General features: G+C 34.5%; 1 protein-coding gene across 4 annotated transcripts; it reads left to right on the forward strand.

The window, feature by feature from the left end:
* The first annotated feature begins 17,691 nt into the window (after window positions 1-17,691).
* On the forward strand, window positions 17,692-59,708 carry LOC145689948 (uncharacterized). Of its 4 annotated transcripts, XM_081764324.1 has the most exons (5): window positions 17,692-17,920; window positions 22,632-23,158; window positions 42,975-43,126; window positions 52,254-52,328; window positions 56,655-56,775. In XM_081764324.1, exons 2-4 carry the CDS (start codon window positions 22,707-22,709, stop codon window positions 52,265-52,267), a joined length of 618 nt encoding a protein of 205 aa, XP_081620450.1. In that variant the 5' UTR covers window positions 17,692-17,920; window positions 22,632-22,706; the 3' UTR covers window positions 52,268-52,328; window positions 56,655-56,775. The 4 variants fall into 4 exon arrangements, with proteins under 4 accessions (XP_081620450.1, XP_081620448.1, XP_081620449.1 ...); XM_081764322.1 differs by lacking the exon at window positions 52,254-52,328 and having other exon boundaries at window positions 17,693-17,920; window positions 56,655-56,846; XM_081764323.1 differs by lacking the exons at window positions 42,975-43,126; window positions 52,254-52,328; window positions 56,655-56,775 and adding an exon at window positions 59,197-59,708 and having other exon boundaries at window positions 17,693-17,920.
* The last annotated feature ends 12,381 nt before the right edge of the window (window positions 59,709-72,089 follow it).

Genomic DNA, 72,089 nt, shown 5'->3' on the forward strand with positions numbered 1-72,089 from the left:
TAGACAAACGGCATCTTTATTGAACCACGCATTCCAATTGATCCATGTGATGTTATTTGGGAATTACCAGATGATGATTAATTATATTTATAAATTTTATCTTTAAATGTATAATATTTCTTTCTAGAGGTGAAGACTTATTCAAATTTAACTTTAACGAAGATACGGAGATCTAAATTTCCTTTACTTTTCGTAGTTCTGATACAGAGAAATATATCGAACGTATTTAGATTTCATGGATGGTTGGCGAAAAATGAATGATTCTCTGTCGAAATTCGTGTGTAATGGGGCAAAACGGTTTTGGGATGCTCCATTAGTAGCTCGAAATCTATAGAAATCTACCAACAATTTTCTATGGAGGTAAGACAGTTCAGATTGGCAGAACGCGTAATTTATTACACTTCTAACTATAGGTAACGTGATGTTTGAAAATCTAGTAGTGTAGTTTCAATTATGTATTATCATCTCTATTAAGAAGCGACTGAAATAAGCTGTAGTAGGTAACTCAAACAATTAAATAAGTTATAAATTGAAAACGAGTGATCGGTTCAGACAAAAATTGTTCTAAATTCAAAACCATACCCACAAAATGATCAGTGCTTTTATTTTCTCTAGAGCTAAGTATTTTATTTCAGTATATAGAGATAAGGCAAATTGTAGGAGAGGTAAGAAAGAGGTTAACACTCTTTTGTTTTCTTTAGTTATTCGTTTTAATATGCTGGTGAAACTAATACTGCTTGTAGACGATCCAAGAAAGCTTGAAGAAGATTCTTGTTCAAGACCATTCAAGACTGTTTGATGAAAAAGACGTCAGCACTGATGTCATTTTTGTCTTGAATTCAGTAGTTTTCTTCAAGAAATTTCGTTTCGGTCCTGTTCTAAACAATCCAATTCAAGAGCATTCAATAGCCATTCAGCGAAACAAGTATGATGGCGTCATGAGACAGAGCTGCAGTTGAGTAAATATCTTTTCGTTACTCTTTTGCCTAATTATTTGATATTCTATGTGTGTAAAGCTAATATTTGCGCCAGAAGATATTGTTAGTATTTTTTGTTGATAATATTCACGATTTATATAGTTATTATGCTTGCATGCCCATAAATTTTGTAAAATTTTGAGACAATGAGAACTATAAGTATTAATTTGAGATTTTAACATACAAGAATACAGGGAGTAGGTTAAGAAAGAAGAGTCCATTAAACAAAAATATACAATTGACTTTTCTTGATTTAATAAGACGTTTTGTATTGTTATTAATCTCTGATAATATCAAATAATTGCGTACAGATTCATAATATGCTCGCAAACTGAAGTATCCTGAAAATGATTACATGTTATCCTATTGTAATCTAATTATTTATCACGAAATCCACACGTAGTATATGAGAAGTTATTTCTTAAGGTAGAGGCTGCTTTCACGCGTGCAGATTAATTTTACCAGTGCTTTCCCGTGAGGTACAAATGTGCATCCTAACATATGTTACATACAAGACTGTGCAAAATTAATAATAAATAAAATCGAGATGCTATTTAACAGTGTCGGGGCAGGAAAATTGAAGGAGGTCCACGGAGAGTACGTCCGTACGGAGCAGGCGCGTCATGGATGGAGGTTATAGTACAAGAATAAGAATCATGTATAAATGAGAATAGTGCAACAAACCCTTGACAATGTATTCACTCATTTGAACTTAACTATAGCTCTTGTAATGATTTGGTACTGGTAACATTAAACTTCTAAACATAAAATACTGGTTTCCTACATTACACAGGTATGTTTCGACAGTGAGAATTATTACGGTATCTCAGATAATTCTCCTTCATACACACTCACACATTTTAACAGTAAAATTACTATTCGTTTGACCCGTTATTTTTAACCAGTACCAAATATGAGATAGATTTGTGAAGAAAGTCTGATGCCGGCATGGACGGTAACTACTGTAGCTGAAAAATATTATCATTGCTTTGTTTGGTTTTCTGTGATTTCAGTCTTTTCTTTAATCAGTCTTCGATGCCAAAGCATAAATAACATCAAAATACAGTCATTGCCTCGTGATACACACAATTTTAGGAAACTTCAATTTTTTTCTTTTTGAGTGTGGTTCTGTCATCAGCATGCCATTTGAAGAATCAGATTTAAAAAAAAAATTAGTATAGGGAACGATTTTATACCTAAGCAGCACTTTACTTTTTTAACGTCAGCTAACCTAACTCGCATTTAATGTAAAAGGGACAAATTACTAAGTGAAAATTCGATGGGATTGCTGCAAAATCAATTGACCTGTTTTCTAAATTATTTAATATAATCTATTAAATAACAAGTGCCTGCAGAAACTTACGAAAAGTATGGTAATATTGTAGCTATTCATGCGCAGGTCTGAACTAAATCAGTATGCAGTTTCGCTTTCATTCGTTTTCATAATTACAGTCTCTTGTTTTGTACTGCCATGTATTAGCAAGAATATAAAACAGATTCAATAGCTCTATGATCGTATAAGAGTTGTTTCAAGACCATTCGAGAGTTTTGTTCAAGTTTATCGAACAACACTCCTTTGAACGTGTAAATTTGAGGTATTGAATGGTCTTGTTTAAGCTTTCTTGGATCGTCTACAAGCAGCATAACAGATAGAAACTAGCACTAAACTCTCTTGAAGGACTATTTGCTACCAGATGGCACACGTTCAGCAGGGTTATTAGTGGTCAGTGGAATGCTCGTAGAAACTAATTTTCAGGACATAAGCTCAATACCCTCTAATTCAGTTAGCTTCCCAATCGCCACATGATACTCGGTTAATACCGGAAAATTTTCTCTCTCACCGAAAATGAATCACCTTACACAGATACCGAAGTCGCCGCGCAAACATTTCGACTTAGCGGGAGCTCATGTGGTTCGGATTCCACGTTAATCACTAGGTCCACGTCTCATATAGCCTCGCTGCTGAAAGGGACGCTAAACTAAATTCAACTCAACTCAAATTCGACTTAGTAAAAGCTCAGTATTTTTTAAAGTAAAAGAGCATCAACTTTCATATCCTCAGACGAAGTAAAAAACCTAAGTTCCAGAATAGCGGGGAGGCTAAACAAGCATTCAAAAGGAAAAGAGAACTATTAACATCAAGGAATGTGTCGTTGGACGTTCGTAAACGATTTATGAAGACACTGGCATGGAGCGTGGCGCTTTACGGATCAGAGACGTGAACATTGAGAAAAGCTGAAATATCCAAGCTGGAAGGATTTGAAAAGTGGTGTTTTGCGCAGAATGGTACGTATATCATGGACCGAAAGGAAAAGGAATGAAGACGTACTAAAGGAAGCTAATGAAGGACGACAGACCATGCAGATAATGGGAAAAAGAAGAAACAACATGCTTGGTCATCTTATTCAGCACTTCGATTGGATCACTGTGAAAAGGCAGAAGAAAAACCAGAGGAAGACCAAGGATAGAATATCTAGATGCAGTTACGAAGAAGGGGCCTTATCAAGGTATAAAACAGCTTTCCCAAGCGAGAGAAAAATTTTAATATTTCCATGTTTCCAACCAACTTATGGTTGAGGTGAACAAGAAGACGGTATTCGCTCCGAAATTTGTTGAAGCAATTATTTGCTTTAGTGCTGTCTATTTCTGATAAATTTTAACCCATACGTGTTAACGACAAAGAAGCGAAAACTACGAGAAATGTTACATATAATTTGATGAAATCCTATACAAACTTGAAGGTGAACTACTCTGAAGAAAAAAAATTGACTTAGTTGTACAATACTTCTAATATGAACCAAATTTCAATAGGAGTTTTTGAACCACTTCGAAGAGTATTCATCACCAAAAATATCCTACCCCTTGTGCATTTTTTAATGAGAAATGAATTATAAAATATTCTAGGGTTGTTATGTGTTCATGAAATATGACCAGTTTCTGAGAATTTTTTTCGAAAATACTCAGTCTTAGGTATATAACTTATCCTTTTCTGGCTTTTCCAGGAAAAAATCACATTTCATATTATAAGATTGTTAATAAAATATGAAAAGTATCGCCTCAATCATATTTCAGTAACGTCCGAAACAATGATAAAATCAAGAACAAACTACCCATTTTAGGTTTATAAATAAGAAACTATATAAAACAGTGCAGTGTTATTAATAATATACATGTCTATGGAAGATGAATAAAATTATTGAGATATTTTCCAAATCTTCCATAAACCCTTTATTAAGACGAAACTATGAGTTATAAATCTTGCAGGAGGACGTGCCTCTATGTTATATTGTTATTAATTATATATTAATTTTGCAATAAAATCCCCTGAATAATTTTTAAGATAATCATCCGCTGCTACACTCGTCTCAAGAACAAATTACCTCTGGATTTTTAAATGAGGAACTACTTACGAACAATGTAGTGTTATTAGTAAGATATATGTTTATGATGATTAACAAGATGGGCTAATAGAAGTTTTAAAAAACGAATTCCGAAAACTCATTCCCAAGATTAGAGTACTCACTCAATCTGTTTTTCAGGAGAAGTGGCACACTTCATATTGTTATATTTATTTGAAATATGAAAACAGGAACGAGTAATTTGTTTTGAGAATATCGTCGAGAGAACCAGTTCCCAAGAAGAAACTACCTCTTATGCATTTTGCCTTTAAAAAGACAAATTCTAATTATGGGGTTATTAATGGTAAGTTATGTATCAAATGTGAACAATATCTTAAGACTAGTTCTTGGCAAAATCGCAAATGTTGATGTTTAACGCTGAGTAAACTTCCCTTATTTTGGGAGGTAGGAAGAAAATTGGAAAATCTGTCCTGGAGAACCTTATGAAAACGTTAAGTTTAAATTTGGTATCGATATGTTTAATCTTATAACCTTTAGGCAAAGCTGTATACAGTTCGTAGTTTGTTGAATTTGAATTGGTTCTGGGTGTGAAGGATAACCTATAATTAAGACTAAATATTCACTTACTTCTCACCGGTGGTTGGAAATTCTGAATTTACGCATGCATCATAATACCATCATGGAACGTCTCCAGTAATACAAACAAAAATTACATTACCTGGACAACGAAGGCTTATTGATAATTCATGTCAAAAAAATAAAAACATGACTCACAAACATTTCTATAAAACGTATAGATCACCATCATAAAAATAATAAAGAGCATTTGACAAATTTCTATGAAATGGCCTTCTCCAGTTGTGATTCACTTCTAATAATTAATCATGTCTTTTCACACTATATCCTAAGGACAAATATAATAATCATAATCAGATGTATAAATTGAGAAAGTAACTTTCATTCTGTAAATTCAAAATTGTTACCTTTTAAAATCTATAAACGATGAATATTTTTTACTGATCTGTTCAGACAATTTAAAGAGATGACAAAAACTGTGTCAAAGAAAATTTGAGATTTACTTGTTCGGAATTTTACACATTTATTGAGGGTGAAAAGAATTCTTAAAGCATTTTTTAGTTGAGATATATTAGTTTAGAGAGTACGTATCATTGTGTAAATCCAGAATTTCATGTAAGTGTTAATACACTTTTGCTCATCTGTTTCGATAACTTTAAAGAAGTGGCAGTTCTCAATAGTATACATTTAAACAATGTGTATTATTAAAGTATATTGTGTAGTGTCTTGGTCATTTTTATGCGTTGATAAATGCTCTTCTATTGTTTTCATATAATCCCCATTTCGTTACGTTACAGTTTTTATTCTAGAAATCATGGAACACTAACAGTGTTTAAATGTAAGTTGCACCAGTGGAAAGTTGCTAATATTCCTCTAACAGTCTAGGGAGTTAACGTGTTTTGCTGAATGTCTTATGAGAACGTTTCCAATTATGGTCCAGTGAGGGAGGCGAAGGAAAAAAACGGAAGGACCCATTCAGCGTGAAAGTAGGTTAATAGGAGTAAAATTGGCACGGAGAAAGGAGGGAGTCGTCTTTTTCACAAATGAGTGAGAGACCACCTTTACCTCGAAGAAAAAGGAAAAAAAGTAGAACAAAGTCATAAACCACTTGCTGGGGAGACACAGGGAAAAAACAAATTACACGTTTTCGGAAGCAAGTGGAGTGAGTAGTCAGGGTGAGGTTCAAAAAGGAGGAAGGTTTTCAAATAGTACAAAGACACCCTCGGAACACAACAAAAGATCAGAGAGAGGACATCTTAATGGATCTTTCTGTAAACAGCACAGGTGACAAACATTAGAAATTCGGCACAAGCTCATAATTTTTTCTTGGTGCTGCAAAACAATCACAAGGAAAGATGGAGGAAATGCTCATACTTGTAAACATATTAAACAAGTCGGCTCTTTTATATGTCGACGTGCAGTTATGTACAATATAAATAGGCTTTGGAATGCGAAAAAGAGGGATGTATCTTGCACAAAGCAAATTTGTATATAGCCTTGGCTTCTGGTTCATCAGCTTCGGATGCATGTGGTTGTGGACGTAAATTTTCTGTGAAGGAAAATAAGACAGAAATTTTTATGGTAAAAATTTCTTGAAAGAAATTATAGCCGGAAGGGATTTTATTAGAAGTCGTCTTGTTTTATGTTTGTCTCTAGGTAGTTATAGAGTCGAAGATGATAACTCACCGGTGTATTTATTTGATAGATCTTATGATGTAGAACAATATGAAGAGTTTTTAATTGTAGAAGATAACGATGTCCTAATAGAAAAGTTGTTTGCTGATGTAAATATAGACATAGAAAATAAAAGTAGGTTAGAGCAGGTCTTAAGTAGGAATAATGAAGTGTTTTCCTTTAGGCCAGAGACAACACATTTAATTGAACATAGAATTTTATTAAAAGATGGCAAGCCTTTTTTTCTAAATTAAGATCTTTAAGAATGATAAGAAGCAATTCATGCAAAAATTGCTGACGGAAATGGAGGAAGCAGGTCAAAGAGAAAAAAATCTTCTTTGAACTATATTAGCGCTTCAATTTTACACCAAAAATCTAATTGGACTTGGAAACTGATTTTGGATGCGAGAAAAATTAACGTTATTGTTTCTTTGATAACCTGGCTTTTTCGGGCGATAGCCCAGAAGAATTATTTGATGTTTTAGATTAAACCTTGGAACGTATTCGGATGGCTGGTCTAATCTTAAGTCCGGAAAAGTGTGCATTTTTAAAGATCTAAATAAAATTATTGGTATTCCTTATTACTACTAGGTACGTGAGATGTACTGAAGTGAAATTGCTAATGGCGAATCAATTTCAACCTCCCAAAATGTGAAGGGACTTCAAAAGCTTTTAGGGTTCTTTAATTTTTTCGCTTTAGAATTAGAGACATGTCTTCTATCATTGCCCCTCACACTAACCTTTTGAAAAAAAGAGTTAAATGTAAATGAGGAGAGGAAGAGAATAAAGCTCTGTAGAGAAATAAGATTGTTTTAGCAGAGGACCCCGACTTGTTAGTTCCAAATTTACACGATGACTTCCACATATATATATAGATGGATCGTCGTTAAGCTCGGGCTACGCTCTCTGTCAGAAAAATGAGGTAAGAGAAATGAGGGTTATTGCATATGGGACTAGGAAACAATAACGTTCAAATAAAATACTCTTCAAGCTACCTTGAATTGCTGGCGATACTTACATCTCTTGCAAAGTTCAAAGTGTATTTAGCATGCATGAAGAGAGGTCATGTTTATTCAGATCATAGGGCAATTATGTACCTGTTGAAGGCTAAGAACTTGCCAGCTATGATTCACCCATGGGTCACCAGAATATCACGTTTTCCGGTTATTATTCATTTTATTCAAGGGAGGAAGCAAGCGGTCGATCTATTAAGTAAGATAGATTCGAATCATATGGAGGGGGGACTTTATCGGTTCAAGAGGGGCTGAAGAAGCCCTCCCAATAAATGCTTCGGATACAGGATTTATTAAGATTGATATAATGGGAAGAAGGGTTAGTGGAGCTAAGTGAGCCTCCAACTCATAACCTCATGTTAACAGATACTGTTAGTTCCAAGACAATCAAGGAAGAAAAAAAAAGGATGAAAAAATTGAAACAAGAAATTTCTCCTGCCTCGGAAACAAATGAAATTAAGATAAGTAAGGAAGAAAGGAAGAAGTTGTTATCGAATCAACCATTCTGGGAGGAAATAAAAGAAAAGGAAGATGAAGAAACCAATCTGGAGGTAGAGATATCAAATCTGAGAAACCCAGGATTTTGGAAAGAAGACAGTTGGAAGACAACTTTTTTAAAAAATTAATAGAATTTAAGAAGTGCCAAAGGAAAGGAATACCAAAAGAGAAAAGGATTAATTCAAAGAATTTCTTTTGAATTAAGACACATTAACTTTCTTTTCCTCAGTTGAAATTCTGATGTATAGATCCGGAGTTCAAGGCCAAGAACAAAATGACACATGAGTTCGGGAATCCATGAAGGCTATCTTATTCTACGCAGCTCATATTATCCTAGAATAAGGACATCCTTCCTTCGAAGAAACGTATGGGAAACTTCGTATGGAGAACTATTGGCGCAATATGGGGAATGATATATATATATATATATATATATATATATATATATATATATATATATATATATATATATATATATATTCACTATGGAGTGTACTCCTTGTAGTGTTTTTAAGGGGAACCTTAACACAAAGGAAGGAGAAATGCAAAGTACAGTGTCCAGCCGGCCTAACGCAAAACTGTATATTGACAATTTAGGCCCTATTGGGACCAGTAAGACAGAAGGATACAGATTTTGTTTGGTTATGATAGATTCGTTCACTAGATATGTGAAACTTTATCCTGTCAGGAAACTAACCACGAATATTATGACTAAATATTTACTCAGTTTTTTGTTTGAGTACGGTTTTTACATGTATATTCTGAATGATAATCATGGAATATTCACAAGCAGAATGTGGAAGGAAACGATGGAATTCCTAAAGGTCAAGTACAGTTACATTAGCGCTTACAGAGCGAAGGCAAATAACAGCGAAAATGTCATAAAACATGTCAAACAATTGCAATTCTAAGAGGCATGAGGACTGGGCGGATAAGGTAAAAATCATAAATATGCCTTGAACACCAGAAGGTGTAATATGACGAGATATTCGGCGTATTACCTTCAATTCGGAAGACTGGAGAAGCATCCATTTTTGAAAAAATCGAGAAAGAGGAAGAAGGAGAAGATGATGATGAGAAATTGTATTACAATTACGTCGCAAAACTGCAGACCGAAATTGAGACGGTTTACAAAAGGGCGATGTCTCTTCAAGAGAAGGAACACATGGAATACAAGAAGAAATGCGACAAGGGAAGGAAGAGAAATCCGTTCTCAGAGGGGGAGATGGTTGGGTGCGACCAGTTAGTATATGAAACCCATCCCAGAGAATTTCGGCCTCTTTACTACCCAGGTACCAGAGACCTTTTATTTTGGAGAAGAAATTGGCTCAAAATTCCTATCTGAAAAAAATATCTTAACTGGGAAGATATTGAGGACAAATGCGGACATGTGTAAGAAGGTTCATGACCCTCAGGAATTTGCGAAGCGCGTTCCTGAGCTCCGCTATGAGTTCATTCAGAAATAACAGGTGAAGAAAAGGGGAAGAGGAAAATAAGATACCCTTTGGAAGGAAAAATTTGAAACTGGATGGATGGATCTAGTCTGTCCCGCAAAACAACAACGCGAAATGCAGTCTTATATAGTTTTCCGTAGAGGTCGTTTCAGCTTCGAGTAAAATAAGGAATATGTCTAGTACCGAAAACTACTCGTAGTGAATATTGCGGGGTTCGTCCAAATCTCCAAAACGAATCCAAGTTACAATTATTATTTCGTGTCCATTCCTACAGAAATAATAGGAGAGAAAAAAGAAAATTCCAAGGTAATACTAGAAAAAACATAAAAACATCCGTAGAGATATGAAAGACTTATCTCTGCAAGGTCCAAATCATGATGAAACCAAACAACTGGAAGCAGAATGAGAACTGAACTCAGGATCTCCCACCAGTTACTCGTGGAAACTTGACGATGACATCCTGATTATTGGAAGAGATGGAGAACAGCCAGGAGAAGATTCTGGACTTCCTAAAACTCCAGGAAGGGGACTGGATAACCGAAGGAACCCAGGAAGAAGATGGAGGTAAAGGGGAGGTTAAGTTTTGAGGTCGTGTTAGAATTATTTTTTAAATTGTGCATTTTTTGCTTTTGTCGATTTATTTTCCCAGTGCTCAAGGGGAAATAAATCTGTACGAGACTCTGAACAATTAAGATATACTGTATATAATAAGATATAAAAACCGTACTCAAAGGAAAAACTGGGTAAACATTTAATCATGATATTCGTGGTTAATTTCCTGGCAGGATAAATTTTCACGTATCTAGTGAACGAATCTATCATAAACCAACAAAATCTGTATGCTGCTGTTTAACTGGTCCCAATAAGTTCTAAATTGTCAATATACAGTTTTGCGTTAGGCCGACTGCACACTGTACTTTGCATTTCTCCTATCTTTGTGTTAAGGTTCACCTTAAAAGTACTACAAGGAATACACGCCGTAGTGAACATATATATATATATATATATATATATATATATATATATATATATATATATATATATATATATATATATATCATTCCTCATGTTGCGCCAATGGTACTCCCTAATATATATATATATATATATATATATATATATATGGGTGAATTGTGAAAATTACTTCTAGCTGATTGTGATTAGTGTTGTGTGAAATTAAACGAGAATTACTTTCCCAGTGCTTAAGGGAAAGTAAGACTGTTAGAGACAAGAATTAAAATATATATATTAGAATTTGTGTATAATGAAGTGACAAGTGAATATTAACAATTACAATTCAGTTCCGATTGATAATGATATCTTTTCTTGGTGCGGTAATATACAAGGCGCACCTTGCTGGTTTTTGATATTTTATATATAAATGTACTTATATACTTTTAGAAATAATATGCAAACAGAACTACTAGAAATACCAGGCCTGGCCCTACTTTTATATATATATATATATATATATATATATATATATATATATATATATATATATATATATATATATTAGTAGTAGTATATTTAGGTAACTTGAGTATTGAATTGTAAATTACTTGTATTTTATGTATGTCTAATAATCTTCTTTAGGTGGAAACCCTTCTCGCTGGGGGTTGCAGAAGCGAAAAAACATTTTTTCGAAGAGGAACCTTTGGTTCCCGCACTCCGCGGAATGTCTCTTAGTTAGTCGTCGTGGACTTCTATAGTACGGACGAGAATTGGGTAACAGGGCTTCATTTTTGGAGACAGCCACTGAATGATGTGGTTTTTGTAGGTGAAGGTTCTGAGTGAGGACCTGTCTTGGCTGAATTTCTTTGATTCTAGCCCTGAACGATGTGGCTATAATTAATTAGTTTAGTTTTTGTTGAGTTATTTAATGTATGAATGATTAAGGTTTAGTTTGGGGAATTTCGGGAAATGTTTAGACGTAATTTATCTAATGCATAATTAAGTTTTTGTTTTTATTTCTCAATTCCCAGAGAGAGGGGATTAGGGAAGTAATAGAGGAGATTAAACATAAGTGATGTTTTGTAGAGCACACAGCGAGTGCTCGTTTTGTAATATTGTGTGTAAGAATTCTATAGTCGGGGTTCTACAGTATTGAAGCCTAGTCTTGAAACAGCTGCTAGAGAATTTCCTTAGTTAAGAATTTACCTGGGATTCAATGTACGGATCCAATTTATACTTTTCTCTAACCTACACCTAACCTAAAAGAATTAGCTTGTCTCCATATGTGGAACGGCTTTCAGGTCTGATGAGTTCCACGACAGGGACTTAGGTGAATCACTCTATAAGCGACTAGTAGTGCTGATAGAAACTAATTAAGGAGAGTACTAACAGCTTGTAAGTGAACGCGAGTTAGTAACTCCACAGGCCCACCCCAGTTAGAGTTGTCTAAACAATTTAGAGATACAAGATATATTAAAAATTCTAGTCACGTATAATTAGAAGCATCGTAGGTCTTTCATAAATAAAACACTTTTATTTAGTAAATAAACAGACTAAATTTTAAAGTGTTCTATGATTTCTATATCTAAAAATCGTACCCGAGAGGTTAAGATAATTAAGAGATATTTTCCCCTAGACATTTTAGTATATAAGCGAGTCTAAATTCATACCCCCTTCTCGGTTAGTTAAAAGAAGGAGAAAAGAAGTCCACAAGAGAGAAGGTAAGATGGTAGATCAATTACAATCTCATAGTGAGTACTATTGGGAGAGAACTGTGGAAGGAAAAAGATAGAGAAAAAGAGGAATTAAGTAAATTTTAAGAATACCAAATTCTGGATACTAGGTATATTTCCAGTTAATCTCCTTCTTCATTTTGGTTATGGATTTAATTCTGATTCTCTGCATAGTGCAATTATTCATTAGATAAGTACGGGAGTCGTATTTTACCAATAGGAAGAATTGGTCGCAAGGTGTGGACTTTATTTAACCATAAGATAAGCCGCCAGTATCTACCTATCTATCTATCTATCTATCTATCTATCTATCTATCTATCTATCTATCTATCTATCTATCTATCTATCTATCTACCTATCTATCTATCTATATGTGTGTGTGTGTGTGTGTGTGAGAGAGAGAGAGAGAGAGAGAGAGAGAGAGGTAGGTAGGATATGTTTAGGTAAACCGCTATATTTCGTGTCAATCTCAATCGCAAGTGGACAGATGACAGAAACAAGATGAACACAGAAACTGCCAAATTATTACTACTAGTTTTGTACAATATGAAAGACGTATCATGCGTAGAATTTTATAAGATTTTATGCAATAGATATTGTTTAAAGAAAGTTAAAGGGAATTAAAAATGTAAAAAGAATTGGCATAATCATACACATTTTAGTTCAGACCATGAATAATTAATGTATGATCTCATGGGTGTGTATTTCTTTGGTAACATTCTGTCCAGTTCAACTGAACAAGTCTATGTTGTTACGTAATCTATGTGTTCAACTAGTCTTTATATATTCAAAAATGATTGCAAATTGAACTACGGTATCCTTATCATTTTGTTTAGATTAGCTTCATTATTAGTGGGTTTTTTTCTTTTACAATGTTTATATTGTATTTCATATGTTGTGAAGCAGTGGTAATTTCGTATGTTAGTATGACTTCGATTAGAAATCTTTGAAAATTATCAGAAATTTTATAAGATATGGACCAAGACTCCTAAATATGTTTTAGCTTTCTTACGATAAAAGTTTAGAAATTATTTTGTATTTTTTAGGGAGTAAACCGTATGAGCAATATCTGCCATATAGCGCTTTTTTGAAGACTTGCTTTACAATTAGATATCTTACTGTAATACTTACTTAATACTTACTTTACAATTCAAGACTCATATTTGTTGTACTTAAAACATTAACGGCGAAAGCTAAATTTACTTTATTTAGTTTTGTGAGAAAAGTACATTGGAAGTGTCACTTAACAAAGAAATCACTAAAAGAATGGTGAAAAGGATCGTCAGTATTTGTAATACACAAGTCCACATCAGTACTTACAATTTAGAATTCCACGCTTTTCTAATTTCAAAATGTGGCAACCCTATCCTAAGACCAAAATAAAACGAAAAGTATAGAACAACGTGGGTGCATAAATGCTTCCTTTTGGAGTTATAGGCTACCTATAACATGAATAAATGAACTTTATAGGTCCATAGCTCCAATACTATAGGACCTTTCGTAGTCGGGTCAAGAATTTATGTAGAAACTAATATGTGCATTATCCAAATATCCAAGTTTGAGAATGATCCGAATACCCCACATAATCTTTTCGCTGACAGTTTCACTACAGTAACTTAAACACACTTTCCAGCACCTTTTCAGCTTGAATTAGCGATATAACCTTGTTTCCCATAAAAAATCTGATTACAACCGAAGTGCAATGTAATCGCAATCGGTTTCAAAGACATTGGCTTCTTGTTTCGGAAAAGAAAGAAACAGTAATAAGTAGTCTTTTGCATGCAGGACACGACAGGAGAGAGAATATTTCTTTCAACAACTGCAAAGCTAGTACAGTGAAACCTCTGAATAACGGACACCAATGGGACAAGAATTTTTTTCCGCTATTGAGAGGTGTCCGTTACACAGAGGTTACAGAAATTTAATTTCTAACAATGGTAATTGTATGCAGTAATATACAGTAAATGCATTATGTATGAGCATAGATACGTAAAATTCAATATGAAAATATTCTATTTGATACGCATTTGAATTACTGGGAGGGATGAAGGAGAAATATAATCCTGTTAAATAATATTATTACTAAGGAATGTGTTAATATATTCATTCTTTGGATGAAAAGGCAAGTTATTGGAAGTGCATATGTTTATTGACCCAGTTCCAATCACAAAGAATATTCGCTTAGTGAAAGTGAAAAGGAAGGCTGAGAAACCCCAAACCCAGACTTGTTCCAGTGTCATAAGTAAATGAAAAATGTTACTTTTTCCAAAATGTAAGAGAGGAAACATTGCTCGTTGAAAATGTCATTGTAAAACAAACATTATTTTGTTATTTAAGAAACTGTCGGGAAAGATGCAAGGCCCAGATGAAAAAGGGCTAAATTTGTTAGGAAAGGGAATATCTTTCGCGTAGAATTCTTGGCCTTACGACTGACCTGCATGAGGGTTATTACTTATTGAAGCTTTCCTAGGATTTCCATCAGAAAGCAGTTTATTGCGGGCATAAACAAAGAAGAATTTCAAGTTCAGCTTGAAGCTGTTCTGTTTGATGGTTCACCAGGTCTAGACTCATGATAGATACCCTTGTGGGGAAAAGACTTTTCTGTCTCCTGTAATATATCGCAGAACCGAGAATAATTCCTGTCCGTTATGAAGAGGTTATTGAAACGTTTGGGGAGAAAAAGGATTGTCCGCGTCCGTATCTGAGAGTGTCCGTTAAAGGGAGGGTTTTGTTCCATAATAGAACATATAAATTTGCCGGGACAAAAAACTCTGTCCGTATTATAGAGGTGTCCGTTATTGAGAGGTGTCCGTTAAGGGAGGTTTCACTGTAACTGCAGGACCATCTTTCTTTGAAAGTCTGGTTGCAACAATATATGAAGCAGCTGAGAAAACTCTTGAGGAAATAATGCTTTTCTTTTTTCCTTGAGAAGTGGTCAGAAGTTATTTTAATTTCAAATGGAATTTGAATCAGAACCATTGAAATATAAGTCAAAGCATGTATGTTCTTCTCCCCTCTCCTCTTTATTTCCTTTGTCCCTACTTGGTTCTATCCCAGATCAAGTAAGTTTGTGGTGGACAGCATCGTGTCCGTGGGTTTTTTCGGGTACTCCCGTTTACTCCCACATTCTTATTCCACCAGTTATTTCATCATCATTCACTTGTCTTAATCACCCTTCTCCTCCCTTAGACTAGATGACATAATAGTAGGTCATAAAATTGGAAGATTTAATTTCATTTTCCTTTAGTCTCTCTTCTATCATATGTAAAGTTCTCCCTTGTGCATAGCACCATGCCATGAGATCATATAGATAGGGTGGAGTTAATTCTCCAAACTTTCTTGATCTCAGTCGTAGATGAATGTGGTGTTGGCACCTCGCTTCGGCCGCATCCTCCCCCATTCCAGGTATGCATTGAATCTGAGGTTGGTAATGCCCCAAAGCCTCACGACATCTTATGTACAAAATCAAATATCGTAAAGTAACCAAGAGCAAAAGATATCTGACATATGTATTTAGACCAATCCCCTTTAAAATCGGACAATTCGTTCGAAAGTTATCGTAGATTTCACGCGGTTACGCTCAAAATAAGAACAAATACTTGAATTCTGGAAAATTCCCCTTGTCGTATGGCAACCAAAACAATAGATGTCTGGTGAAAGCAAAAGAGAGCATTTTAAAATGAGTTCTATTAAAATCGGACAATCTGTTCGAAAGTTATCGTCGGATGCCACATACAAACAGACAGACAGGATGGCTTATAATAGAGAGCTTCGCACACAAAATTCTCAAGGTTTGTTTCACGACAATCTGAAATACTCGAACGCATTCGAGCGTCAGATAGTAAATTTTCGAAACGAAAGTTTGATACGTCTTCTGACTTATCGAATTTCTTTATCTCTACCTATATCAGTAGCTGTCTCTATACACAACTTTAAATCAAACCCTCAAAATCGTATGTAAAATAATTTCTCCGCCTGCCCCGTTATTGGCGCAATCGGCAAAATGACTATTAGTAGACTAATGGTGTCTTGGACTCCATTCCATTCGGGTGATGCATGTTTTTTCTTTCTCACTTATGACATACTTATTAAACCTTAGACAGATATGTGGGGAAAATCTTTTGCTTCACTTCGTTGCTAAGGAGAGAAGTTTGAAAATGAACACCCTGCATGTATGTATTACATATTATATACAACTATGATAACCTCGAATACATTGTTTCTTCCGAACACTCCGATCATCCCGAACTTTTCAAAATATTTAAGCGACTCGACAAATGTGATCATATTGATATATTTCTGTATTTTCTGCTTTCAAACAATTTGAGACTCTCGAACAGTTCGAGTGTCTCGAAGTTGTATAATGTTTTTTACATTTCGAGTGCCTCAAACATTTAGGGAGTCTTCAACATTTCGGGAGTCTCGATCATTTCGAGAGTATCGAACATTCCGGGAGTCACGAAAGTTCGATAATTCGATAAAATTAAAATTGTTTATCGATGAAATGGTTTTGAAATTTTATCGAATTATTATCGATTACTCGATTATCGGAACAGCCCTATATATTTACGCAACGGCAAATATTATATTGCAGCACCATTTTTTCAATGAACTGGTAATCCATACAAAAGACTTTACATTTCCAAATTACACTATATACATTAATGAGTTACTTCAAAGAAGTGCGAGGGCAGCTGCAGCCCTTTTAACCCTCTAATCAACGCCTATGACGAAGATTATTGGAAGATAAACGTCATGACCAAAGATTTTATATGGTACTAGCGCACTGCGTCCAAGAGATATTGTCCCTATTACGTTGTCGAGAACTTAAGCGACGCCCTTTTCGTTGTCTTCTAGAATATTTTTCCTTGACCCATTTGGCAATATCGTTAGCAAAGTTGAAATTCACGATATCCACCGAGCGTAATGGTTAAATAACAAATTGTTTCACTATTTTCATGATAATACTGGGTTCACTAAGAATGATAATAAGTTTAGTGATCGTTTGTTTCAATATTCCCAGTGGAATGAAAAATAAAAAGGAAATAGGAATAATCCGGTTTTTTTCCTCCCGGGCATATGACGATATGACTAATTATTTTATTTTAATTTATTATCTACATGTACGTTCTTTTTTATTTTCGTATCACTCGAGAAGTAAATGAAAGTGGGTTTGTTACCCCCTTTTTAAGTTCGTAGATACTCAATGAATAATCCCTAAAAGTATGAGCGTCCAGCTCCTTCTGGAACTGATGCGGTCTTACGTATACTATATCCAAAAATAATTTGGAGATTAAAACTAATATTCGTTGACTGTAGTTTATATCACTAATTAATAATATGATTGTTTGTTTCATTTTCTTTGCAGTAGAAAGTAGTAAGTTACTGATTTGCAATTAATATTTAATAAAATGTACAAATTCTGAAGAGATAGGAACGAATTACTATCAATACACTCGGAACCACCTTTAATAGTAGATGTCTGTATGTCTGTTGTCTCTGGCTCAAATTTCTAAAGAGAACTTTGGGCTCGTATTACATGTAAATTGACGTATGAAATTTTGTGAAATGAGTGGGAAGAAAGGTCGTGTGAGGCAATGTGACGTGCAAAATTCTAAAGAGAAGTCACTATCTTGCAAATATTGTGGAATTAATATGTATCTGGAAATGTTGCTAAAATGGTGAGACATGTTTTGTGGCAGTTACCCAACCTAATTTGTTTATAATATTTAAAAAAAATATATGTTTATATCTGTAGCAGGATCAATTTTAGAAAATTCACTTACATGTAAACATAAACTATTTAAAGATATAAAAGTATGTGCAGTTCCTAAACCATTTTTTCTCCAACATATTTACTCCCATAGGTATAGGCCTATTGTAAGTAAATATACATTTATGCGTAATCTCTAAATACAATAAAAGGTTATAGTTAAGGAGCCGTACTTCCCATTTAGGGAAGGACGAGAAACGCCATACGTTCAGGAATTATTCATTGACTATCTAGGATGTTAAAAAGTAGGTAATAGACTGAGTTCTTGCCCTTGTACTTAGGGTGTTTAGGTAGTGCAACAGTAAGATGTATCCTCGTGCACGGGAGATGAGAAGTAGCTGTTCTTAACTATTACCCAATAAAATATTATAAAAAGAATTGCAGTTCAGAATATACAATTTAAAGAATCCTCTGTAGAGAATATTATATATATTGTGATAAAAACGAATTTAATTTTGAAATCATAACCATAGGAGCATGGAATTTATGTTAGTTACTTAGGTTCCCGGAATATTTACATTTTGGGATTATTCCAAAAAAAAAAAAAAATATTTTCCTGGGAATTTGAACATCATTGAGTACGGTATCTTTTATTTTTGCCCCCATTTTGCAAATATAAGATCTCAAGTGAATCTGACTTCACAAAATATAGCTGAGCCAGCGAAAGGAATTAGAAGTCCCGGAGAGCACGTTGTTTTCTATCTTTATCCCGATAACAAGGTACAAAGTTCTGAAATCATTACTCACATTAGTAGAAATTCTAAATGCCAACCAATAATAGTAACAAGCTACAACGCAAAACACAAGCGAACTAGTAGTGAGTGTATATGTGTCTGTGGTTAGTGCCGGTATCCGTTTCCTTTGAGGTACCAAAATGCACCATTTCAAAGGTACCATTTACCGAAGACAAGTTGGTCATAGTTCTAAGCACCAAAAAACAAAGCGAAATCTAGCACGAATTATTCTCTTACCGCAAGATATAACTAGCAATAATTAGTGGCATCCAGTGAAGGAAAACAAAGGAAATATTTTCAATAAGTATTGTTTTCGAATCTTGGTATTGTCCCACACAGGGAAGTGAGGAATTTAAGGCTCATATTGAATTCAAGAAGTTATACCCTAATATTGCATCAAAAAGGATGTTTTACTGGACTGCGCTGAGCAAGGTCTAGGTGAAATATTCTAACCCATAAATGAATATTTCAAAATATATGTTGTGTGAGTCACCTGCCAGAAAATAACACAAACAGTTCACATAAATGAGGTGTTCAATTTATTCGCACTAACTTTACTTGTAGTTTTTCTTTTCTTTTTTTTTTTTTAATGTTTCATCCGACATGAGAGATTATTTTCACGAGCACCAAACAAACATTATAGTACTTCAAATATTTAATAATTATTGATATTCAGCTTTTCGCCCTGGCAAAGGTTACAAGCGCAGGCGGAAAGGCAAGCGTGGACTATTCGGAACTTTTACGTGTGATGAGAATTATTTACAATTAGACATTGTGCTGAGTGTAGATGATCATTATTGTTTCCTTTAAAACCTGGTGTATAGAGTGTTTTGCTTCAGCTTACGGTGTAATCTTTAGCACTAGCAAATCTTGAACACAAATAAAATTCCAAACTTTATCTCATTATAATCGTGGTAGAAAGTACTTTTACATTAATTAACTACTCTGGAGATTATTATTTTAAGATTTTGTCTACATTTTAGAAATGATTATTTATTCTTAAGATAGCATTTTAGAAACTTCTTTACTTCATTTAACAAGTTGTCATTTGGAATCCTTGGCGGTAAATGAATGTCACCACCTAGTATCTTCTTTGCTTTGAACAAAGGATGCCGAATAGATACAATGTTTCTCTTAAAGTTAGTTCCATTTTTTATTAAACATTAACCCAATTATTAATGTTATCTTTAATACATTCAAAATATATTTATTATCACTTATCACTTGTAACACTTAGGATTATCCGACTTAGTTAAATACTAATTATTTTCCTAGAACAAGCACATTAAATGCAGGCTTCATTACATTAATTTGTTTATTTCATAGGTGGGTGGATGGTAATACGTCGTTGACGCAAACTTTACCGAACTTGTAGTAAAACTGGTGCAGATGGAATTCTCGTAATAATGAGACATCCGAAATTTAACACAAATGAAAAATAAAATTGCGCGTACACTGAAATTGAAATACATTGAGTAAAAAATAATTTTAGCTTCATATATTCCTTCACACGTGGCACCTAAGAACAGGAATGCTATTTAACTGAGACAGGCAGTTCGGATGTAGTGTTAGCGTGCGACAACTTGGGTGAGCGCCGTAGGAAAAAGGAAATCAGCTACTCTGGATTTGCTCATCAGCGATAACAGTAAAAACACGAGAGAAAGGACCGGCCATTTTCTTAAACTGTTTAATTGATGGAGGTCAGCCTTTTTGTAGAATCGAAATAAAATATACAAGTTCGCTAATTTCTATTAATGTTATGCTAGTTTAGATTCTAATCGTTTAATCTCCTTCGTTTAAACATAACTTTTTCCTATATATTGAAACGTATAGATCTCGATACCTAGGAATGCAAAAATTATGTATCATACATCACTAAAAACTGCTCACTTCCGTATATCACTGGAAACTACACAACTTTCATCCTTATTTTGGTTTATCACATTATACATTGCTAGAATATGGCAATATTAGAAATCACTAAAATAAATAAATATAATAAAATAAAAGGTTAACGAAAGATACATGCAAAAGCGAAGACGTTCACTATATTTCCCCTGCCCTATTTTATATATTGACAGTTTTTTTCTTTTTTTTTAAAAAAAAAAGACATTTTCATTCACTACACTACATACTACCAATTCATGATCTTAATCTCTTTCATATATGAAAAAATGGAAGCAAGTCTCTTTACGTAATTAGAATTTTGTGGTGGAGGATTTGTAAAATGTTTTTCCTGAGTAGATCCTAGTAATTGCATACCTTCGAAAGTTTTTCTCGTTGTTTTTCTCTGTAAATCAGTCGCTAGCAAATAATTTTCACAAATTGAAAAGAGAATAGTTTGCTGCAGATTGTTCTGTTATACAGTGTATAAATATTGATTCAAACCATTGAAACATGTAAAATACATCTGCATGGAAAACATTTCGTTTACGTTCAACTAATTCCTGTTCCAAATTTATAGCTAAGACATCAGCAGCCATACTTACTCGACTTTTTATCTTAAGAAAACATCCACATGGCTATCTGACATACCAACAGAATAGTAACGAGCATTTCCGCATCACGTAGTAATTAACTACTGTTTATAAAATGTAAGTAAAATCCAAGATTGCGAACTCTCTACATGTAGGATTGGAAACAAAATATATTTTGATTTGTAAGACTTTCTATACTTGATCGAAATTACCATACGTTTTCCCACTCCGGATATATACGTAGTTAGTTCTCACAGTTTTATTATGTCACTCAAATCATTAACTGTAGCAATGATAATTCAGAGTGTTTGTCTCTGAGATCGAAAGAAATACTAGGAAAGCACTGGTAACCCTAGTTTTGTACTGTCAAAAAAAAAAAAAAAAAAATCATGTGGTGAATTCGTAGCTCCGGCAGCTGGCATTGATTGTGACTTTCAAAGAAACTTACTTGGCGGTTTTGGGAGGTATTTTCCAGCAACTATTTTATTAATACCGAAGGGTACGCCTAACTCATACAAGTATTTATAGAACAGAGGTAAAATAATATTGTTTATTTTTAAGGTAAAGTAACTGATTGCTTAAATCGTAAATGAACATTTTAATATGAATAGGTCTTTATTTTTGTAAACTAATTTTATATTAAAAATTTGAACAATTACATGAGTCATATAATTCTCTAAACTTTTTGTTTTATTTTAAATTTTAAAGGAAATTGAACGTTTCGTTCAAAAATGCGCAGATAGGGCTATTCAGTGTTATGATTGCGGGATATTGATGTTGATGATTCAAATATCGAAAAACATTATTACATCGCAAAACAAAAATACTATGAGAGCGGATATCGTTTAATGAAATTTTTCATTTGAGTATAATGTGTCGTATACCAACGCTTTTAGTTTATTTTTTCTTTCATCAATTTAATGTAGGTATGCCCTGCACTGTAAAAAAAATAAATGGTTATATACCCGATTACATCCTATATAAGAACCTATATAGAGGATGTCCAATTACATCATATAAAATGTACCCATGGATAGCAAAAACAAATATAATAATGTACTTGAAACATATGTCTATAATATGCTTTTGTGTAAAGTATTGGAAAAGTATACTTGGTTTTGCTTTAACAAGGTTGAAAATAAAGAAAGAAATCGGATATGGGCCAGTATTTCGATATTTCGGTATGGTTATTTATTTTCGATATTTAGGTGTGTAGATATCTTAGTATGAGTTGTAGGGGAATTTCGGATAATTTAAAATACTGGTTTGAGTACCTTTTACATTCCTAGTCCGATCCCAAACATTTCTACCCAGAAACTTAATTTATCTGAAATGGAACTTACCGTTATTTTCTACAGCAAGTTCATAAATTTTGTTAAAACGAATAATATATTTTTATCCCTTTCAGATTTGTTTGTTTTACTGTAACATTAAGTGCTGAAGATTTCAAATCTAAGCCTTTAAGAGCTTTTGTGCTTGCGACATGTCTTTTCATTATGTGAACTTTGATTGTATTAAAACTGAAACTAAAATAGAAAATGTCCCTATTAAAGTAGAAGTAAAAGCAGAGAATGAGCCATATGAGGAATGTAATTATGAATTACTTACTGCTAACACTAATGATGATAAAGATCCTCTTGCAATTCGTTTGGAATATAATGAGCAAGAAAGTTCAATGCAAGGGGAAAATATCACTTCAGAAAGCAATCGGAATGAAATAATATCAGACTGGAAACTAACTTCGAATGCAATATATTTACCTGAGTGTTCAACAGCTGAACAGAATAATATCACGTCAAACTCCTCGAATTTTACTCACAACACGGAAGAGTCAAGCAGTCACATCCTTGACACTAGTGGGGATCAGAACGATCAAGAGGAGGACGTTGAGGACCATGATGGTGGAGAAGCAGATGACAATCCTCATGCCGTCAGGTACGTTAAATCCGATTATTTCGTCAGAGTTATGTTTATATAAATATTTGTGTTTATCTTTTGCAATCCTTAGGTAAATATCATTATTTTTATTTAACTAATGCGATTGCAAACATTTGAATTCAGAAAAAAACGCAACTTAATTCTTAGCTTTGTAAGAAGTGAGACAATTATCAGTGAAATAAGTATCCAAAGGTAGTGGTTAATTGCTATAAACCTGCTGCTTACACCATGCTTTGAGTGTTAATGTAGAATATTGACACGTTTTTGAATAATGACATGAGGAATTTTTCTTATAAAAAGTTATTAGTAAATAAAATGATCAACCGGAATACTTTAAACAATATATAAACTGCAATAGGAAATACGTGTATTTTACGGGCTTAAAATTCGGTAACATATTTTTATTATAAGGAAGAGTACCTCATTGGTTTATTTCTAACTTTCCTCTCTCACTCGAAATATTTTAATAATAAAAATCTCATATTTTTGTATTTATTTATTTATCGGTTCTGAAACTGTAACATTACTTTATGTACAAAACTCCCTAGTTAATTTGTAAACCAAATAGAGGCCACAGGAAAATTATCTATTTTTGTAAGGTATTAACGTGAGAGAACCGTTTCACTTCTTGTTATTGTCCTAATTTTTATGTATGTGCTCGTACTTGACCAATCAGAAATACATCTTTTAACGAGACGAGAAAAACTTCCCTATATATATTCACAATATTAATATTTCGGAGCTTCTTAAACACGGATTATCCGTGGACAAACGCTGGTACAGCTGCTCTTCACACGACAGAAATGAGTTTAATATTTTGACCTGCGTGCCATAGGAGGTATCACCTGAAATTGCCAATAATCGACATGCAAACCGGCACTACAATCGATTGCTTCTCAGCAATCTATTCCTTGACATACGAGGGTTGCTAGGACATGAGTTGTTGTTTTCTCATCAGGTTTAAGCCAAAACTCAGAATCTCAAAAATTGTACATATGAGTTATCACATGTTAAATGACGATATGACCATGTCGTACGGAGAATGATTATAGATGAAAGGGCCTTTCTTCCAACTTCTGTATGACATTTGCCGCCAAAAAATGTTTTCTCTTTCGTAGATCTTTCCTTTTATTCTGTTCTTTGAACACTGAACATGTTACGGAGTCTCAATGGCTCACTGGTAGAGTATCATCTCTGTTACGGAGGGCCCCGATTTGATCACAAATCCGGACAAATGGGCTTTGTATTGTACAATCACTGTTTGCTCGGGTTTCTTGGAGTTGTCTTGTGGCTCCCACTTTCCTCATTTCACCATTGCCATGCATCTAATCCTCATCGTCCCTATTTATCTGAGCATACCGATGTTACAAATAAATGCTGGCAGTCAATCTGCTCAAGAAAACGGAATCTAAAAGGACTAAAATTCGATTAGAATCGATACCATCCAGTACCATTGAAATGATAAGAAACTAGTGAACATTTATTTAGTTTTTCTGCTACTTTGATTTTTCTAAACGAATACCTGTATTCTTTCGATACATCGTTTTGCTTAAGTCAAAATAGAAACGCTTGGTCTGTAACGAAATATCAGCAAATTATAGCTACAGAATTTTTTGTTTCACCTTTAATGATAATTCGTTACAATATCGTTTAATGAGAAACATTGAAACATTGATATATAATTGTTTACTGCAAAGACAGGCTAAAACTCTATTAGGATAATATATACTGTGATTCATTTTCTAAGTAATTAGTCAAGTGCTTTGAGTTAATGCCAGCAAATAATTGAAACCCAATTTATGATCTTCAATAGTTAGGGAAGGAGTTGTGTTTTGATAAACATTTTTTGGATATATTTTCCTTAAGATATTCTTATACCCTTATTTAGCAGAAGTATACTGCATAATTAGGTAAGTAATGCTTGTCTGTGTTCTATTACCCGGATAGAGTGTCCAGATTATGTACAGATATTTTTTATGGCAAATGTTACAACTAACAAAGGTACCTGAGGTCTATGCATAGCATGAGAAATAAAACAGATGGCTTTTGATACAAGCTGATAGATAAAAAAGAGAACCAAGAAGGAAATTATCTATGATTTTCGACTACAATGCCTATGTGAAGGAAAGAACTTCCTCTTTTTAGCATTACTAGAACTTTGCTTCAGGAAGCTTTGTGTCTCTCGTGTTTATTCTAGCTATAAACAAGATTCAACTCTGCTTTTATCGTAATAGTTTGATTTAGTGTTACTGTAGAGGAAGGGGACGTTTGAATGAATAACCATTGGGATTCGCACTTTGGTTAATAATAAAATGACAGCGCTCTTTGTGTTTTCTTCCTTTCACCACGTAATATCAAATCAATCAAATATTACGTTTAACTAAATGCAACACATTTAAGAAATGTTAAGATATTTGTATTCTGTTTTCCAGCAAGTGTTTCTTAGATGTTGAGCAGAGTAAGTAACGGTGAACTGCAGTGGTTACGAAGAATGATAGGTCAAAGTTGTTGATAAAGGGTTGAAGGACATAGTGGATTTATTGTATAGGGGTGGAAATTACTGAGTGTAACATCGCTGAAGTTTTTATTGACCCGCATGCACTCATACCCTAAATAGTCCAGAGTCCTTCATGACATAAATTTACGTATTTTCAGTGAAATTTATTTACATAAAAGACTGAAAAGCAAATGTTACATTGATTATTAGGTATATTGCGCATTAATACAAATAAATAATTTAGTGAACTTCATTCTTTTATCCCCGCAATTGTTCGTTTAAGTATTCGTAACTTAATTAATATTGCAAAGAGACTTACGAGTTTTTGTTTGTTCCCTAACATTAAATATCTTTGACAATTTTACGGTAATTTGTCTGTGTGTGACCTTTGTAGTAACACAATATTAACGTAACACTTTCTAGACGTAATGAGTAACATCTATTGTTAATTTGCAATCGATATTTCACTTCAAAATCTAGAATTAATATCATTGGAATGTTTTGAAATAAAATGAAATCTTTGGGTTTTACGTCCCACGGTTATGCCGGTTAGGCTAAGGGAGACGGTGATGATGAGAAATGAATGAAATGGTGGAATGAAGAAAGTGGATGGAAACGGGAAAACCCCGAGAAAACCCACGAACACGGTGTTTGTCCACCATAAAATTCACTCGGGAGAGGCTAGGATCCAACCCGGAACCCCAAGCACCAGAGGTGAACGCTCTACCACTGAGCCACCGCGGGCCCCAAATTTTTTGAGGTAATCTCGAAAGATGTTGATTATTTACATTTAATTGATGGCACATTGGTGGATTTAGTAATAACTAATAGAACGTATAAAATATCTAAATTAAAAACAATACTAACTTTATACCTCCAGTTTTGATAAGTAGTTATTGCTAAAGCTGAATAGTAAACTTCATCCCTGCAGCGGATACGGTTATTTATTACTATTAAGGATTCTGCCTTCTCCTGGCTCTGGCGCTAATAACGTGTCTTTTTTTCTATACTTAAGTTTAAAACTTGAAATATTTCTTCCATCATTCTCGATCTTCTGCTTCGTCCTTTAACTCCTAATATTTTCTTCTAATTTTCAAATCATGGATCAGTTACATTCTTCTTCTTCCTACTCCTCGCTTTCCTTCCATCTTTCCTTCTATACTGGTATAATAAAGACAATTTCTTCGCAGGATATGTCCAATCCAATTGGCATTTCTCTGAAGGATGCTGGGTAATTGTGCGAAAGTTAGAATGTAACTTATGTGTTCAATATAACTTTTGCTGAAGAATTACAGATTTTTCAAATGTTTAAGTTCTTCAATATTAATCCTAACAAGAACAAGCATAAACATTCTTACTTATTCAGTAGTAAGCGAAAAAACAAATATAAGGAAAAAGTTTTATCTTATTGGTCAGACAGGAAGGTTAAGGCGAACACAAAGTTTCCTTTTATTGACCTTGACTGATTTTGTGGCATTGGATGCGGAAATTTTTGTTGATCTCGATAGTAATATGTAACTAACTAACTCTATGGCCTATGGAACCCGGAGGTTCAATGCCGCGTTCAGAAAAGCTCTCCACTGACTTCTATCCTTAGCTAACTGCATCCAGTTTCTACTTTGTATTCCAATTTCTGCGAGATCCATCTTAATATTGTCCTCCCATCTGCGCCTAGGTCTTCCTAATGGTCGTTTTTATGATTGGTCTTCCAGTCAAGACTTTGAAAGCGTTTCTACTTTCTTCCATTCTAGCTACATGACCCGCCCACCTAAGCCTCCTAGACTTGACGATCCTAACAATGTTGGGTAGACCATATAAATTATGTAGTTCCTCGTTATGAAGTTTCCGCCATTCCCCATTCCCGTTCCTCTTGGGTCCGAATATTCGTCTCAGGATCTTGTTCTCAAATACTTTCAGTCTATGTTCTTCCCTCAGAGTAAGTGACCATGTTTCGCAGCCCTACAGAACAACAGGCATAATTATCGTTTTGTATATTTTAAGCTTCGAATTCCTTGACAGAATTCGCGACGACAAGAGATTTTGAACCGAATAGTGACACGAATTCCCTGCTTTAAGTCGACATTTAATTTCTTTGTGAATATGATTTTCCTCTGTTAATACTGATCCTAGATATTTGAAACTATCCACTTTATCAAAAGTATTATTTAATATTTTAACGCATCCATAATTTGCTGTATTCCGGTCCCGACGCACTTCCATGTATTTAGTTTTCTGTGCATTTACTTCTAAACCCATGTCCCTGCAAGCGTTTAATAAGATCTCTGCATTTCTTTCTACTGTTCTCCTATCATCCCCTATTAAATTTACATCATCAGCATATGCCATAACCTGGTGAATACCGTTCAACTGTAAGCCCTGGTTGCTATCTTTGATTTTCCTTATAGCGTATTCCAGAACGAAGTTAAATAATAATGTCGACAACGCATCTCCTTGTTTCAGGTCATTTTCGACGTGATAACTCGTGGACAAAAATTTTCCTACCCGGACTTTACTTTGGGATTCATTTAAACATATCTTAATTAATCGAATTAGCTTTCTCGGTATTCCAAGTTCTGTAAGAACGTTGTATAATGTTTCTCTCCTAACCGAGTCGTACGCCTTTCTAAAATCAATAAATAATTGATGTACCGGGGTATTGTATTCCCACTTTTTTTCGAGTATTTGGCGAATTGTAAATATTTGGTCGATAGTTGATCGATTTCGTCTAAATCTGCACTGATAATCTCCAATAATTTCATCTGCGTATGGGGTCAGTCTTGCTAACAGAATATTTGAAAGAATTTTATAGGATGTTGACAGAAGAGAAATGCCTCGATAATTATTACAGTCAGTTTTGTCGCCTTTCTTGTGAATTGGAACAATGATTGATTCTTTCCACTCTTGTGGCAATTCTTCCTTGTTCCAGATAAGGAGAATGAGTTTGTGTATCTTGTTCCACAATTTTTCGCCTCCAGCTAAAATTAACTCAGCCGGAATTTCATCTACACCCGGAGATTTGTGTTTCTTTAATTTCTTTATAGCGGTTTCTACTTCTATTCGGTTGGGTTCTGAAATATACGGTTCTGCGGTGTGTATCACCTTTTCTCCACGCACACCTTTCTTCTTTAGTTTTTGGTTGCGTGTTAAGCAAATCGTCAAAGAAATCTTTCCATCTATTTAAGATGCTATCTGTGTCAATGAGAACTGTACTGTCAGTTTTTTTTAATATATAAGCACGAGGTTGATAGCCTTTCTTAAATTCGTTGATTCCCTTATACATGTCCCGGATATTTTTATTTTTACTATTATCTTCAAGTTCCTTAATTTTAGCTTTCAAAAAATCGCGTTTCTTTGTTCTAAAAGTTTTGGAAGTTTCCCGCCTGATATCTGCGAACTTTTGTGTAGTTATTTCATTCGGATTTTGTAGCCAACGTAATTTTGCCTGTTTTCTCTTCTCTGCTAGTTTTATGCATTCCTGGTCGAACCATGGTTTGTTCCTACGTATTTCCGTGTGTCCCAATTTTTCTTTTGCTGAAAGTTTATTGCTATCTCTAATTCCAATCCAGGTATCCTCAACACTAGTGCACTCCGAATCTTCTAAAGCCGAGAATCTATTCGAAACTTCAATCTGGTATTTCTCTCTTACCTGGCTGTCTTCTAATTTCTTTAAATTGAATCTCTCCGTTTTCGGACAATGAATATTACCTTTATTCAAGGATAACCTCTCTCGTATTATCGCCGCTACCAGTAGAGATCAGTGTCACAATCAGCCCCTCTAAACGACGGGACATCAATTATGCTAGATTGCCTTCTTCTATCTACTAAAACGTGATCAATTTGATTGTGTGTTTTTCCGTCTGCTGATGTCCAAGTGTATTTATGAACGTCGCGATGTGGGAATTTTGTACTCTTCACGATTAGGTTTTTGGATGTTGCAAAGGTCACGAGTCTAACATCGTTGTCATTACTTTTCTTATGCAGACTTTCGTTCCCTATAATCGGTTTGAAAATATCCTCTCGTCCTACCTTCTCATTGAAATCCCCTAATAGAATCTTCATATGGTATCGCGGGAGTTGGACAAATATCCGTTCCACTTCTTCGTAAAAACTGTCTTTTATATCGTCATCCTTATCTTCAGTTGGGGCATGTGCATTTAAAACAATAATACCACACCACCGTCCCTTAAGAGTAATAAAAGAAAGTCTATCAGTAACAAATTCAACCCGTTTAATTGCTGGTAATATACGTTTATGAACGAAAAACCCTGTTCCTAACTGGTGATTTTTATTTCCTTCCCCGTAAAAGAACATAAAATTTCCGGAATTCTCAGATCCATTTCCTTCCCACCTAACTTCCTGAACTCCTACTACGTCCATCCTGTATTTCTCTAGATAGTAATATGTAAGCCAAAATTGAAACCATCTTTGAGTAAGTACCGCACCTTCTTCTTGTTTTGACTAGAATTATCTTAAAAATATACGAACCAAACCAACACTAAAGTCCATAATAGTTAATCAGTAATTTTCGTACTATCAGCAACAAAGCTGAAGTGTGAATGTATCTTGAAATACAAACTTATAGACGTTTTCTAAATTTTCGTTCTACTTCCGTTTCGTTTGCAACAAACCACCTGGTGGGTTCTACGCTTTTACTGAGAGAAACTAACCAGCTTCCTTGACACGAAAGGAAAAAGTACATCACTTTGGAATACTACTCACGTACATCAACATTTCAGAATTACTTGTATTTTTAAAGGATTTCTCACCTGTTTTCGAGGAGATCAAAGCGTTTTTCAGATATTCGTATGTTTCAAATATGAACGAAACAAATCTGATAATGTTAGGGAAACACGTTTCAACATCTGTTCCATATACGAGCCTGGAAATAAGTGTAAACGATTTGAGAACATAAAAGCAGCTGAACATTTTTTATGTGGGTAATTTTGTGCTACCATTATCTACTGCTCTAATTATGTTACCGGTACGTATATATGAAGAATGTTATGTTTTCGGACCCAGACAATATACAGATATATATGGGAGTTCCTCCGTGGGTTAGCGTTCCCGTCTGTGACGTAGGAGACCCGGTTTATATTCCCAGCGCGATCTCATGTGTAATTCGGATTCCTCGTTAATCAGTAGGTTCAGTCTCATAGCCTCGCTGCAGAAAGGGACGTTAAACTTAAAATCAAATCAACATGTACATGGTTAACTGTAGGAAGCTGTGCCGATTCTTTAGACGCAATCAGTGAGCTTAACGGGGACTGGATTGGATTGTATTTAATTTTTGCTTCCGGTTGAGCAGCGAGGCTATACGAGACGTGTACCTACAGTCCAACTTGGTATACGAACAACATAACCTCGCACTGGGAATAGCACCAGGGTCTTCCCAGCCAAAGTCGTGTATGACATCTGTGTGGAGCTCGTTAGCCAAACGAAGATAGTGAGGATCAACCGCTCAGTATAACTCTAATTTAAATGAACCAAAAATATATATTAAAGTGCTTCGTTTTGGAGGGTTATGACCGATGACTTGTGTATACTTGTCTTATATCAGACTCTTTCCTATTTCTCTGTCTTATTAATGGAACTTTATCATTAAAAGCAATGTAGCATTTCACCTTTGGGTTGTTCGATATATCCTGTGACGGAAATTTTGTAAAATTTATGACAGAATTGCGCGCCGTATTCAGATATCCCTTTGATTACTCTGTACTACTCGTAACTTTAGTGATAGGTAACAATCCCCGCCTCTAATTACATAAACCTACTTACGTATCTTAAGATATGATTTTGTGCAGAGCTGGGGATCCAATATTACCAAGTAACTGGTTGAAGTACGCATGAAATCTATGAGACAAGGTTCTTTTCTTAGATTCGTTTGTGCACTTATTGCTGGAAAATTGATTTTTTATATATACTTATGACGTGACAATTTGCCTGGTTATTGCCGCTTTATATATCGTCTATTAAATCATAGTGCCGCTCGTGTTTTATGATTGAATTGATTACTTTTGCTTATGCAAAAACGTTGTTTCAAACGATACGCTCTGTTTTCCTAAATTCCGAACCACACTGGAATTTGCGCAATTGACTTATGAAGTCGTAAAGGTTTCTGGAAAGCTGCTATTCATCTTACTGAACAGAGTGACAGGTGCACTACGCTTGTAGACACATCTTTGTCAGCAGTATTACGAAGTCTTAGTTTACACCACAATCTTACATCGGGAAAGGGTGAAGTAGTACTGCGAAAACACTGATAATACACGTTGTACATGGTCCGAGGTCTGCACCGAGGAAAGTTTCGTAATTTTTGGAGCGGTATAGAATCTTCCGATAATCTACGTAATAGTTATAATAACATTTACTTCGTCTAAAATAGGAACATGTATTCATCAATATCATGATGTAGTTAAACTTCAACTTCGCCGTATAAATTTTTCGGTATCAATAAAAGATTCACTGAAAACATATCGGCCCCATTCAGTAATGGTTTGCGTAAACAATAAGATAATCTTCCGATAATCATCATAGTAGCTAAAATGAATTTTACTTTTTTCTGTGTGTGTGCGTTGCGATTATGTTAATATACGCAAAATCTTTTAAAGACTGGTAAGGAATGAGCCTCAGCATGTATTTGTGTTACACGATAGATTTTCTAACTGATGGCCTTTAGTTATCATGAATACTTCGTATTACTGTCGTCACACCTTATCAATTGGGTAATAATAGAGAAGTTAACATCCACAAATTCAAAATCGTTGTACTTGTATTAAATTATTGTTAATAGTTCATTCAATGGAATTTAATAATCTGAATTATGAACCCAATTAAGCCATTTGATGTCACTTTATAAAGTTATTCGCCGATTCTGGAGGTCTAGGACCGCCAATTTTCATGTAGGCCCCATATGTTTTTTGAATATGTATTGTTTATTCTTATGTGTATTTTTAAATGAATATACCATATTTTGCATACCTTAAATTTCAACGCTTATATATGCCTTCCTAGACTCTTGTCTGCAATGAAACACACATGTGAATGACCCTTGCCCAAAGTTATAGAGAAATCGGCGCCCTTGCTTGCTTTGACTCCAGTACAATATAAATTTTGGAAAACACATATAAAGAAAATTATTCATATAATCGTACCTAATCGACATGGAGAAGGTCAGGTTACATGTTCTACACTAATATCTACTACTTTGCGATACGTAAGTGCTAGTGTATACATAAATACAAACTATACATAAGTGTAAACTTTATCACAACAATCATATTATAAGTATACTATTATTTCGAAAATTTACATAATTTGAAAATACAATTATTATCCGACACTCCTTTCCTATATCTGTTCCATAGCAAATTCAGAACTTTAGAATATCGAGATTATGATATCCATAGTAACAGATGACTTTCACTCACAATGGTGGATTGTCTTCAATGACAGAATTTTTAGCGTTACACATTTAGCTCTTTCTAATGATGTTCCCTAGTTTTAAAAATATATTATAAAATGCCAATATGTAAACAAAAAATAATTTCGAAAAATTCTTAGTTGTTAATAATAAAAGTTTATAATTAACGTTATCATTCCATAGAAACCTTATGACAATGATTGCATAATAATAATAATATATAATTTTAGCTTCTCTTAGGGGCACGGTTTTTTCTGGATTGTAGCGTTTATCACTGGCGCATGGGGTTCCCGGCTCGAACTTGCAGTAAGTTTCAAGTGGACATCGAGTTCATGGGTTTTCGCAGCGTTCTTGCATTTGTCCCACATTGTCATTATATCAATTCTATTACAATTCACTTGCATTATTCAACGGTTGATATTGCAGAACGTTAAATTGGAGACTTTCGTTTTCAAACTCGTATTTCAAAATTTGTGATAATTTTAACACAAATATTATCAAATATTCCATGGTTTCTACGTCAATGGTCTCTCCGTTCGAAACGTCGCATTTATTAAGCAACGCGTGAAAAGTAAACTATTGACCAATTTGCTAACTGCCATAAAGGGTGAATAAGATGATCATCTTAAAAGAAGAGAGCAGCTAAAATGGTCAATATCAGGCATTCTTTTTACTCGAAACCCTGTCAGTCAAGTCACATTGAGCTATTCATAAAAAAAAAAAAAAATCATAGCAGTCTGTATCTGTTAAAAAGAAGAACTGCCTGAACTGAAGATAAAGTCACACAATTAGCTCTAACCCTCAACTTATGCTCAATAGTTAATATTAAAATCATTTTCTCCATTAAGGAAGATCAGTCAACGGGAAAAGTCAACAAAAAGATATTTATTATCCAAATTAATTAATAACATAAATAATGCGATTTCTATGTGCAGAACGTCAAGTTCTAATTAAACTATCAATTTCATGTTTCCTATTGTTCCATTTCTTGTTGAGTTCACAAATGTTTAATATTTTACTCCCACGGGATATTTCGATCTCGTCACAATCACCTACTTACCAAGGTACAAAAGAACTGAAGCCATTAGTAGTTTGCATCTGTCAAAATGATAACTTCCTGAGGTGGAGACAATGTTATATAATTAGCTCTGCCACTCAGCTTATGCTCCTCAGTTGGTATATAAAATCGTTTTCAGTATTAACGAGAATCAATCATGCTAAAGTTAACAAAACCAAATTTATTGTTGAACACGTTCAGCCATTCTAATTGATAATTTAAATAATGCAATTTTGTGTGGAAAAAATCTTGATCTAATCAACATCAATTTCAGGCTTCCTATTGTTCCATTTCTTGTTGGACTTCACAAATAGCCAATATCAAGCATTCTTTTATTCGGTTCGCAATTTTCGATCTTCTCACAATTCCCTACTTATCAAGAAACAAAAGAACTGAAATCGTTCATAGCAGTCCGCATGTGTCAAAATGAAAAGCTACCTGAAATGGAGACAACGTCACATAATTAATTCTGCCACTCAATTTTGAGTGCATTGTAGCGGCTCGGGTTACTCTGTAATAATCATGTGTTTAGAGGAATATTAAACTTAATAAAGAGATCGTAGTATTGTATTTGCTTTAACGCTGGAATAGATTATAATAGTCTTGGATTACTTTGTTTACCATAAGTCGTAGATAGAGCAATTCCATTATCTCACCTTTTGATCGTGTTTGCTCTCTTCATTTGAATTTTAGCTTCACATTTAGCGCCAAAGCTTTATGATACGTGGGTCTGAAGCTTAACATGTGACCTAAACCTCATGAACTCCCTTAAGGATTCGTACACGATTCGGCTGCATCGGAACCATGAGAGAGTTCTCCATTTTAAAATATGTCTTATGAATTAAGTTGCAAACTATGTTGTATTTGCATGAGATTCTGTTTATGGAATGAATTGTTTTGGAAGTGGACAGTAGGTCAGTGGTAGGGAGCTAACCTTTGCTGCGAAGATATTTCTTTCCATCCATCGTCACTTAAGTTTTTGGCTCGAAACATTCTGTCCGGACGTTTCCTCAGGTTGCTAATACATCACTCGGAACCCCAGGAATTTCCGCTCCGAAATTTGAAAATTACCCCGAGGCAAATTCTATATTGTGCTGCACAAGGATTGTCAATATTTTGTAAGTGATACTATTACCCTCTGTGTATTGAAATCTCCAGAGGAAATTCATCCGATACTATCACTTCTGTTGAAGTTCTATCAAACCAATTATTTCATAATAATTGGCTTTCATTAATCAAGTGTCTCCTTCAGGCTAAAAATCATCATCATGAAACGTACTGATAAAAATATCAATTTCACCGCTTCAATCACTTCAAGGTTATTTCTGCAGAACAAATCTATATTTGTCAGCTAAAGGCAATAACTAAACACAAAATCCAAAAGTTCAAGATACGTGATTGGACTATCTTAGGTTAAATTAATTAAATAACTGTATGTCCTATGCAACCCGGAGGTTCAATGCCGCCTTCACAAAATCTCTCCATAGGCTTCTATCCTTAACGAACTGGATCCGATTTCTATTTTGTATTCCTATCTCTTTGAGATCCATCATAATATTGTCTTCCCATCTGCTCCTATGTCTTCCTAATGGTCGTTTTCCGATTGGTCCTCCAGTCAAAACTTTGAAAGCGCTTATACTTGCTTCCATCCTAGCTGCACGACCTGCCCTCGTAAGCCTACTGGATTCATGGCCCTAACAATGTTTGGGAAACCGTATAAATTATGTAGTTCCTCGTTATGAAGTTTCCCCATTCCTGATTCCCGTTTCTCTTGTGTCCGAATGTTCGTCTCAGGATCTTGTTCTCAAATATTTCAGTCTGTGTTCTTCCTTCAAAGTTTCGCAACTATGCACAATAACAGGCATGATTATCGTTTTATATATTTTAAGCTTAAAATTTCTTGACAATTCGCGACACGAGATTATGTACTGAATAATAACACGAATTCTCTGCTTTTAGCCGACATTTAAATTCTTCGTGAATATGATTTTCGTCTGTTAATATTGATTCTAGATATTTGAAAGTATCCACTTTATCAAAAGTAAAATTTAATATTGTAATGCATCCATAATTTGCCGTATTACGGTCCCAACGCACTTCCATGTATTTAATTTTCTCTGATTTACTTCTAAACCCATGTCGTTGCAAGCGTTTAATAAGACCTCTGCATTTCTTTCTGTTCTCCTATCATCTCCTATTAAATTTACATCATCAGCATATGCCTAACCTGGTGAGCACCGTTAAATTCTAGGCCCTGGTTGCTGCCTTTGATTTTTCTTATAGCGTATTTCTGAACGAAGTTGAATAAAAATGGTGACAACGCATCTTCTTGTTTCAGGCCATTTTCGACGTGAATGTTCGTGGACAAACAATTTCCTATCCAGAATTTACTTTGAGACTCATTTAAACATATCTTAATTAACCTAATTAGCTTTTCTGGTATTCCAAATTATGAAGAACGTTGTATAAGATTTCTCTCCTAACCGAGTCGTAAGCCTTTCGAATATCAATAAATAGTTGATGTACCGGGGTATTCTCACTTCTTTTCGAGTATTTTATGAATGTTAAATATTTGGTCGATAGTTGATTAATATCCTCTAGATCCGCACTAATAATCTCATATAATTTCATCTGCGTATTGGGTTAAACTTGCTAATAGAATGATTGAATGGATTTTATAGGATGTTGACAAGAGAAATGCCTCGATAATTATCACAGTCAGTTTTGTCGCATTTCTTGTGAATTGGAAAAATGATTGATTCTTTACACTCTTGTGGCAAATCTTCCTTGTTCCAGATAAGAAGAATGAGATTGTGTATCTTGTTCCATAATTTTTCGCCCCCAGCTAAAATTAACTCACCCGGAATTTCATCTACACCCGGAGGCTTGTATTTCTTTAATTTCTTTATAGTGGTTTTCACTTCTATTCAGTTGAGTTCTGGAATTTACGGTTCTGCGGTGTGTATCTCCTATTCTCCACGCACATTAGTTTTTGGCTGCGTGCTCAGCAAATCACCAAAGAAATTTTTCCATCTATTTAACATGCCATCAGTATCAGTGGGAACTGTTCCGTAAGCTTTCTTTAATATATAAGCAGGAGGTTGATAGCCTTTCTTAAATTCATTGATTACCTTATATATATATATATATATATATATATATATATATATATATATATATATATATATATATATATATCCTGAATGTTTTTATTTTAACTATTATCTTCAAGTTTTTCTATTTTTGCTTCAAAAAATTCCGTTTATTTGTTCTAGTTTTGGAGGTTTCCCGGCTGACGTCTACGAAATTTTGTGTAGTTATTTCATTCGGATTTTGTAGGCAACGTAATTTTGCCGGTTTTCTCTACTCTGCTAGTTTAATGCATTCCTGGTCGAACCATGGTTTGTTTCTACATATTTCCGCGTGTCCCTTTTTTTTCTGAAATTTTAATTTTGTCTCCAATTCCAATAGAAGTATCTATAACCTAGTATACTTCGAATCTTTTAAAGCCGAGAATCTCTTCGAAAGTTCAATCTAGTATTCATCTCTTACCTAGCTCTTTTTATTTCTTTAAATTAAACCTTTCCGTTTTCGGACATTGAATATTTCCTTTATTCAGCGATAATCTTTCTCTTCCTATCACTACATTTATATTATGTCTAGTTTCTGAGCACATATTGGCAACAATGTGCATGGATTTGTCCCAGTTATAATAGAGAAAAAGAGATGGCGAAAAGGATGGAGTGCTGATTGTAAGCTTAAAGAGAACCAGTCGTTAAAACAATTATGACGAGGACAATTTAGTTTTAATTCAAAAAACCCTCCTTGTGAGACGTATATAAAACAATTTTACATTTATTGCATATAGGAGATACTTCTGGTGTACTTACTTCTTTAACCGTTAGTGTTTCAACAAAAAGGAAAATAAGCCACGTGAGTTTATACAAATTATGAATATATATTTATAAATCAGGTTTTTGCTTCACGCAAAAATTTCTTACAACGTTTCTTCTCATTTTCCTCTAGAATATTTTTCGCTGATATAGAAGACAATATCGTACGTGGTGTAGATGAAATTCAAGGGGTCCACTAGAAATAATAGTTAAATAACGAATTCTGATTTGGGTGATAATACTGGGTTCAATATTAATAATTAAAAAATACAATGCAAAATAAAGAAACGAAATGTGGTAAGATGTCACCAAAGAGTTCAAATGCTCTATAGCAAGGAGGAAGTGCAAAACTAGTGGAACCGCCCGGTAGTTTGGGTGTGTGTCCATAAGACGAGGGACAGCCACTGCATTTCCTCATAACCAATAATAGTGGAAACATGAGACAGACTCATTCCGGAGATTACAGGTATTTTATCCTGGACTTATGTCTAGTTGGTGGATGCCAGGCTTTTTGTAGAATCGAATGAAAATTACATGTTAGCTAATTCTAGTAATATAAGGTTAAGTTAGATTCTAAACACATGGCTTCTTTCGTCTAAAGAGATACCTTTTTCTATATTAAAATAATTGGATCTCAAAACGTAGAAATGCTATATTTGTATAACATATATCGTTCGAAAGTTTGTCTTTTCCTCTTTATCTCAATATTAGAAAGTGTCCTACGTATTACGTAGAAATCACAAAACTTAAACAAGTTAACGAGGCTTACATGCAAAAAGGAAGCACGTGCAATATATTTTACTTCTATATAGTATATATTTTTAAAACCATCATTATTTTCACTCCACTGGAATGTATTGATTTATGATGAAAATGTTTTCATAAATGTATAAAATCGAAGCTAGTTTCTTTGCATTATGGAGCTTTTTCAGTAGAATTTGTTTTTCTGAGATCAGTCTAGTAATTTCGTAGTTTCCGAAGGTAACTGCATGGATCCTTTTTTTATACAACCAATCCCTCACAAATTTCATAAATTCCAAAGGAATAGTAGTTCTGTTGTACAGTATGGAAAAACTTATCCGAACGATAGAAATCTGTGAAACACGTTTGCATCAAAAATATTACTAGCACTTTCTGTAAATTTCTGTTCAAATTTAGAGAAACGCATCATCAGACCTATTCTCTCTCCATTTTTACCGTAACATAATATTCACATCGCTATTGGATAAGAACAACATAAGGAGCATTTACGCATGAACTAGTAACAATATTACGGTCTGTGTAATCTAGAGTGCAATCCAAGATTGATAACTACGTACAAGTATGGAAGAATACATAAAATATATGTTGGTTTGAAAGACGTCTTTGTGCGTGATCGCATTCTCCGCATGTTCCGTCACTCCGTATATATTTGGTCTAGGAATTAATTCGTGCGAGTGGACAAGAGATGGCGCAACGAACGGAGCGTCCCACAGTTCCGTGTATCCACACATGTGTTGCAAACCCCTGTCATCGCGTATCGTTCGTAGTATAGGGCAGTGGATTAAAGCGTCAGCAACACCAGTTTGTAGTTAAGTGAACATGGCGCAATTTGTGCCTGATAAAGTGTTTTTGCGGGGTGTCCTGCTGCATTACTTTAACATGCAGAAAAGTGCGACTGAAAGTCATCGTATTTTGGTGGAAGTGTATGGTGACCATGCTCTAGCTGAGCGAACGTGTCAGAAGTGGTTTGCACGGTTTAGAAGTGGTGATTTCGGCTTGGCAGACCAAGAGCGAGCTGGACAGCCAAAAAAATTTCAAGACGAAGAATTGACAGCATTGCTCGAGCAGGATTCGTGTCAAACGCAGGAACAACTTGCAGCAGCATTAGGTGTTGATCAAACAACAGTCTTCAAACGCTTGAAAGCCATGGGAATGATTCGAAAGATGTCACATTGGGTTCCACATGAATTGAAAGACAGAGACGTTGAAAGACGAAAAACCATTTGCGAATTGCTGCTTCAACGACAGAGCAGAAAGGGGTTTCTGCATCGAATTATTACGGGTGATGAGAAGTGGATCCATTACGAGAACCCTAAACGAAAAAAGGCCCGGGTGAAACCAGGTGAACCGGGTCTATCACAACCAAAACGAGATATTCACTGTGCAAAGGTTATGCTGTGCATATGGTGGGATATGAAAGGTGTGGTGTACTATGAGCTGCTGCAACCGGGTAAAACTATGAATGGAGAACGTTATCGACGACAATTAATGCGTTTGAAGCAAGCTCTGGCCAGAACACGACCAGAATGGGAGAACAGACATGATAAACTTATTGTTCAACGTGATAACGCTCGCCCACATGACGCAAAACCGGTCAAAACCTATTTAGAAAATGTCGGATGGGAAGTTTTACCCCACCCGCCGTATTCACCAGACGTTGCTCCTTCGGACTACTACTTGTTCGATTGCATGAACAACGATTTGATTGGACAGCGGTTTACTTCTTCAGAAGATATCGAAACATGGGTCTCTGACTGGATCGCTTCCAAGGATGAGGACTTCTTTCGCCACGGAATCCGTACATTGCCTGACAGATGGGCGAAAGTGGTGGCTAGCGATGGACAATATTTTTCTTAAGGTATTTATGTATTTTGTGTTTGTACTACAGCTTCAATGTGTGCGTACCAACCGCACGAATTAATTCCTAGACCAAATATATGTAATTAGCACTCCCTATATTTACGTAATTAGCACTGTGTTAATATGCCTTTTGACTAACTAAGAGTAGCAGTGGTGAATTCAGAAGATTTCTCCCCGAGCTTGCAAGGAATACTGCGATAGGAACTGAATCCCAAAAATCCTCTGGGGGATTTTGTAACTCCTGGAGGTGGCATTCACTGTCATAGGAGAAAAACCTCCTTTGGCGCTGTGGGAGGAGATTGTCTGGCAATTATTATATAAGGCATCAAAAGCTCTATTTGATTGAAAACAATATTTACATAACACAATTAAAATAATTAATATTGTTTTTGTGAGGTAGAAAAAGATACTGTTTACTGCATCTAAATAAAAATAACCGTTTAAATTGTAAAAAATAATAATATGGATAGGGATTTATCTTAGTAAAATAAATTTAATTCAGAAATTTGGTTAAATAGAATGGTAACATAATTCTCTCGCCTTTCTATGTTACTTTAATTTTTAAAATAAAAGTAATTTTTCGTTTGTTGATACTAATTTTTGTGTTTTAAATATCAAAGAATATAATTACATCGCAAAACAAAATTATCGTGATATCAGATTTCGTTTTGTGAAATGTTACAGTTCAATAAAATGTACCATACATATATCCACGTTTGTAATATGTTTGTTATTTCGTTTATTTAAGGTAAGTATGCGCTGGACTATAAACATATTCAATGAAATCTTTAAGATTTACGTTCCACGTTTTTGCCAGCTAGACTAACGGGACTGCGATGATAAGAAATAAATGAAATAATGGAACGAAGAAAGTAGAAGTAGACGGGAAAAACCCAAGAAAAGACATGCAGATGTTGTTTGTCCCTCATAAAACTAACTTGGCCTGAGTTGAAATTGAACCAAAGACCCCATGCATCATAGGGGAACGACCTGCACCTAAACCACCGCGGTCCCCGGGATTATAAAATGTTTCAGTGGGTACATCCTGCATTGCATCACCATATAAGTGCTCTCTCTATGTACCCCGAGCGTATTCTTCGCGAAAGGGCCGTTCATTTCTGGTAGATCTCGTGTCGTTAGGATAGAACCGTAACCAGTAGTTTCATGCTTTATTTATCATAGGTACTAAAATGGACGCCATACATCAATACAACCAAGAAATACCGTAAGTTACTGCAAAAAATCGAGTGACAATTAAACACTGGAAAACCGAAAATACCGAAGAAATTCAAGACGTTCTAGTTAACACATACAACAAGGACAACGTAATAAATTTTGCTAGAATGTGTTTGCGCTATATGTATTTGAGTAAAATTGTATATTTCGATTCATATTTTATTTCAGAAATATAAGCTAATGTAAAAGAGGAAATTTTAGTTTTTGACTTCTCTATCGTCATGCAACACTGATCGTAGGTTGAGAATTAATAGTTTTGGTTAAAACGAAAAGAGAGGGAGAAAGCAAAAACAAGAATAGTCCGATAACACGTACCTATGTATATCAATAAGAAAAATAATAATGTACGTGAGAAATAGTATTGGACTACTATATACTTGAGTATATAGTATTAAAAATATGTTAGGTTTTGCTTTAGCGAGTAATAAAGTGAAGAAAAAATGGGATATTGACCAATATTTCGATATTTCGGTATGGTTATATGTTTTCGATATTTAATTATCGGTAATAGTTGTGGGTTGTAACAAAGTTTTGGACACTATCAAATACTGGTTTCAATTCCTTTTTATATTCCTTGTCTGATTCCAAATCATTCCATTCACTAACTCAATTAAACTGAAATGGTACTGGCTGTGATTTCTCACGCTTTTTCCTCATAGATTTTGTTAAAACGAATAATACTTGTCCCTTTTTTTTGAGTTTTATTTGGTTTCCTTTAACATCAAGTGCTGAATATGTCAAATATCGATCTTGAACAGTTTTTGTGTTCGAGAAATCTTTTCATTATTTCAACGTCTAATAAAATCAAAATGGGAACGGAAAACGTTCCTATTAAAGTTGAAATGAAAACAGAAAACGAGTGGTTTCTGGAATGTAATTACAATCTATGTACTAGTGGCACTAATGGTCATAAAGATGCTATTACAGTACCTTTGGAATGCAAGGAACACAAAAGGGGAATGGAAGAAGACAATATCGATTCTTAAAGTAATGGGAGTGAAACAATATTAGATTGGAAACTAAATTTCAAAGCAATATGTTTGGTCAAATGTTTATCAACCGTCGATGTGCTTCCCGCACATTTTCAGAGTAACACCAAGGCAAAATCCTTCGAGTTTACACACAACACGGAAGAGTCAAGCAGCCACATCTTTGTCACTATTGGAAATACGCACGATCAGGAACTGGACGTTGAAGAAAATGATAATCGAGAAGCAGGTAACAATGCTCCGGCCCTCAGGTACGTTGAAATGCATTTATTTTGTCAGAGTTATGTCTGCATTAACATTTCTTTTCAACACTTGCAATACTTAGTTAAATATTTCTAGTTTCGCTTACCTTAAACTGAGTTAATGAATCGGAAACAATTGAACACATAAAGGAACGCAAAAAAAAAAAAAAATGCTGAGCTCCTCCGTGGCTAAGCGGTTAGCGTACGCGCCTTTGGCGCGGGAGACCCGGGTTCGATTCCCGGCGGGAGCTCATGTGGTTCGGATTCCACGTTAATCAGTAGGTCCACGTCTCACATAGCCTCGCTGCTGAAAGGGACGCTAAACTGAAATTCAACTCAACTCAACGCAAAAAAATGCTTAGCTCTGTAAGAAATGAGACAGTTCGTTTGTGAAATAAGTATCAAAACGTAACAGTAAATCACTATAAACCTTCTCCTTACAAGAAGCCTTGAGTGTTTGGATGTGTACTTACACTGTTCTGAGTAATGGCAAGAAAACTTCTTTTTGTAAAAAATGCTCGTTATAAAGCTTTCTTTCAGTAGTACTTTAAACTGCATATAATCTATTGTCAAGTATGGAAATTAGTTAATAAAGGTTTCTGAAACACTAATTGCAATAGGAGGTACATTTAGTTTGTCTGCAAAAAATTTTAGTAACAGGTTTTCTATTATTGGGAGTAGTATCTCACTCGCTTATCTGTAACGTTTTCCTCTCAGGATATTTTCATGATACAAAAACTCTTATTTTTGTATTTATTTATTTATCATGTCAGGAACTGTAGCATTATTTCATACAGAATCATACTAGTTAATAAGAATGTCAAATATGGATCACACGAAGAAATTAGCCTGTTTTGTTTTTTAATGTGTTAACGTTACGGAACCCTTTCACTTATTGTGATTGTTCTAATTTTGATGTATGTACTCGAACAAACTGCTAGAAGAGAAACAATAAATTCAACTTTATAGATAGTTTATTTTATTATATGACTTAATTAACTTCACTGGTAATCGCTTGTATCTCTGAACCTTATATCTTGTGTTGATGTGTCTCATCATATCGTCGTTTAAGATGTAATACCTCTGAAGTCCAGTTTATTAATTTTTTACACGAAAAAGTCTTCGCTACATCTGTTTACAATATTAATATTTCAGTTTCTTAAAAAAGTATATTTTCCGTAGAAAACTGCTAATGCAGCTTCTCTCATCAAAACCTAAGTGGCTATAATTTATTGTGATCGGTGCCATACAAGCTATCACCAGAAATTTCCAACAATCGACATGCAAGCCAAGACTGTAATCGATTGTTTTTCTCAGCAATCGATTTCTTGTAATGTGTGAGTGTTTGCTAGAACTTGGATTGTTGTTTTCTTAATCAGGTTTATGTCGAAATTCAAAATCGTGATAATTGTACATATCATGTTTCATATCTTAAACGACGATATGATTTATAGGGGCAATGATTATAGATAAAAGGGTTTTTCTTACTCTTTTCGTATCACATTTGCCTGAAAATAATCTTTTCTCTCAATTAACGCTTTCCTCTGTTGTGTTCTGTGAACACGAACCATGACACGGGGCCATGGAGCCACTGATAGAGTGTTCACCCCTGGATAAGGAGGCCCTGGTCCGATTCCAGAATCCCGATAAGTTGTCTTTGTGTTGCAGGAATATCGTTTGATTAGGTTTCTCGGAGTTTTCCTGTGCCTCCCATTTTCCTCATTCCACTGTTGTCATGCATCTAATCTTCATAGAGAGTTGAAGTATATAGTGCGCAAAGTGAAATATGATGGGAAGCGGTGAATGTAACTTGGATGAAATTTTATTTGCCCACTTTTATCAATTTCCATATTTTTTTTCCTTAATTTAAATATGGAATACGTTTGAAAATGATTTGGTATTTTATTTATTTTTGGTTGGCAATACAATATTAATGTGTTCAATAGTAATTCAATATGAAACTTCACGCTCCAGGCGTGAGAGTAATTACAGCTAAAAAAATATTAAACTTTACACCAGCAACGCGCACGGTTTATTACTATTATTATTTTATTATTATTGTTGTTATTATTGTTACTAAGTATTCTGCTTTTCTCCATGTTCTGCGGCTAATAAGGTGTCCTTTTTCATCTTTTTTTTTTTTACTTCGATTTGGACATAGAAATATTTCTTTCACGTTTATCGTCCGTCAGCTTCCTCTTTTAACTGAGAATAATTTCTTATATTTTTTTAAATCGTCGTTCAGTTTTGTTCTTCTTCCTATTTCTCGCTTTCCTTCCATCATTCCTTCTATAGCAGTATGAAGAAGAAAAATTATTAGCAAGATGTGTCCTATCCAATAGTTCGTCCTACGAAATTTAGAACTTGTTATACTTTCCATTAGACATTGTTTTGTTTAAGGCAGAATTTATTTAGAATTAAAAACTATATTTTTGTGCAATTTTGCATACAACATTCAAACATTTCAGAGAAAAACAATAGATTATTCTGTACATAGGTTCTTTGATGTTTATTTCTGTGAATCTCAGTTCTAATAATATATTCATTACCGAAAAATTACTAGTTTTTAAATGTTTAAGTTTCTTAATATTAAGTACAACACTAAAAAATTATTAATAGCATATGCATTTTCTCCATTAATCAAGCTCTCTTCTTGCACTTCATTCATTTTAGCTCTAACGGGAGCGCGGTGGCTCAGTGGTAGAGCGTTCACCTCCGGTGCTTGAGGTCTCTGGTTCCATCCTACCTTGCGCCGTGCGGACTTTGTGGTGGACAAACACCGTAGTAGTGGGTTTTCTGGGGATTCTCCGTTTCCTCCCACTTTCTTCATTTCACCATTTCATTCATTTCTCACAATCACCGTCTCATTTAGCCTAACCTGCATAACCGTAGGACGTAAAACTCAAAGATATCATTTCATTTTTTTTTCATTTTAGCTCTATGTTACACATTGTTTTAGCCAACTCTATATTATTATTATTATTATTATTATTATTATTATTATTATTATTATTATTATTATTAATATTATTATTATTATTATTATTAAAATAGTATTATTATTATTCACATCGATATTGTAATGATAATGATTTGAGTCGTTATTGTGTATTTATTGTATAAACTTCTTATGAAATAAATTTCTTTACATGCTACCACAAAAAATTTTCACACTTCTGTGATGACACTTTTAGACAGGGGTTTCTCTGGGCATAAGTGTAAAAATTGTTGCTTATTCAGTAATTAAGCCAACAAAGGAAATAAGAGAACAAACTTTTCTTATAGGTCAGACTGGAAGTTTAAAGCAAACTCGTGGTGAACTTTGATACCGAATTCTGCAAATGATTACCGTAACATATGACTGATTTACTGGCATTGGATACGTGAATTGTTATTGATCTCTACACTAACAATTATGGGAGAATAATGGAAAGAATTTCTGAGTGAGACACGCATCGTCTACTCTATATTTTGTCCGTAATTTACCTCAGAAAAATACGAACTAAACCAATGCTGATGTATATAATAGTTCGTCGGTAATGTGCATACTGTTAGCAATTTAAAGTGTGAATGTGTGTTGGAATACGTGCTAATACACCTTTTGTAAATTTATCTTTTCTTGCTCTTTGCTTTGCTACAAATCCACATGGATTCCACGCTTTTACTGGGAGTAATTACACAGCGTACTCTACTATTACTAGCGGCCACTAACGTTTCAAATGCATTTGCATCTTTAAAGAATTTATCTACTTTCGTGGAGGTGAAGAATTCTTTCTAGATATTCATATGTGGAGGAACGAAATGTGACATTGTTAGCAAAACACGTTTGAACATCTGATACATATGCGATCCTGGGATTACATGTAAACCATCGGAGAAGAAAGGAGCTGAAATACTGTTATTTCTTTTATGTAGACTAGATTCTGGAACAATTATTTTCAGGTTTAATTATGTTATTTATACGCGGAAAATGCACTTATTTTGGATCCAGTGCACCCTTTCTGTTTGAGAGCAATAAATTAAAACTTAGGAAGACAATAAACCTATATATATGATTAACTGTAAATAGCTGTCCGGATTTCGTAGACGGAATCAGTAGGCCCAACGATGGTTTTATTGAAATTAGATTTAAGTTTAGCATATGGTTGCGCAGCAGGGTTACATGGGACATGGACCTAAAAGCTAACCTGGTATCCGATCCACATAAGCTCCCACGGGGAATCGAACGCGGTTCTTTTCCGCCAACGATGCATACGCTATCCATGTGCGAGGTCGCTAGCCAAACGACGATAATGAGAATGAACCTGTCCAGCCCAACTGTATTAAATGAATTAGATATAGTGGTAGATAAAGTGGTTTGTGTTGGAGATCTAAATCCAATCAATTGTCTTCACTCCTACCTTCAGTTTTACCTTCAGGTATAATTTTTCTCCATGCCAATCAGTGTGTGTGTGTGCATTATTATAGTGGTTTTTATGGTCAGATACCTTTCCGATAAATCCAGTTATTCCATTGTAGCTCGTGTTACACATCGTGGGGTTTTCCATATCATTTTTACTCCTATTATTAGGTTCTTTTCCGACATTAGGCAAAAATTCAAGCCTTGTTATCCATAGTGAATAAATGCAGTCAGTTATTTTATAGTACTATAAGACCTGTTGGTTTCCATTGGATATGATTCGTACGAATAAAAAGATAGAGCGAAAAAATGTCGTAGGTTGTAAACTAATTTGTTGTTCCTTGTTTCGCATACCACGAACATACCTTTCTTAAAGACCTAAATTGCTATTTACTTGATAGAAGTGGTAGAAAGTTACGTTCTTCGTAGCTGTATACAATAACTGGTATACGTATCTGTTAAATATTATATATATTAATTTTCCTTCCAATTCGTTGTAACAACTCTATTGATAAATTAGTTAAGTTAATTCATTATCGTACGACCCTTTGATATAATTATCTAACAATTTTATATTAAATAACATTATCCTAATACTACATAATATATTCTTGTATCCTAATGCCAATTTTGGGAAAGGATCACTTTCAAATATGTCCCGTTATCTCTTCTCAGTTATATTTTTCCAGTTTTAATTAGCACATTTCGATGTATTTTTGAATATATTACATTTTATTATTTAATATAGTTTGTATTACCAGCACATAGATTTTTAATTGTTAAAAATGTTCCGAAGAGACAGCAAATATTAGTAATAGTAGAATTTTCAAATATTGAAAATTTTTTTAACTATGCATTCTCAATGTGTTGATATTTTTGCAGATGATTTAAAAAAATAAAAATGAAATTCATGCTTGAAAACGAAGAGTTTAAAACAAAAATAAAATGATGTGAAAGTAAAAGCAAAATAAAAGAGTGAAATTTTTACAAATATTGACTTATCCGAATGCGTTAAATGCCGTACACGTTTCGTAAGCGTATTGCAGATAGACTTACATTTCGTTACGTTCTTTCATCCTTCATCAGAAGACTTCTTTGGAAATTAAACTTATGTACTGCAACGGATAGAAACAATTTAATCTTCAAGAAAGTCGTCATAATTAATTTAGTGAAGTGAAAATTTTGGAATGATACCTCTACGATTTTTACGGGCTCCTACCCTTGTTCAAATTCAATTATCTAACGATATCTATCAATAATTCTTACTGTGATAAGTTCTAAATTAACGTACTATTTACATGCTTTTAAGAATAATCAGTTCAGCATTTCTAGTATACACAAAAAATGCCTTTTATTCATACGTGCGTACCAATTCTGCTTTTCTTTACTTGCTGCTAACTGTACATATAATTTTAAACGATATGTTCATACATTTTTAATGGAGTTTATTCCTCATATAGTCTTAAGTGCTAATGCCAATTTTGGAAGTAGATCACTTTCAAATATGTCCATGGATCTCTTCTCCGTTATAATTTTTTAGTCTTAACTAGCTCTTGCGTTATACTTTTAGTATATATTAGGTTTTATTATTTAGTATATTTTGCATTACCTACATTTAAATTTTTAATTGTTATAAAATATTCCAAAGAGACAGCAAATACTATTAATACTAGAATTTGGGAAATATTGAAAAAAATTTGTAGGAATGCATTCTCAATATGTAGATATATTCGAGTTTTAAATAACAAAAAGGTGTGAAAGTAAAAACAAAATAAAAGAGAGTAAATTGTTTATAAATATTGCCTTATGCGAATGCGTTAAATACCCTACACGTTTTGTAGGCGTAGTGCAAATAGACTTATGTTTCGTTAGTTTCTTTCATCCTTAATCAGAAGACTTAATTGAGAATTAACCTTATGAACTCCAATGGATAAAAGCAACTTTAATCTTCAAGAAAGTGGTATTAATTCATTTAGTGAAGTGATAATTTTGGAATTATATCTCTATGATTGTTGGTTGCTGTTCGAACCCCTAAAGAAAACACCTTTTTTCAAATTCCATTATATAACGGTATGAGCGTTATATACCCCACAGAACATTTTATTCAGCCCTGTATATATGGTAAAATTCTTTGAATTAATTTCTCAGACGGAGTTCTTAGGGTGTCAGCCAGGATCTTCAAATGAGCATACATATACTTGGACTAGAGCTAGGAGTCTTAACTGGACATACATATATTCGCTGAAGGTATTCTGTATATATGTTAAAAAAGGAAACAAAGCTGTATTTCATTAACTTCGTCGATTATGTCATCGTCTTTTGTTACTCTCCATCATTTGCTATTCAGTAAAGAATTATGCTTCGCTATAATTTCCTCTCTTATTTTGTAACTGAGAGTAGAAGCGTCTAGCAGTGAGTAATCAGGACGAGTACAAGCAAGATGCCATGAGCAAGTGAAGAAGTCAAGCGCCTTAGCTACACGTCTAATTTTTCAAGAATATTACTAGTATGATTCAAAGTTATATTCGCACTAAGTATAATATTTTTATTTATTCAGTTCAGTGCTTCCAATGGATTAAAATATTGCGACGACAATTTTGTGACAGTACTATTATTTCTTTACAACATACAATAAGTAAAGATGTGGAACTGCGCAACTGCTGCTAAGAGATAAAATTTTGGAAGTTTGTGAACTAATATTATCTGGTTCTTGCGGAACGTGTAAGGTTAATAAAAAAGGGGGGACATGAGTAAAAGTATTGCTATAGTGAAAATTATAAGTTGATCATTTTTTTTTTGTGTTAACATTTGAAGTATATATTTACCAGGCAGGAAAAGTAAACATATTATGTTTTAATCCTATTTATTTTTTATTACTACAAATATATACTTACGTTGTTTTGTGATGCCCCAACTTGAAATAAATAATGTGATTAAATAATTCAGTGTGTATAGTAGTGTTTTGGTAGCATAATTTTTATTGCAGTACAATTGATTTTTTGTTGGTATTTTTTTAACAAAGTGAAGATCAATAGTGCCATTTCAATTTGTTATATGTCTTACTTAAAAGTGAAACTCGATATAATTCGTTGCTCAATTTACTGTTATGACGAACCTTTAGATTTTCCACTCTACCTCCCTGATTCTCATTCCACTAGTACCTTATGAGCTGGCTGGCTATTGCCATTTATCCGTAAATTGAGGTTTGACATATCCTGTATTCGTGCATATTTATCATTCAACCTTAAAGTATGAGAAAGGTATTGGTTGTTCCATGCATAAATCCACCCGTATCAGAAATTGAACCTAAGACCCCAATGAATTGTCCTCACAGACGTGAATGTACTGGATCGAACCTCGAAACTACCTCATAATATATGTTTTCTATACGGTATGCGCAGCCAAATTGTCCTAGGTTATCTTTGGCACTCTGTTTAAGTTCAGATTCTTTCCTATCAATCTGTCTTATAATTGTATTTTATTGCTACAGACCATGCATAATTTAATCATTGACTTGGTCCATACATCCTGTTATTTAAATTTTTACAAAATTTATAGTAGAGGATGGCGCCTTATTGAAATATGCCTCCGGTTGTTTGTATTACTCGTTGCTGTACGGATCAACAGCGACTTTCGCCTCCAATTATACAAACCTAGTTACATATTTTATGACACGATTTTGTTTCCAAAGTTAGAAATCTATAATCATCAAATTACTGATTAAATGTTCTTGTCGGATCAATAGGACAAAGTTTTTTCTTACTGTCGCGTGTCCTCTTATTGCTGGATACTTGATTTTTTTTATACTTATGACGTGAGAAATGTAGTGGTGACTTCCGCTTTATATATCGTATAATCAAGCACTAAACCACTTGCGTTTTATGATTGATTTGATTACTTTTGCTTAAGCAACATAGTTATGATCGATACGCCTTGTTGTTTTCGCGGGTTCGGAGCCACATTGAAAGTTGCGATATTGGCATGTACATTTTAATAGTTTCTTGAGAAACTACTATTCATGTTACAGAAAACGTGACGGGCGCGCTATGCTTACGCAACTACAGGGACACACACTTATCAGTAGTAGTGCGAACACATAGGTCACACCACAATTTTATATGCGACGGTAATACACGTTGCACATGGATATATGCGGAAAAGAAACTTGTAGCTTTTGGAGTAGTATAGAATTTCGTCTTTCAGGCATCCCTTGGTATCATCATTACCTCAAGCAATTCCAAAAATACACAATAGCGAATATAATATCGCAATGTAACGTGAGATATTTCTATCTTCTTTCCAGTGCTGCGCTCCAACAAGAATTGAATCAGGGACTAAGAGTATTTTGAGTATGTGTTAATTTTTCTCCTTTAGGAAGAGAACTTACTTCTTTAAACAACGTTATATTAAGAATTAAAGACTGTTGTATGAAAGGAAAGAATCTATTATATTTTTAACATACAATATTGTTCCTGTTTTAATATATATTTGTGTGTGTACGTTCAATATTCTGCCTTCAAAAGTGCATAATCATATAGTCTCTTTTTGGTTTAAGTTAATACTGCGGTTAATCTTACATCTTGCTCTTAATAAAACTGATTTCTGTTCTATTTTTTCTTACGAAACGAGACAACTGAAGAGAAAAGCCAATGTGACATGAATTGCATATTCGTGTAACAATATGATATAAAAACAAAATGTATTAAAACTAATGTTTGATGCCATTTATTTTTGAAGGGAAGAAGACATGAACAGAGGCTGAAGATATTGTCAACTTAATTCTAAAGTAGAAAGAAAAAATTCTTTTGAGCGGTTAGTGAGGTCGTTTTTTATATATATATAAATTTTAAAGATTCTATTTTACTGCAAAATTGTCCTGACATTCGGTAATTTTGACATGGTAACCCTAGGCTATCGAAAATTACGCTTACCTATCTTTTCTTTCTATACACACCTTAAAACGGCACAAACAACATTCGGAATACTGTTTTCAAAAGGCACTTCTAGTTGCAGGCCTGTATTCACTTTTGTCATTGGTAAGGAACAAATTGCCTCCGTAATTTTTCGTTAATTATCCGCTGAATGTTGAAACTTCGCTTCTTCTGAAGCACACAAATACAATATAGAAAAATAAAGTAAGAAGTAATCAACAGGTACAGCGGAGTCTTTCCGAAATAAAATTTCTTCTTCCTTATAGCTGAGTATAATTTGTAGCATTTCCCGTTTTCAGTGAAAGTCATCTTGGAACCAGAAACCAATTCCAAATCCGCCTGTGATCCTTGCGTCCCGTTTAATAAACTGTTATTCACATGTGTGTCATCAAAGTTTACAACTAAAGCCAAAAATTCTAAAGCCAACTTTGTAAAAATTCTAAAGCCAAATACCAATGATGTCGCGTTGTAGCAGAAATTTATTTGGATGTATAATAATTTATGTGAATGATAGTCGTTGGTGTAATAATGGCAATAAATGAAGTACTTTAATAGGTCTATCACCCATCAACATTTGTTTTTTCTAACATATGAACTGTCAGCACTGCTTGTAATCGAGTAAAAACTGTCTGTTGGGCAGGGAACGTGATGTTTTGTCAAAGTAAAAATACACATTGAAGACCACTTTGAGAAAAGATGATTCCCCCGACTTCTGTGTCGCTTTTAATTAAGCTTGCAACAAGTCCAGGCTATCGTATTATGTAGTTTGATATTTACACGAAGAAAAGAAGCCTGGTGGATTTTCGACACAAAATTGAGTAAGTTAGCGTGAGCTGAACTAAAAGAACACTTACGTCGCTATAGGTGTAGTTGATTTTTGAAATAGGAAGACATCTAATACTGTTACACAAATAACGAGTTCTCAACGACAGGTTGGTCACGTCACTTGCATCAGTAACAAGCATGTGAATTGTAAATTCTTGTTGAAAAGCTATGTGGTTTGATACCTGAAAAACGTTGGGAGAATATTTTACAATAGTATCGTATGAATGTAGGTGATAGGAATCGAGTGTGGCTTGGTTTGATACTCAGTAGATAAATTTTATTTCTAAGGCTATGAAACCTTCAGTTCGGTTAATTACGGGGTGAATAAGCTTCGTATAATACTGCATGTGCAATAATGTTTAACGGTGAAATATATATTATGTTTTCTTCAGTGTTTAGCATTTGTTCTTAAAATTGTACATTGCAATTTTGCACAGTGTAAGTTACTAACAAAGCTTTATATAAAAATCAGGGTTTTTTGCACATATTTAACTCTTTTCTGTCTTTGTTCATAATTTCGCAAATATATGCACAATAAGTTCTTTATCTGTTTGTAGCCAGCGGAACACATGAGGGAACAATCTCTGCAATAGAGTGTCGAGGAAAACCATTGCATAACTGTAACTTTTGAATTTTACAGTTCTTTCGACATAAACAATCTGGCGTAAACTGTGTAATTTAAATTAAATGTGTAATAAGTTAAATTAAATAAAATGTAAATTAAATATCTACTTTTATTCAGAATGTGTTGGTAAAGGTGAGAGGAAAAAGTAGGCATATCTCCTAAATTTTACTCCCTCAAATAGTGGCGGATATTGATGGTAAAATCTGGGGGTAACCAGACTTCAGATTACAATAGGCTTACTGTGAATTTACTATAAACTTTCAAAATTATATAGTTAATAACTTTAATTATTCTTGTCACCCAAAAATCTGGAGGGCCAAGGCCCTCGCGGTCATAGGCTACATCCGCCGCTGCCTTCAAGCGTGTGTAGAAAGTTGTATTATGTATGATGACCTTAAAACTAAGTAGATATACTTAGTTAAGTGGGTCCATAAGTTTCTTCCCGTAGAACGTGTAGTGCAATAACTCAGGAATTAAACGTGCAAAATGAATGTAAGTTACGCAGGAATAAATAATTATTTTTTTGTCATATTTTCCCAAAGAAGTAGAATATTCCACATAAGTGACAGGACACTTTATATTTAGTTTTAGATGTATGGGCTCACAACTGAATAACATTTCATGGCGTCCGTTTAAAATCCTAGTTTTCCTGAAGTTTTTGTCCACTAGCAAAATTGTTGTTACTAAATTGCATTATATGATGTATGGTGGATTCTGTACAATAAATATTAATTTCGTATCATTGTAATTTTGTTAATAAGTATATAGGTAAATTGTCCGCTTTCATCTCTTGAAACGAAGATCACTTGCCCGCTGTTTTTCAGGAAAGACTTTATGTTGAAAATATCATTTCCTTAGTATAAACCATTCATCAGGTGGCTTATTTTCGGTGTAAATTTAAACCTGTGTTTTTAGTCAAATATTCTCATTCTAATCATAGCACCGTTAAAGAATAAAAAGAGCCGGTTGAGAGACAGTGATACCTGCAATGTAAATTTTAATTTTAACCGATTCCCTAGCTCGTGGAAGACAATCTCGATATCAAGTTTATATACTGAGTAGTAATATGCAGATTATTCCTCATCTTCCTCTTAAATACGGTATTTCCCAAAACACTGGCGACCGCGACAGTTTTTTTTAAATGGTAATCTTAAGTGCTAAGTCTTCTCTGTAACAAGAGAAGCTCGTCAATTTTTGGCACAGATTGTTAATCAGTCTTTTCTCTTTATGATACTCATTTCAAACAAAGTAACGTGATTATAACCTAGTTGAAGGAAAAAGCATATTAGAAAATTTATTTTAAATAGTTCATCAGTCTTCCTTTTTGAAAATGTAACTTGTTTCTTTAATATTCAGAGTGTAGGATTTATGTTTGCACGCCCTTTTAACTTTGCAACTAACAAAGAAAAAACACTAAAGTTTCTCACTATGCAAATGATCCTCGGGAGAGGTTGTTTTATTTCCCTCGAATAGCAGTGCAGTCACATAGAATTGGAATTCCTCGAATAGCACATCTTCAGGTGAAAGGGATTTAAGATTTAGTCCTGGGCTTTCGCGTCTTTGGCCATATTAGCCCGTCACATATGAGGAATGACGTCCATCGGCGATCACACTATTCGCACCAAGGGAGAGAGGAAAAAATTAGTGTAAGAAGGAAGCGTCCTGGGACCTATATCATAGGTACCGGCCAAGCATTTGCCTGATGTGAATGAAAACAGAAAGAAAAGTTCCTTCAGTAAGGCTGGCATGAAGAACGTTTTCTGACCGAGTGCCTCCACAATAAATAGAACCCAGGACCTCTCGTACCGAAGTCACGAGCTTTAGTGATTCGCTACACGGGTGCCAAACATACAGTGAAGACAAAACGTTCAATAGCACTCATTTTTGAAGCTTGCGAACTGAGGACATTACGGATGACAGCTTTCAATATTCCATAACCGAAGAGAGACGAATGGGGAATACAACTGCTCGTTACCTTAGAGTCAAAATCTACAATCCTAATTTCAGGTATTTGTTACAAATAGGCCAAAAGTTCCATGGAATTGAAAGCTCCGTGTTTCTGAAAAAGCTTTCTTTCAGAAAAATGCTTAGTTATGTATCTTATCTAACCTCGTAGTTACATTTAAATAGACATAAAGATCTTCCGGTGGATTAAAATTTAATATGTGAAAGCATTGCGAGGATGTTAAAAAGCACAAGTTGACACTGGTATACTGCTTGAAATGATGTATTTTGTGTGCAATTTAATTTTTTTTTATAACTATCTTTCGCTTCTTTGTCATTATATTAACACATTCTGGTATTAGTAATAGCAAAAACTTCTCACTATTACTAAATTTTCTGACCCTAAACTTACCGATATAATGAACATCTTCACTGACTCCCTATCTCCGTTTTTCTCTAGAATAACATGTTCGTTTCGTAGTGTAACACATGAACTTTCGTATGTATTTAAGTATGATATCGTATATGTAAATGTAGAAAAAATTTGAGATCTTGTGAAGCAATATATATATATTTCGAGAGTGGAAATAACATGAGACTCCTCGATAAGTCTCGATTCTTTTGGTCACATCATATAACGTATGGGCGTCTGCAAAATCAAAACATTTTTGTAGACTAAAAGAAGAACAGTCACATTACTTATTTACTGTATTTTATACACAAGCGTTTGACCTCTTTAATGTTTCATTTTATGTATTTCAATTTGTATTTCCTTGTTTATTTTTTTTAATTTTTTTTTTTTTTTTTTTGCAGCTTTTTTAAACATACGGTTTCCAGAAATGCTGATATGTTTCTTACACAAATTAAAATAATTGCTGACTCATATGACGAATCTCATACTTGCAAGGAGCTTTACTTGGAATTTAAACGACCACATTTGAGAAGAAATATGCAAAAACTTACAAGTGAAATTAACCACATGTGCTGTGTTTGCGCTAAAGGGTTTAGTCGTAAGTCATGCTTGGCAAAACACATTTTAATACATACAAATGATAAATCGTACACTTGTCAAGAGTGTACGAAAACATTTAATCATAAGTCATATTTGGCAAGACATATGTTTATACATACAGGTGAGAAAGGTTACACGTGCGAAGAGTGTGCCAGGTTATTTACTCAAAAAGCTGATTTGGCGAAACACATGCTGGTACATACCGGAGACAAACCTCACATGTGCCCAAAGTGTGGTAAGAGATTTCGTCAAAAGGGACATTTGGCAGCACACATGTTAATACATGTAGATGAGAAAGCTCACATATGCGAAGAATGTAAGAAGGGATTTTGTCTAAAGTCACAATTAGCTAAACACATGTTGATACATACAAGGGATCGTTTTTACAATTGCCCACAATGTGAAATAGATTTATTCAAAAATCACACTTAACGAGACACATCTTAATTCATACAGGTGAGAAACGTTTCACGTGTAACGAATGTGGCAGGGGATTTATTGATAAATCACATTTTACGAATCACATGTTAATTCACACAGGTGAAAGAACTCATATGTGTGACGAGTGTGGAAAGGCATTTTTTACTGAGTCATATTTGGAAAGACACAAGTTAACTCATACACCTGGAAAACCTCACACATGCGAAGAGTGTAATAAGGGATTTAGCCATAAGTCGAGTTTGGAAATACACATGCTAACACACGCAGGTGCGAAACCTTACACCTGTGATGAATGTGGAAAGGGGTTTTGTGAAAAATCCAATTTAAGAAAGCACGTGTTAATTCATACAGGTGAGAAACCTTATACGTGCGATGTGTGTGGGCAAGGATTCCGTGATAGATCATATTTGACGAAACACGTGCTACTTCATACCGGCCAAAGTACCGAGAGGCCTCACACGTGCCAAGAGTGTGGTAAGGGGTTTAGTCAAAAGTCTTATTTAGCAACACACTTTTTAACACACAGTGGTGTTAAACCTCACATTTGTCGTAAATGTGGTAAGCGATTTAGTCATAAGGCTAATTTGACTACTCACATGTTAATACATACAGGCGTGAAACCTTACACGTGCTCGCACTGTCAGAAGGGCTTCAGGCAAAAGATTAATTTGGCAACACATATGTTAAAACATACATGAATAAAACATCGCATGTGCCAATAATGCTCTGGGCTATATATTCTATATCAACATTTAATAAAATACATACTGATACATGAATGTGACAGATTTTACAGGAACCAAGGGTGTGGTTAGTATTTATTAAGAAATCTGATGTTGCATAACGTGTTACTACATGGAGCTCCAAAATCTTAGACATGGTAATATAGTGTAAAGATATTGTCATAATGTATATCAACATTTAATAAAATACATACTGATACATTAATGTGACAGATCTTAGAGGAACCAAGGGTGTGGTTAGTATTTATTAAGAAATCTGATGTTGGAAAACATGTTACTACATGGAGCTCCAAAATCTCAGACGTGGTAATATAATGTAAAGATATTGTCATAATGTATGCTAGAAGTTTGGAGTAGCACTTGTTACAAAAACACGTTTGTCAACTGATATGATACACTTACTCTTAGAAACTGATTTCAAATTGCGAGTAAAAATTTAGTGTATGTTTACCTATTACAGAACAAAATTTTACATATGCAAGTGACAAACACCGTAGGTGCCTAAGGTGGGGGGAAGCAATTCATCATATTCAAATGTCGTAAGGCATCTAAATTTGAAACCCTATACTACTGATCTTCTGAAACCATATTTGTAAAGCTGCTTAAGAATGCTTTACTATATGTAATGCGTGAATTCGAAATTTTATTCCTCAATCTTTTTTCTATATGAAATTGTTTCAACTCAATAATCCTCGCAAAATGTTAATAGCCTCAAAAGCTGTTTCTCAAACCTATTCGGTATTTGACCTTATCTACACGTACAAGTAAACATATTTGGATGTATATAAATTAGGCTGGAAATTCAAATTCGTGTCCTCATTTTTTGAGCTCTAGTCATTTATATATTATTTATACTTGTATGTATATGACTTTTATAGCAAAGCTCTGGATACGCCATTCAAGTCAGATGTGCTCATACGTAGTGATGGGCAAATTGCAGGAAATGCCCATTTAATATATATATATTAAAAGTGCTAACAGCAAGCAGAAAGCACTATATGTGAAAACACGTGTTTTGTGATTTTATAGTGTTTTAAAGTGTATTTAATACTGTCTTAAGTGTGCGTTTTTCAAGCGTATCAATGTTTTGTGAAACTTCACTCCAGTTCTTTACAAATGTATTCTTTGAAAAATAATCTTACAGATTATTTCTTTCCAGTGTGAGGGCGCTAGGATCCCCACATCTCAACATAAGCAAATGTTTCGGGATTAAACGTCGTAACGTTTATGAACAAGCTGAAGATACGCTGCACATGAAGACACCAAGACCGACACGATGGGAACGATTAAAGGAGAGCCACTTGAAGAGTACCTATAAAAGAGAAACCGAAGAAGACCGTGGTATCAGTTGACCGCTGATCACCAACCTATAACAAGTCTGGAAGTTGCATTGGACTAAGGGGTTCCACCTATCTTAAAATCCCTGGAGGCGGCTTCAAAGCGAAGGAGATTTCTCAACAAAAACCGTTTCTCACGAGGCAGCCATGAGCCGAGGTCACCTAGGACCGTAAGCTGAACTCGCTACATGAAGTCTCGATGGCTGTTAAGCGCGAAAGGTTTCCCGTATGAAACGTTACTTCCTTCACCCTTGGTCATAAGAGAGATAAACCAAACTTTGTAGACACAAAGTCTATTTTCTATTTCTACTAAATAAATCGATGAAGGGCTAGATTCCTGGACCATTATTGTTTCTATCTACACAAAATGTAGCAATATATATATATATATATATATATATATATATATATGTGTGTGTGTGTGTGTGTGTACAGGGAGAGTCAAAAGAAGTATTGCCAGCCAATATCTCGCAAACTATACATCAAATAAGAAAAATTTTAAGGGTTAATGTACAATACAGAGGTGTCTAAAAGTGACTAAAACACGAGATTCCTCTCGCTCCCATTTTGGAGGGAGGAGGTGTCTTTGAAAGTTTGAATTGGGGACATAGGTCGAATTTCATACACCCCTCGTGTTTGACACATTTTTAGGGCCCTCTGTACATTGACTCTTAACATTTTTCTTATTTGATGTATAGTTCGCGAGATGTTCGCGAGTTCGCATGTACCACTTATTTTGGCCACACTGTACATATATATATATATATATATATATATATATATATATATAGAGAGAGAGAGAGAGAGAGAGAGATAAATAGATAGGTGTGTGTGTGTAGAAATTATCTAGAATACTAATTGTGTGTTCACTCATGTGTAATCAATCATTTGGTAAGATGAAAATGCCTCACGAACCTTTACCCTTGCTTAAAAGAAGCGAATTAAGAGTTCTTTTTTTTTTTTTTTAATTTTAGCAACTGTTGATACATATATAATTTGATGGAAAATTTTCTACAGGCGTGTAGTGCTCGAGTTGGTGTCAAGAGGAAGAAATTATCGTTTGATTTTGTGCTTTTGTCGTGAAAATTTTTATAAATATACAGTGGCGGATTGAAAATATAAATAATGGTGGGCAGCCAGAACCCAGAGTAGGATACCTATATCATGAGTTTCCTATAAACTTCCGAAATTTTATAAATAATAGCCTTAATTATTTTTGTCACTCAAAAAATGGGACCTAGTCCCCGAGCTGGATCCACCACTGTAAATAGATGAATCTATATGCTAGATACGATGGTTCTAGCGTAGTAAACATTTTGTACAAGTGTGTAAGCTTATGTAAATTTCTTCTTTCTACTTAAGTCATTCATGACTTTTCTTGTCTTTATGCGGTTTGTGATTACAATCATTGCTAATCTGTGTTTCTGATATATTTTCGTCAACGCAGCACCTGTAAAATAAATTACTGATACCATCATTCTACATGCTTCTTATGAGTAGTGCGATGCCACTGTTATATTTAACCGTTTCACTGCTAGGGGCATGTATGGCACTCTAAGGGAATATATAACGTGTTTTTATTTTAAGTGCATGTTTGTGTTTGTTAAAACATAATATATCGGCGAAACCGTTTATAACGACTGCAGGGGTACCGCAAATTTACGGTCGTTATACCCGATGTCGCACAATCAAGGTTTGCCTTTGTTTCTCAAAATTTCGTATCTTAGTTTATTCAGGCAGTAAACTTACGTGATAAATAAACAGAATAAAACTAAAACTTCCCAAAACATCTGAAATACAGTGCATAAAATACAATATTTGTGGAATGGAACAGAAAGGATTTCTTCTAATGTTCATACAGTGCATACAACAGTAATAGAGTATAGTAATAGAATATTAAAGCTTATAATAAATAAAAAAGTAACAACAGTGTAAATTCTTCGATAACGTCGTACACAGTCTTGGCTAATGAATAACGCAAAGAGTTGAGCGTGTCTTAAACTCACTGTATGAATTGCATAGGATAAGCAAACAAGAGTTTCAGCATAAACCTTACATTGTTGTTAGCGATTTCCAAATATGTCACACAAAACAATCAACATTGAACGTTATAGTTGATAATTATCTGCGGCAATGTGATAAAAATAAATCGTTTTATGCGATATGTCTTAATAAATAACGCCATACTAAGTGATTTTTTAAATATACAATTTAAATGGTCGTTAATATTCGCTCTTATACACTGGGGCCGCGGTGGCTCAGTGGTAGAGCGTTCACCTCTGGTGCTTGTGGTCCCGGGTTCGATCCCAGCCCCCGCCAAGTGAACTTTGTGGTGGACAAACACCGTGTGCGTGGGTTTTCTCGGGGTTGTCCCGTTTCCTCCCACTTCATTCCATTCATTACTCATCATCACCGTCTCCTTTAGCCTAACCGGCATAATCGTGGGATGTAAAACTCAAAGATTTCATTTCATTTCATTTTTTCGCTCTTATACAAAATACGTCGCAAAAAGAGAGGTTGCTATTACCGATTTCGACTGTATAAGGTATGTTCATTAAACTTATACTTTCATATGAAATAAATAATCCGCTGAAGCACAATATAAAACTGTAAATTACAGTTGGCCGATAGAAAGCGTCGTAATTTTGAGCTCAATAACAATTTATTTTTGCCAACTTTGTCAGAAACTATGCATGAAAATTTAATCCCAGAAATCTAATTTTATTTATCCTTATTGGTATTTATGTGTTATCTAGGCATGCTTTTACCACAATAACTAAAGCTGTTGTTAACAACTTTTAGTAAGAATACGCCGCGTCAGTCAGTGATGAAAAAGATTACACAAACTTTCTGACTTTTGACTCAGTAGCAGCTGAACAAAGTATGTCCCAAACATCACTAAACAATGTCTTACGCTCACAATTATTCTCAAGTCTCCTTACTCAGTTTTCACCAAGGTACTTCTCTATTTCTTCTCCTCTCATCAAAGGTTTCGTTTTCTTTTTTCCTGTTTATTTAAAAACAATTGCATTGAATTATAACTGTAAGTCTATCAGAGTGTACATGTACCAAAAGTTGAGAAAAATGTGAACCTGCATAGTGTTTCCTTGAGATGTGTCAAATTTAAGATAGATAAACGGAAAAACACCCGAATAAAGTACCACACAGAGATGAAATTGAAATATTTTAATTCTCGTACCACGGTTAAACCATGTTGGTTAATAGTCCAGCAAAGTATCTAATATTGATCAGATCTATATGTAATTTAAATCGAGATGATTTTTTGTGTATTTATTCACTGGGCAATTCTTATCTCCTCCAGAAAAGTCACCAGAAAACCAATGGCAAGTTTCGGAGTTATCACGTCATCAATACGGTCATCGACGAAAGTTGCACCGTTATTTTTAAACTTGCATCAACCTCCACCTGTTAGAGATAGACATTGATCCTGTGCTAAAAGATGGAGAACTGTTTGGAAAATATACAAAATATGTTGTATGGAGTCGTCTTCTCTTGGGAATTATACTAATACTGCAATGTTATGTTTATGAAGCGTTATCATGGTAAAACAATAATAATGTGTGAAATATGCGATATGCCTAATAATACGTCGAAAACAGGTCTACAGACCGTTGACTCAGCTATAAAACATCAAGAGAGTACTTCGCTTTTTTAACATATAAGGTAGTTATGTGAAGTTACTGAGTGAACAATCATTTTTATTACAGGTGTGTTTTACCTCGGATCCAATTTATTCCGTTAAATTAATAAATCATAATGGGAAATCTTATGGTTAAGTTAAATTTACATGGGTCTCTCCAAATCTCTCGTAGCATAATCTGAAATATTCCGGCCGCAGGTTTGGCCTCTATATTGAAAAATGGCAGCAGTAGTCTTTATTCCTACGTTATTTACCCCTTTATAGCGTAAGCTGTAATCCAAAAGGTGTATGTAACATAATGAGGTATCTTAGGGTTCGTAAATATATCTCCCATACTTGTTACTTATTGTAGTTCTCGGTAGTCGCCATCACGAGCTAGTTGTGACATGTATTGTAGTCTTCATCATTATCATCAAGAATGAATAGAACATTACTGCACATTGTATCTTTGTGATGAAGACACGTTGAACTGAGACCTGACTACTTACGTCCGCATCTTCCACTACAATCACATTTACAACTACAATTGAGGAAGTTAACCAAAGACCAGGAGCAGGAGGTGTAGTCATAACATTTAACAATAAAATATTCGCAACATTTGTCGAGCCCCAAGCAAAGGTATTTAACTTCTTACCAAGCCACTGGTGTACCTAGCAGTGAGTATTGAATACAACTACGTATCTGATTGGCGGAAGAGACAACAATTCAAACAATTATCAAGTATCAGCCGTGCAACAGTTTCAGGAAGAGATGAATATCTTAGTTTCTGTAAGTGTTTGTGATTCTTCTCCACGACACAGTATCAAGCGCCAAATAGTTGGTTCGGCTTTACCAATAATCACATCCGTTATTGCATTACTGTTCTTGAAAATATTCACTGCCTTCTGAACTATTGTCTTAAAGCAAAATGTAACTTGTTTTCTTTTCTTTTCTGGATATAGCTGAAGTGGTCGAAAAAATGTAAGACATGAGCCTCTCTCCGAAAGACAGTAGTAGTTTTATATTGTATTATATTATCGAAGAAAGAGTATAATAAAGATATGGTGTATCGAATTGAATTGCTTCAAAATGAGTTTAAGGTAATCAAATAAATGAATGGAGAATTGACAGACGAACATATAAAGAACATTTAATCATATACTTAATGACCGAAGAAAATATTACAAAAATGAAATTTATATAAAAAAAATATATGTAAGAAAATTAGTTATTGGTGTGGAGCCTGAAATTCATTCATTATTAATAGCAATTTTAATTTCTTTAAAACAATGTACAAAATAATGATAAAACTGCCTTTGATATAAACGAATGCTTATTTTCCTTAAACTATTGTGGTGGATACATTAATAATTTGCAGATTAGACAGTATAAGATTATACTGAAATTAACTTCAGAATTTCTTGCAGTGTTTAAAGCCAGACTTCTGTATAAAGAAATCCGTATATGCACATTACTTCATAGACTTCACAATCAAGGAAATATTTAAAAAGTTTTGTAAAAATTTAGAATCAGGCATAAGGAAGTCCTACTACAAGGAAGACAATTGAGTTACCTGCGAAGTAATTGTAATGGTAGGAATTTAAAGTATTGCAAGAAACACGGAAGGTAGTTTTCAACCTGCATGTAGAACGCAAGGATAGCAGTCTCGATTAAATTCTCGTTTCGGAAAGATCTCGTAATTCGGCACCTAAGTTTTTATATCTCTAGTGATTGTAATTTTAACACTCTATACCAGTACTGGAATACATCAACAGCAAGCAGTTTAGTTTGTCTTGAGATGTCTAACTTAAGGAATTATTAACAAAACCAAATGATCATTAGCTTCAACTAAAAGCAATTCAACTAACTTGAGTTAAGCTGCAAATTTGAGTTTCAAAAATAAATTGGAAAGTAGCTAGTAGCCACACTGCCCATGCAAGGCCCTAAGTCATTATTAATTTAATTATTATGAGAATTAAGAAGAAACTATTTAATAACATACGTGAAGTGTAGTTATTTAGTTGGTTGTCTGGTTCGCTATCATCGAACCCAGATGGACCAGGTTATGATAATAGTAGCGGCCAATGATTAACCTTAATTATGAATCATCAACACCGAACCAGACACCACATGGTCGCCAGTGAGGTTCTTTCAAATGTGATAGTATGTGTTTAGTAGCAGTATAGTGATTCGTATCTCTGCTTGTCAAGTGGGAGATTGGGGCTTAATTCCCTGTCAGAGACACATGATGGCCAGTTAGTGTAGTTCAGTTTGTTAACAGCAAACGAAGGCTGTGCAGTTCCAGTGCTACATAATGTTAACGTCCGTCTGTAACATGACTTTTGTTTGCAAAAAAGAAACAAAACAGAAGAAAAGAAACAAAAATGTATGTATTTTAGGAATGTTTGCGTAATTAAGAGTTAAGTAACGCATGGCCAGGCCAAAATTATTTACACAGTATAATTGAAAAAAATTAAGAAAACTTTTCCTCTTAGTTATAATCTATGAGTGGCGTGAATTTAGGACAGGGGACGAATTAGGTAATTTATTGGATGAAATTGGGCGACGAGCAACACCATTCCTAGTTGAATGGCAGTGACAACAACAGAAGGTGAGGTCACAAAGTTCTGACAGAAGCTCCTATAACTTGCGATCCAGGGTGCAACGAGGAGAGATGAGCTTTCTTAGTGCAGATGACACCGACAATCAGATAAAATGTAAACGCCACCCTTCCGTTAGCAGCGAGCAGGGACGTTCGTCATCTGACCAAGATACCCCAAAGAGAGTATATGAGAGGGAGCGCAGTAGGCAAAAGGATGACCCGTAGAATGAAGACAGACGACAGGACCAAGGAGCACAAAATGATGGAGAAAATGGTGGAACAGGAGCAGATCAACAGCGTGGAAGAGATCATAGTCCACGGAAAGAGAATAGGACTATCATTCACATGCATACAAATAACACCCTTAAATTTGATATAAAACATGACTGTATTAAAGTTTTTTGTAACATTTGAGAATTTTATAAGAGAAAATTATTATTCGGAACGTAAGGCTAAACATATGCTACCCGCCTGTTCCGTAGATAAAGCGCAGGGTTGTATAAAGAATTTGATTAGGCGAAATAATGTAAATGTACTCCCGTGTAAGAACCTTAAGAGAGATTTACAGTTTTTTTTTTTTTTGGTTCCAAGACGAGTGCGGATTCGATTATTAAAATTACTAAAAGGACACAAGGGAAGCATAACAGTGCAAAGTTTTATTTATATGATAAATTGTCGCTAATAGATAATTACGCCACGGATATTTCACCCCAAACGGTACTGTCGATGTTAGTATGTGGTTTGAGGGCCAAGATAGTAGAAAAGTTAGGGAATAAGAAGTTTAGGTCCCCAAAACAACTTATTGACGCAGTCACAGATGTTGAGAACATGCTTATGAAGGTGAAGATAGCGAGAAAAGTGGAGAAGGAGAGGTCAGCTCTGAAGAATAAGAAGAAAAGCAATAAAAAGAATATAACGAGGGATTCGTCAACATGAAGTTTATCATAGGACAGTTCCGAGGATGACGGCAGTCAGTGGCGTATTTACGATTTTATTTCGGGAGGGGCTTTGCTAACTTTCGGGGGGGGGCTTTGCCTGAAAATGTGAAAATTCTGCAAGATATTTCATATACTTTATTATAGTAAGTAAGATTTCGGGGGGGCTTAAGCCCGGAAGCCCCCCCCTAAATACGCCACTGACGACAGTTGTGATGGAAACAAAACTACATTTAGTTCCACTACCGATACTGAATCTGAGACACCTGAGATCGAAAGAAGGTGGAAGATTAAAATGAAGAAACAGAACCAACAAACAGGAAGGGAAAAGCCCGCGACCATGCCTACGACGAAGCCAGGGAAAGACGACACCACTGAGAAAAGAACAAGAGGGATAAACTTCGTCACTTATCCAAGAAATTAGAATATGTCACACGATACCCAGGTACCGAAAGAGGACGCTTCCCGTCCACATTGTCAAGGTAAGCAGCCATCATCCAATGCAAGTGGGCAAGAGCAACAGATTAATTTTCGAGGAAGAGGTGCAAACTTCAGAGGTCGTGGTGGTAATATCAGTAGATTTGACGGCCAACAACACTTTCATAACTCGACCCCTAGAGGAAGAGGAGTTTTCGGTGGGCACAACAATACTATGAGAAATTTTAGTGGAAGAGGAAATTACAATGACAATTGGAATGAAAGACGACCATCTAATTGGAAAAGAGGACTGAATAATTTAATGGTAGGCAACTATATGGTACAGGACAACCACAACAGCAGGCACACCACATACCAAAATTTTACCCTCAACACTAACAGGTGTTACTAAATACCAGTGCTTCTAACTTTGCTCCGAATGTAGGGGAAGTGTGTTCGATATATTTTATGTCTAATCATTTTGCAGAGAGCTGCTTATAGCCGAATTGTAAACTGAGAAATACTGGATGACAATATCTTCCAGGTGAACAATATGTTAACCGCCACACTAATTGGAAACGAACAGAGATTTCTACGTATTCAGGAACAGTAGCAGAAATGGGCAACCAAGTAAATAAGATAGGGTTGGTACAACAAAACAAAGATAAAACTAGAATGGTGACAAATAGGTATAAATTAAGTAAAGAAAACTTTTGTTTGGACACTGAAACAGCTGATTAGTTAATTCCGCATATAGATAGCAAATATGAGTTATGCTAGTAGGTCAGGTTTAATGAACATAGCTCTTCGTTTGGTCGTTGAGAGTTAACAACGCCACCTATGAACTGTGGTAAAAGTGCTAACCTATGATTAGCGTCAGAACAGAAGAAAAGGTAGTGGAGTTCAGGTCGAGAAAATTGTAATCGTGTTTCATTAAGTTAAACAGGGTTTATGTTTCTAATGGGGCGTTTACACTTAGTCGATTTGCGTTCGATTCAGTTGAATTGACGTCACTTTCAACTTAATCAACCGTGTAAACAGGACTTCAACTTAATCGCTTGTTGATCGAAAGCTACTAATCGACTAGCAACTGAATTGAAAGACGTTCTATTTTCTGTGGTCGATTCATTTTCTTCTGCTATAACACCGCAATTTGTACCAATTACTTTTTACTTGGACATCTTTAAAATTACCAGTCGATTTCGAATCGACCAGAGGAGAGCGAGTCGACAAGCAGGATTAAATTTCGGTTGAAACAATTGAACACATCCATCGATCTCATTCGGTCTAGTTGCTTCGATTTAGTCGCAAATGCAGCGAGTTGATTTAGCCGTGCGACTAAATCGACCAAGTGTAAACCATAAATTTGTTAGTGTTTTGGTATAACCTAATACCCGCCTCTGAAGTGGTGTGAATTTATTTAGCCTGAAATGTGATAAGAAATACATACATATATATATATATATATATATATATATATATATATATATATATATATATATATATATATATATATATATATATATATAGGGTGCGAATTACCGGGGCGATGAGGGGGATTTTCCTCCTCAATCACATTTTGTCCCCCCCCCGAAAGAAGTCAGCTGAAGTATCCCCACCGGGGATGCTCGCTTTCCCCCTCAAACTATGCTTAGTATAACTCCAAATTTCACTGATTTTTGTTATTTCTTGTAAATTTAATCTTCTAGCTGTATTTCGAAATGATCGATGTAAACTGTTCAGTTTTGGTCATTTCTTCTTACCACCTAATTACCCACTATTTTCAACGTTGTTTAGTAGAACTAAATTATTATGAATACGGTTGTTACTTGCAACTGTACCTTCGTACCGTTCAGTTCGTCATCGTTTGTGAATTTGAGTGTACTAATTGCGTATAACAAAGCCACATATAGATTTATAAATGTTCTTAGCGGTTGGCCAAGAAGAAGTAAACAAATAGCTTCTTCTACCATACTTGGCGAAGTTCGGATATGTCATATTCATCCTCTATATTTGTATCGATTATCATCTTATTTTAATTTTTGTTATAACATGTTATTTCATTTTCCAGTGTACTCTTTGTTAGCGCATGGTCTTCATTCCCTAGTAGGTTGTGTGTATGCAACTCAAAAGTTGCATTTAATTTGTGATAATTAGCATAGTAATCACTGCTTTTACAGTTTACGGAAATGAACTTTTGAAACTGTACTCAAAATCTGAGATATAGGTATTCTCTCGTAAGTATATGTTAATGTACACGCTGGAGGATACGCTCCTAGTGAGCAGACATGTTAATGAAGGTGATTTTTAGGTGAATAAGCGAATAATTCAAGATTTGTTTCAGCATTTGTTAATACGACTGGTTCTCCGTGTCTGTATAAGCATTTCAACTGGAGCGAGTTTTTTTTTTTTTTAAAGTTAACCCTTCATTTTTCCATCTTTTCGCTGTACAGTTTGCTGTCCACGCAATTAATGTTGTCTGAAAAACTTCAGTGTAATGTTTTACTTTATTTGAATAACGTAGCCCATAGTGAATCAACTCATCTTCAACCTAACAGTAAAGTAATTTTTAAGTGTTCACTTTCCGTGCCCATCACGGAATCGATATTTGGAGAAAAAAAGTGATGAGCACAGCTTTAGCGGGAAGTAGAAGCACAAGCTCGAAATTTGAATTGAGAGATTTTAAATATTTGGCCTTCGATTTGACCTTGATGTGAGAAATCGGGACCAGCAACAATCCATTTCTTATTTGATAGGCTAATATCTAGATTTTCTTTTTTTAAAAAAATGTCCGGTTTAACTGATAATTTTAGTGGGTTTCACAAGATTGAAGTAGGTTTCTTTTCGCAACCTGTGTGTATTAATGCAAAGTGGAAGCTTTCAATATGAGTGGAAAAATTAACATATGCTTGTGATCATGGCTATAGCTCGAGCCGAATTATTAACTAATTAAACCTTAGAGAGCTACGGGGACAAGAGTGAGTACAACATTAAAACACGTTCAGAAAGGTTTAGTGGGGTGTGTGTATGTCACACAATATATATGTTCATAGTTATTGTCGGTAGATTTATTAAATTAATAAATCTCTTATTTATTACACATGCCACACACACACACACACACACACACATATATATATATATATATATATATATATATATATATATATATATATATATATATATATATATATATATATATATATATATATATGGGGGTAAGCATTGGCGTCTCTGGCATGTAAAATTTGGGGGGGACATCAAAGGAAATGATCTAACTGCTAGTATCTCAGCGGAATTTTAGATTATGTCACTCAAAATATTGGGGGGGACGCGTCCCCCCGTCCCCCCGCCAGAGACGCCCATGGGGGTAAGGCATTTATTGTCTCATTTTGAAATTTGAACCTTCAGACTATGTCCTTTGGCCTGATTTTATCCCCCCCAATATAGGTTATCTAATTCGCACACTGTATATATATATATATGTTTGTAAGTGGATTTGATGTGGCATATTCAACGGGACCGTAAGTATGTTCTAAATTTTAATCTTTCTTTCTTTTTCTGCCATTTTTGGATCAACTAATACTTCCATTCTGAGGGATATGTTCATCGGATTCCCTCGCTGTCTCTGGTGGAACCATCGGTTCCATTCCATCGTAACTATTATTCCTTGTTATATTAATTTCAAGTTTAGTTTAACTATGACGTTTTTGGAATTAAAATTAGAAAGTTTTAAAATTACTATTTTGATAGGAATGATTAATGGAAATTAATGGGCGTTGAAATGTGGAACCGTTCACACCGCTGTCTGAAAATATTGAAAGGGGAAATTTCAATTTAATGTGTTATATAAAGTGTTTGTTATATAAAGTGTTAATCCTTTCGAAATTTGTTGAATATTTCTTGCAAATTGAATCATTGTCTTTAGTTTCGCATCAAAGGAAAGATTATTTGCACTCTTTAGAGAATAGCAGTGTACCCGTTATGGCGCATTACTGCTACAAGTGTTACAACTTCAAGTTTGTGTCTTAGTGCTGATTCAGTGTTATCTTTTCTACTCAAGTGTTCAATTACGGATGCATACATCCTAAGTGATTCTTAATATCAAGTTATTGTTGTGTAAGCAGTGGGAACTGAATCCCATGAAATGCACAAATTATATTTGGTGTTCTACTAAATTTGATATATTTTGATATCTACTCGCTACACAATTTCTCCGTATTCATTGAACATACAAACGTATGCAGTTCACAGTTCTGATCGACATCCGATTAAACGTAATACTGCTTCGTCTAGATTTTTCTTCTCTGTGTCTTTAGTAACACACTTTTGAGACAGCCTTCATGGTTGACTTGTATTATTATGATTTCAAGGGTAACTTTTCCATTAAAAAAAGACAGCCTAAGAACTAGAAACATTTTAAGAAAGAGCTGAAACACTTTATTAATGGTCAATAACGAACTTTGATATTATGTCTTCGTATAGGCTACATATTGCATTGGTATTTCTTTTGTATATTTTACTATGTTGTAATTAATTATTTTTTATTGTTACAGTTTAGTCCATAATAATTGTAGTACTATGTTTTGTAAATAAACCGGATTATCATCCGACTTATTTTCTGAAGGGCAGGCAGTGTGGTGAATACATTAATAATTGGCAGGTTAAACAGTATATGAGTATACGCAAATTAACTTATGAATTTCTTGCATTGTTTAAAGCCATACTTCCGTGTAAAGAAATATGTATATGCACATTACTCCATAGACTTTACAATCAAGTAAATATGTAAAACATTTGTAAAAATTTGAATCACTTAGAAGGAAGTCTTTCTACAGGGAAGACAATTGGGTCACCAGCGAAGTAATTGCAACGGTAGGAATCTAAAGTATTGTAAGAAACACAGAAGGTAGTTTTCAACCTGCGTGTAGAACACAAGGAGAGCAGTCTCAATTAAATTCTCTTGTCGGAAAGATCCCGTAATTCGGCACCAAAGTTTTTATATCTCTAGTGATTGTAATTCGCAGAGATTGGAATACAAAGTAGAAAGTGGGTGCGGTCAGCTAAGGATAGAAGTCAGTGGAGAGCTTTTGTGAACGCGGCATTGAACCTCCGGGTTCC

Source organism: Thermobia domestica, chromosome 7, assembly GCF_964235325.1.
Source record: "Thermobia domestica chromosome 7, izTheDome1.hap1.1, whole genome shotgun sequence".
NCBI classification, from domain to species: domain Eukaryota; kingdom Metazoa; phylum Arthropoda; class Insecta; order Zygentoma; family Lepismatidae; genus Thermobia; species Thermobia domestica.

Excerpts from the sequence above, each read along its gene's own strand:
- LOC145689948 (XM_081764321.1), top strand. The coding sequence starts at position 22,707 with ATGTCTTTTCATTATGTGAACTTTGATTGTATTAAAACTGAAACTAAA. Across the intron at positions 23,159-56,654 it reads GACAATCCTCATGCCGTCAG|CTTTTTTAAACATACGGTTT; the intron begins GTACGTTAAATC and ends TTTTTTTTGCAG.